This window comes from Petromyzon marinus, chromosome 51 (genome assembly GCF_048934315.1).
Source record: "Petromyzon marinus isolate PM22_M1 ecotype Great Lakes invasive population chromosome 51, UKy_Petmar_22M1.pri1.0, whole genome shotgun sequence".
In the NCBI taxonomy this organism is placed as follows: Eukaryota; Metazoa; Chordata; class Hyperoartia; order Petromyzontiformes; family Petromyzontidae; genus Petromyzon; species Petromyzon marinus.
This window is the reverse complement of record NC_133717.1, coordinates 5,542,247-5,614,335: the sequence shown is the minus strand read 5'-3', so window position 1 is coordinate 5,614,335 and position 72,089 is coordinate 5,542,247. Positions and strand designations below refer to the sequence as shown.

Sequence of the window (72,089 nt, the reverse complement as noted above, 5' to 3'; positions counted from 1 at the left end):
CCGGCGTGTTCACGTTTTGGCGACCGTCGCTAATGATGCCGCTTGTCTCCCTCTCCACTCTGTTCCCGCCTCTCCTCATTCCCTCATCGCAATCGCTGCTCCGGTTTTGGCTGCGGCTCCTGCACGGTCGCCAATCGTCGTTCCCGTCATCAGGAAGCAGGGAAGATTCCGGGGGAGGCGTTTCGGTGATCAGGCGTCATCCAGAACCAGCGCCCCACCAAATGGATCCTGACCACAACATTTATTTTTGTATCAAAACCGTGATTTTCTGTATTGTAAATACATATTCATTATATTATATATTTTGGCTGTAGTTGTGACTTTTTTTAAAGCATTCTTGTTTGGTGACTGAATTAAATTGTGGATCTCATCAGATAGCGGTATACTCAGTACAGACCGCTCGCTTAGCGCTCACTTAAAGAATCAGTTTCCAACACCCTTATTTCTTAAGTATGAGGGCTTCATTGGGGTATTGGTAAAAGTGATAATACAGATGGTAACCATTTTATAAGAATTTATAACATCAGTACAATGTCCTGTACCTCATTTTAAGGCTGAGTCTGCCTCGTGAAGGCCCAAGACCCGTTAAAATATGCACCACTGTTATTTGTATTAAGTGGGCATTGAACTCCGTTTACCAGGTTCACAGAAGAGTGCGCTAACCACTGTGCCACCGGCAGGGGTGGAGCCAGGATTTTGACTTTGGAGGGGCTGACTTCAATATTCTGAGATATCTAGTGCATGTTTTCCAATGGGCGCCACAAATGTATAAAACAAATATTATTGGATTTGAACGCGGAGTTTATTAATAGGTTGGAGCCGCTGATGTAGCTAATAAGTTCGATATGTTCGAAAGGCTGCCGCTCAAGCAGCCTGCAGGGCAGCACAAGGTGGCAGCCAGCATTTTGCAGCAGCCGGATATCCGGTTATCCCGATTACCGACTTTCTCAAAATTTCAGGGGGGGCTCAGCCCCCCCCCAGCCCCCCTGTGGCTCCGCCCCCCCCCCCCCCAGCCCCCCCTGTGGCTCCACCCCTGCCCACCGGTCCCCATTAAGTTATTCCTCAACAACAGCAGCCGCTGCTCACCACTAAGTGGTGGTGATGTCACCACAGCGCCTGCACTATGAAAGGCGTACTTTGAGGCCACGTATAGTGATAATTGGTTGTTTACCCTTTTATCTGGAAACAAAACTGACACCTTTTTTTTTACAAGGAGTCATGTTTACATTGACCACAATACCTGCGGTCGGAACGCAAACAAAAAACAACTCTGATAATGTATGCACCGTCCTTGAAATTGATTGGTCCACACCCGAGACAGCTTTCTTTAGAGCCTCGTCTCACATGGTGTTGGACCAGAAGATGCCAAAAGGCGCACAACTCAAAGACAATGCACCATCAGAGTATGAGAGCTCGGGGTAAGCATTTACACCATTGGAAACCTCATTTGCCAGTAACAAAATATGATAATTGTTTTTTTACCCTTTTATCTGGCAACAAAACTGACACCTTTTTTTTACAAGGAGTCATGTTTACATTGACCACACTACCTGCGGTCGGAACGCAAACAAAAAACAACAACTCTGATAATGTGTGCACTGTCGTTGAAATTGATTGGTCCACACCTGAGACAGCTTTCTTTCGAGCCTCGTCTCACATGGTGTTGGACCAGAAGACGCAATCACGACTTGTAGCAACTACTACGACTTCTACGAGGCCTACAACTAAAACAACTGACATGACTACTATCGCAACAACATCAAGCACAACCATGACTACTACCACAGCTACAAACATGACAAGGACCATTTATTAAAAACGACAGCAACAACCACAACCTCTATTGCAACTAACATGACATCAACCCTCACGGCATTAACCACAACTAGCTCACCAACCATCGCGCCAACTTCCGACATCCACGCAGCGGTGGCTTTTGGCAAACCATCGAACAAAGACGGTCACTGCATCGCGCGCTTTCAGATGAGCATCTACGGCCGTCTGGAACGCTCTTCCTTTCCGGTATTAGGAAACCACTGGAGCTGTGCACTTTGACATCATCTACAATGAAAACGCATTTGCGTAGAACTGCTTTTTGTGCATAGCTTGTTGTCTTCCCCCGCACCTCCGATAAGTACGGTCGGCTACGTACGGTGCGAAAGAAGTTCAACATACTATACATACATAAATCAATTACAACAAATTCCACAACCACAACAACGACAGTAATAACTCGATATACGAAGTAAATGCGTTCCTGGTGATTCGTTCGTATATTGAAACTTCATATATTGAATAACGTATCACAGTAGGATGAGGATGCGCTCCCAGCCTTCGTACCTTACTATTTAAAACTACGCGAATAGACATTTTAGAACTAACCATTCGTATTGAAAACAATATGAAAAAAACATTTAATATTGTACGGTATAAAAATTAAAAACCGACATTGATTAAAAAAATAAACTTAGCTAAGAAACGTAATTTTTTTAATATTCATATTGCACCAGAGACCGATGAATTCAATATTTATTGATGGAAGTTTTTATTTATTATTTACCGTTTTTTTCCCATTAAAATAACGGTAATGAATGCAAAGTTCGTTACACTGAAACTTCGCATTTCGAATGTTCGCATATCGAGGCATTCCTGCACAACCATTACAGCCACAACAAACAACAACAACCACCACCACCACGCACTGCGCGACTACAACTACCGAAAGCAACACAAAGCACAGCTCAACAACACAACTCAACACAAACTGAATGTTTTCCACCGCCTTACTTCACCCGGCGTGGTTGTAGTTTTAACTGCGCAAGTGTTACCCTGTTGCAGGTGTTTTTACAAAGTCGTTGTTTGATCGCGAATATTTCTTTTCTTTTCTCTCCTCACCTTGGTGTGTGGGAGAGGAGAAAGACGCCGTCCCACCACTAGATCTGCTCGGACAGAAATCCCGGCACGTGTCATCATCATAGCTCCCGGGTCCTGGGCAATGCCGCTGCGTAAGCGCACAAAACAACATCCACGATGAACCGAAGCGCAGCTGTCACGAACATGGCCTGGCCGTCACGCACACAACCTTGGGGCCCGTGTAGTGAGCGACTTACGCAAAGCTGGTAGCCAGCGACCTGTGCAACAAAACACAAATGGTGACAACACCCCCCACCATCATCGTGCTGCTGTCAAACCCCCAATGGCTTCAAATGTGTGGCGGCACTCACACTGATGATGTCTTATCGGCGAAAGTGCCCCCCTCTGAAAAACATTTGTGAAGAGCCACTGATGGGTCACGTCTGGCGGGCACACGCAGTAATCGCGCAGTGTAAGGTGATGGGTGAGCTGACAGTTTTGGTAACTTTTTAAGAACAAAAATAATGCTAATCGCAGATGCGGGGGACGGCAGATTGATAACATTGAGGTAATTTATATTTTAGTTTTTTATTGGTTTACTATATAGTATTCATTATATATTGTAGTGTATACCCAGTTACTGTGAAAAGCTCAGATGTGTAGGCCTTGACTTCAACATAGCCATTTCTGTGACCAGTCACAAGCTAATCACTCAGTTTTTTCAATGCTAAATTCGCCTAGTTATTTCAATGCTAAGTTCTCCTGTTTGATTTGTACTAGGTGCCTTGGTGAATGTGTATGCTCTGACTTTAACATAGCTATTTCTGTGACCAGTTACCATCTAATCACTCAGCTATTTCAATGCTAAATTCTATGCTAATTCCTTTGTCAAGGGGTGCCTCTGCGGATGTGTATGCTTTAACTTAGCTATTTCAATGCTAAATTCTATGGTAATTCCTTTGTCAAGGGGTGCCTCTGCGGATGTGTAGGCTTTAACTTTAACATAGCCATTTCTGTGACCAGTCACAAGCTAATCACTCAGCCATTTCAATGCTAAATTCTATGCTATTTCCTTTGTCAAGGCGCTTTGTTTTCTTCTCACACAGCTTAAAGGTCGCGATCTGAGGGTGGCTTTTTCACTCCAGCGCTGTCCTCCAGACAGTCTCGTCCCTTCACCTGATGAAGGCCGCTTGTGTTGTGGCCGAAACGTCGTGAGAATATTATTGTGTTATTTTATTTTATAAATGTATTATTTTATTCTCATTCTATGTGACTTTACCGAAAGAACCAAAGAAGCTGCCTGATCTCATTTTGCACTGTTGTATATGTCGGGTATGAAAATTTTGATGAAAATAATAAAAATTAAATGAAATTTGAAGTTTGCGTAATTATCTGAATTCATGTTGATTGATGTAATTACGTGCATAAATTATGCTAATTCGAGATATAATTGTATTAATTTATGTGAGTGGTGCGATTATGCTAATGCGAGCCGTTATGATAATCAGGCCCCGCCTCGCTGACGAGAGTCGGATTATCAATCGGGATCATACAATTAGTCGTATGAGGTTATGCCAGTGTGATGCAAGCATGCCAGAGTAACTCGCTCGTTGTCTATAGTGAGGGAAAAAAGTATTTGATCCCCTGCTGATTTTGTGTTTGCCCACTGACAAAGAAATGATCTGTCTATAATTTTAATGGTAGGTTTATTTGAACAGTGAGAGACAGAATAACAACAAGAAAATCCAGAAAAACGCATGTCAAAAATGTTATAAATTGATTTGCATTTTAATGACGGAAATAAGTATTTGACCCCCTCTCAATCAGAAAGATTTCTGGCTGCCAGGTGTCTTTTATACAGGTAACAAGCTGAGATTAGGAGCACTCCCTTTAAGAGTGTGCTCCTAGTCTCAGCTCGTTACCTGTATAAAAGCACCTGTCAACAGAAGCAATCAATCAATAAGATTCCAAACTCTCCTCCATGGCCAAGACATAAAAGTGCTCTCCAAGGATGTCATGGACAAGATTGTACACAAGGCTGGAATGGGCTACAAGACCATTGCCAAGCAGCTTAGTGAGAAGGTGACAACAGTTGGTGCGATTATTCGCAAATGGAAGAAACACAAAAGATCTGTCAATCTCCTTCGGCCTGGGGCTCCATGCAAGATCTTACCTCGTGGAGTTGCAATGATCATGAGAACGGTGAGGAATCAGCCCAGAACTACACGTGAGGATCTTGTCAATGATCTCAAGGCAGCTGGGACCATAGTCACCAAGAAAACAATTGGTAACACACTACGCCGTGAAGGACTGAAATCCTGCAGCGCCGGCAAGGTCCCCCTGCTCAAGGGACAACTGGGTGAAAGTGTTGAGGTCAGATGAGACCAAAATGGAGCTCTTTGGCATCAACTTAACTCGTCGTGTTTGGGGGAGGAGGAATGCTGCCTATGACCCCAAGAACACCATCCCCACGTTCAAACATGGAGGTGGAAACATTATGCTTTGGGGGTGTTTTTCTGCTAAAGGGACAGGACAACTTCACCGCATCAAAGGGACGATAGACGGGGCCATGTACCGTCAAATCTTGGGTGAGAACCTCCTTCCCTCAGCCAGGGCATTGAAAATGGGTCGTGGATGGGTATTCCAGCATGACAACGACCCAAAACACACGGCCAAGGCAACAAAGGAGTGACTCAAGAAGAAGCACATTAAGGTCCTGGAGTGGCCTAGCCAGTCTCCAGACCTTAATCCCATAGAAAATCTGTGGAGGGAGCTGAAGGTTCGAGTTGCCAAACTTCAGCCTCGAAACCTTAATGACTTGGAGAAGATCTGCAAGGAGGAGTGGGACAAAATCCCTCCTGGTGGCCAACTACAAGAAACGTCTGACCTCTGTGATTGCCAACAAGAGTTTTGCCACCAAGTACTATGTCATGTTTTGCAGAGGGGTCAAATACTAATTTCCCTCATTAAAATGCAAATCAATTTATAACATTTTTGAAATGTGTTTTTTCTGGATTTTGTTGTTGTTATTCTGTCTCTCACTGTTCAAATAAACCTACCATTAATATTATAGACTGATCATTTCTTTGTCAGTGGGCAAACGTACAAAATCAGCAGGGGATCAAATACTTTTTTCCCTCACTGTAGGTTCGTATTAACGCTCGGTAATACAATTATTCTCGCAGTAACATTTACGGAGCATGTATTAGCGTGTTTATGTCACGTCTCCAAATTCAGATCGCAACACAGAATAGAGTTCTTATAAATAAGATTATTACGCATGAAATCAGGAAAGAAACACGCAACCACTTCTGTGTTAATCAATTTTATTCTAAACGAAACCTTAACTTAACATGGAACTCTCAAGCTTGGAATTTTCAACACAGCATCAACACAGTAAACATCAACGATTGCGTTGTTTCACTTTGGCAACTGCCAGTGAGTGAGTGGAGTGAGTGATTGGGGTGAGTGGAGTGGAGTGAGTGGGGTGGAGTGAGTGGAGTGAGTGAGTGGAGTGAGTGAGTGAGTGGAGTGAGTGAGTGGAGTGGAATGAGTGGAGTGAGTGGAGTGAGTGGAGTGAGTGAGTGAGTAGAGTGAGTGAGTAGAGTGAGTGAGTGAGTGGAATGAGTGATTGGACTGAGTGGTTGGGGTGAGTGGAGTGGAGTGAGTGGGGTGGAGTGAGTGGAGTGAGTGAGTGGAGTGAGTGAGTGGAGTGAGTGAGTGAGTGGAGTTAGTGAGTGAGTACAGTGAGTGAGTGGAGTGAGTGAGTGGCGTGAGTGCAGTGAGTGAGTGGAGTGAGTGAGTGGAGAGAAATAAGAAGTTGTGATTGTTTGGGATACCACTACTTGAAAAAATATCTTGTACCATTGAAAATTAGTTTAATGTTTGGTTTGATTTAGAACATGTTTCAATGATTGTCTGTGTTTATAAATCTGATTTACAAAAACAGACACAATTTCAACCGAGAGGATGGTTTCAAATCTGATTTACAAACACAGACACAATTTTAACCGAGAGGATGGTTTCAAATCTGATTTACAAACACAGACACAATTTCAACCGAGAGGATGGTTTCAAATCTGATTTACAAACACAGACACAATTTCAACCGAGAGGATGGTTTCAAATGAAGCAATCATTGAAACATGTTCTAAATCAAACCAAACATTAAACTAATTTTCAACGGTACAGGACATTTTTTCAAGTAGTGGTATCCCAAACTTTCACAACTGCTTATTTCTCTCCACTCACTCACTGCACTCACTCACTCCACTCACTCCACTCACTCCACTAACTCCACTCACTCACTCCACTCACTCACTCCACTCACTCCACTCACTCACTCCACTCACTCACTCCACTCACTCCACTCACTCACTCCACTCACTCACTCCACTCACTCACTCACTCTACTCCCCCCCACCCCCCCGCTCCTGGTCCGTCATGGTCCATGTACCTCCTACGTACATCATGCTCATTGTTATGCTAATTCCTTTGTCAAAGCCTTTTTACTTCCTCCCACACAGCTTAAAGGACGCGACCTGGGCTTGGCTGTTTTCACTTCAATGCTGCCCTCATGACAGCACGGTTCCTTCACCTGATGAAGGCCACTTGTGTTGTGGCCAAAACGTCGTGATTTTTGTTATTTTATTTTTTACCTACGTGACTTTACCGAATAGAACAAAAAAAACCAGCCCACAATCTACATCAGTGAATCATTACCCATTTATTAATTCGATACTAAATGACCGAAGCCTCAAGAATAGTTCTGGCAATCAGAATTATTTCTAAGTCAAAACGAATTCTCTAACCTCAGGACATCAGGAATAAAATAAATTAAATAACTCATACATAATAGCCCGGACCCTCGAATACAGGCGAGGAGCAAAAGTTAATACAATGTTAAATCACATATCTTGGGGACAGAAACAGATAATAACGATGCAATTGTTGTATATGCCCCCCTTTCCATCTTAATATTAACAAGTAATTTTTGAATACATATAGATACATATTTCTATTGTTTCTTTTAATTTTAATAATGAATAAAAACACCAAACCAGGCCCCAGCATGGCATGTGGAGGTCATATTTACCTTGACCCACTAACACGATTTTGACGTTCAGAGCCCTCCCAGGGTCAGAGGGAGCAGATAGAGAGCAGAGCGCAGCGGATTGCAAAGGGGCTGACGTAAACACAAAGCCAGGGTCACTGGGAGGTTGCGTTAGCCTAGATCTAGTTAAGTCAAAAAAGCTAATTGGTTCTGCATTACTATTAAAGTAACTTAAAGTCGGAATTTAACGACAGGGTAGGCTAAAGTTATTGATCTTCACACCCACTTCAATTGAACCCTGCCACAAGCTACGTCAATGTAACCATCACCCGTCTGTTAATTTAATATGAAATTATTTACATATTTTAATAATTTCTATACGACTTGACCCGAAGCCTATAACAATCAGGTTTTCCTAAGTCAACATAAATGCTCTAGCCTCCACCCATACGCAAATAATAAGCAGGGTTAAAGTAAGAGTAGAGAGGAAAAGAAATGCAAGAGCACAGCAAAACTGCAACGTAAGCAAAGGGCGATGTTAAACCCAGGGTCGGAGAGAAAGGGAAATCCCGGCCGTCTTTGTATTCCTGCAGCGCGGGGTAGGAGTGTGTATACGCTCGGGGAAACACGAGTCAAACACCACAACGGGAAGCTGACCCAGACCTTGGATTAATACAGAATCATAACTGTGGAACTCTGATGAAATGAAATGTTAACTTAAAACTGTTTAACCATTTCTTTGTGCGTCGGTGAAAGTCGGAGGGAATATCGCCCCTCCCTCCAGGTTGTGCACCCAGACAGAGAGGCGCCTTCGAGACAATTTATAACATTTGATTGTTTTACTTGTGGGTTTTATGGTAGGAGTATGACAACGGAATATACCGTGGGTGATGCACAAGGACACACACTGACACACGTACGGACACACACACGGACACAGATACATACGGGCAAATCCTGACACAGCAAAAATTGAAAGAAACCCTGCCTTGTGGTCAGGATCCGAGTGAAGGGATTTTTGGGCATAAAAAGAGGATCCTGAGCATTGAAACCTCAGTTCGACAGGAGTGGGTCGGCTCACCAGAGTTCGACCGGGGGGTCGACTCTCGGGAGACAGTTCGACTCGGAGGAGCAACTCGGAAGAGTTCGACCGGGGGGGTCGGAACTCGGGGAATTCGACTCGGAGGAGGTCGGAACGCGGGGAGTTCGACCAGTGGGTCGGCTCAGGAGCAGTTCCAATCGGGAACGAGAGCAACAGGTCGCCAGCCGGCGAGCTGCAGAGCAGGGGGCGGCGAGCAGAAGCCAAAGTGGCCCCGGCGCTACCCACTGACGTTGGCAAGACTCGCAGGGTAGTGAGGCGTCACCTAGTGTGATTTCCAAGAGCTGAAAGACAGAGTATTGCTAATTCTACATTGAGTCCAGCTGCAGAGCGACCGACGCACCAAGCAAGAGCTTCTGCAAACCAGAGCAAGAGCACGTGCGACTTGAGTCATCCAGCAGTGGAGAAAAACCTGCTTTCAGCAAACCAGCAACGAGCACGTTCGAGTTCTCCATCCAGAGAGAGGGAGCGTGCCGATGCAGCTCATCCAACAGCGGAGAGAAACTGCTGTCAGCGAACCAGCACGAGCGTGATCGCGCAGCTCATCCAGCAGTGGAGAGAGGTGTCCACTGAGCAGCACTGAGAGCGATCAAGCAACTCTTCCCCGTGGACAGAGGCTGGCTGCTGCGTGGAGGAGGGCGGCGATTCGTATGATGCACTCCCACACACCTCACCGCTCTAAAGGGAGCGAGGCTACTTCTCCTACAAGCGATGCCAACTTCAGCGTATGGCAACGCAAAGAATTAATTCCAAACACTGACTATTCAAAACAATTCATATCACTCAAACATACACAGGTCCTTAACCAGAAGCGAACACTCAAGTCCGTGAACCATCTGGCTGTGGAAGCATCGTTCGTGTGATAACAGTCCGTCATTTATAAGTATATTCATAATTTCCCTCTTTAATATTTTGTTTTGGACTGTACTTCTAATCGCATAAGTTACCAACCGATCCATCAATACGAATTAACCCTTGGCACCTTCGCCACGGAGCTACGCTCCCGGGGAGGAATCGTGGTAAACCGATTTTCTGATCATACAATCTTATTCACTAATTAATTAATTAATCTCCCGTGAGATAACACGTTCCGCCGCATACCCTCACACTAAGCCATTTCGGTAATCTTATAGTCTGTCCGGTGGATCTGTTGTTACATTTATGCCTTTGGAAATAATAACTGTTTGATTATCTTTTTATATGAATACCGTTGCATGTTAATCAATCGCCTGTGATAATGTGCTGACCATTTCAAGCATAATGATCGTTCATATTATAATGTATAAGCTTTTGTGTAGCATAGCATTTGCATGTCCTGACTCTCTCTCTCACTAACAGCAATCGCTTTATGCGGGGTCCATGTGTTATCAAAGTGAAATCGTACAGTCGTTGATGATACTGTCTTGATACCGTGTGGATACCGTGTTGAAGTTCCGAGATTGAGAGTTCACATACATATTATAGTTAAGGTTTAATTAGAAAATAAATTGATTAATACAGAAGTGGTCGTGTGATTCTTTCCTGAAATTTTTGCATAAGATCTGTATCCTGCGACGAGATATGAACTCGGGAACCTAAACTATAAACACACCAATCCACACTCATTAAACTTTAAAGCGAATGATATGAACTTGGGACCTAAAATATGAACACTCGGGGAGTGTTAAAGCGAGAATCATTGTATTATGCTGATCAATAATACGAAGTTAGACAACGAGGCCGAATTGACACTAGCGTAACTGCACACGATTGATTGCGTTATCCTGATTGATAACCCCACCTCGTCAACGAGGCGGGGCTTGATTATCACAAAGGCTATCATTAACACAACCACACCCACTCGTATATATTAATACGATTACCTCTCTAATTAGCATAGTTACATGCATAATTACACGAATTAGCATAATTTCGGATTAATTATGCAAATTTCGAATTTCATTTAATTTTAATTATTTTTCATCAATTTTCACAAACCCACATATACAACACAATGTTACATCAAGGGTTATCGAGATGGAATCAGGCGGAATGGGACGGGCTTACATTAGGAAGGAGCCTCCCGGCCACCTTTGTCTTCCCGCAGCGCGGGAGAGCAGGAATTTAACACCAGAGCAAGGGAAATTTATTATCGCGGGGGCCATCTGTACACACTGCGCTGGACTTAGTGATACACACACGGACTACACCCCCCACCCCCACAACGCAGAGTGGGCATCTGTTTTTTTTTCTCTCTCGCAAGAGACGCGGAGAGAGGAGAGAGAATTTCACATTCAAGCTCGGCAAGGGACAGCGAGACGGCAGATCGGAAGAGGACATCAAGCCAGCTCCGAGGCATGGCCTCGAGACATTAGCAGTGGGTGCTGTGTCCCACAGAGAAGAGGGGCGAGGTGATGTTAGGTGCTGAGTTCGGCATGGACCAATAGAGTATCGCTGAAAGTTATTCCACATTCATCCTGATGTTTTGAGTCGCCTGCAGAATCGAGGATTGCGATAAGCTGTATCGTACTAAGCTATCAGAGTTGTGTAAGAGGTGTGCAAATACAATTTTCAAGTTTTGAGAGTGAGCGACAATAGCTCTCGACAGTTCAACAAGGCACAGCTCGGCGAGCGCCAGAAGAGGGCGGCGAGCGGCCGGCTCCAAGGGGCCCCGCGATCAACTGAGGATGGCGAGGCTCGCCGAGTAGCGATGTATCAACGAGCGTGAGTTCAGAGCTGAAAGACGAAGTATCACTCAAAGACTTATTTCTACATCGAATGCCAGCTCCCAGCTGCAGCGCAACCAGCCGCCCGTGAGCAAGAGTGCCAGCGAACCAGCGGCGAGCGTGATCGTGCGCATCTCCACGGAGAGAGCGCGTGCGGCGCAGCTCATCATCCAGCAGCGGAAAGAGCCCGACCAGCCGCCCGTGAGCAAAAGAGTCAGCGACCAGCGGATCAGCTCAGCATCGGCCAGCGGAAGAAGACGGCGACCAACCTGAAGACCAGCCAACCAACGACGCAGAAGAAGACTCTACAACTCGCCCAGAATAGCGAGACTCGCTGTTTAGCGACATGCTACGCCGTGCGAATGCAGCACCATCAGAAGAAGTATCGCTCGAAAAGCATTCCGCTCTGAACCTTGACACTCAAAGGTCACTGCAGTGATAGCTAAGCTGACGAGAATCCCAGCATCAGCCACCAGAGGGCGGTCATCGCCAGAGAGAGCGCCACCAAGCGACGCCAACGGCGAGCACCTTCGCCAACAGCCACAGACGAGCTGCGGGCGCCGTCTGCCGACGGATCATCGCGCCTACAGCGCACCGTGTCAACTCGTCCACCTGCTGCGGGGACGAACTCTGGCCGACCGCGTGAAAGAAGAAAACCCCGCTGTTCGTATGATATGCACTCTGCCCCACACTGCCACCACACCACCTGGCGTCTTCTTGACGCAAAGAATTGATTCCGAACACTGGTCCACTCAACCCAATTCATATCACTCAACACACACACGAACCATTAAGAAGCCTAATCGTCAAGTACGTGAACCATCAGTGGCCGCGAAAGCGTCGCGGCTCACCGAGTGATGAGAATACGTCGTTTTAAGTACATTACATTTTTTTGTAATTTGTACTTCCAATCGCATAAATTACCAATAGATTCATCAATATAAATTAAGCCTTTGAAACCTTCGCCACGAAACTCTACGCTCACGGGGAAATGAGTGTGTAAACCGGTTTCCTTATCAGACAATCTTGTCCACAAATTAATTAAAGTTCGGCCCAAGTTAAGGATCTCGTGGGAGAACACGCACACCATCGCACGCCCTTACTCTAAGCCATTTCTTTCATTATATAATCTTGCCGATGAATCTATTTACGTATATTTGTCACTGTGAACAGTGAGAGACAGAATAACAACAAGAAAATCCAGAAAAACGCATGTCAAAAATGTTATAAATTGCTTTGCATTTTAATGACGGAAATAAGTATTTGACCCCCTCTCAATCAGAAAGATTTCTGGCTCCCAGGTGTCTCTTAAACAGGTAACAAGCTGAGATTAGGAGCACACTCTTAAAGGGAGTGCTCCTAAGTGCTCCTCTTAAAGGGAGTGCTCCTAATCTCAGCTTGTTACCTGTATAAAAGACACCTGTCCACAGAAGCAATCCATCAATCAGATTCTAAACTCTCCACCATGGCCAAGACAAAAAAGAGCTCTCCAAGGATGTCAGGGACAAGATTGTAGACCTACACAAGGCTGGAATGGGCTACAAGACCATTGCTAAGCAGCTTGGTGAGAAGGTGACAACAGTTGGTGCGATTATTCGCAAATGGAAGAAACACAAAAGATCTGTCAATCTCCCTCGGCCTGGGGCTCCATGCAAGCTCTTACCTCGTGGAGTTGCAATGATCATGAGAACGGTGAGGAATCAGCCCAGAACTACACGTGAGGATCTTGTCAATGATCTCAAGACAGCTGGGACCATAGTCAGCAAGAAAACAATTGGTAACACACTACGCCGTGAAGGACTGAAATCCTGCAGCGCCCGCAAGGTCCCCCTGCTCAAGCAATTGGGTGAAAGTGTTGTGGTCAGATGAGACCAAAATGGGGCTCTTTGGCATCAACTTAACTCGTCGTGTTTGGGGGAGGAGGAATGCTGCCTATGACCACGTTCAAACATGGACGTGGAAACATCATGCTTTGGGGGTGTTTTTCTGCTAAAGGGACAGGACAACTTCACCGCATCAAAGGGACGATAGACGGGGCCATGTACCGTCAAATCTTGGGTGAGAACCTCCTTCCCTCAGCCAGGGCATTGAAAATGGGTTGTGGATGGGTATTCCAGCATGACAATGACCCAAAACACACGGCCAAGGCAACAAAGGAGTGACTCAAGAAGAAGCACATTAAGGTCCTGGAGTGGCCTAGCCAGTCTCCAGACCTTAATCCAATAGAAAATCTGTGGAGGGAGCTGAAGGTTCGAGTTGCCAAACGTCAGCCTCGAAACCGTAATGACTTGGAGAAGATCTGCAAGGAGGAGTGGGACAAAATCTCTCCTGGTGGGCAACTACAAGAAACGTCTGACCTCTGTGATTGCCAACAAGGGTTTTGCCACAAAGTACTATGTCATGTTTTGCAGAGGGGTCAAATACTAATTTCCCTCATTAAAATTCAAATCAATTTATAACATTTTTGACATGCGTTTTTCTGGATTTTGTTGTTGTTATTCTGTCTCTCACTGTTCAAATAAACCTACTATTAAAATGATAGACTGATCATTTCTTTGTCAGTGTGTAAACATACAAAATCAGCAGGGGATCCAATACTTGTTTCCCTCACTGTAGGTTCGTATTAACGCTCGGTAATACAATTATTCTCGCTTTAACATTTACGGAGCATGTATTAGTGTGTTTACGTCAGGTCTCCAAATTCAGATCGCAGCACAGAATACAGTTCTTATAAATAAGATTGTTACGCATGAAATCAGGAAAGAAACACGCAACCACTTCTGCGTTGATCAATTTTATTCTAAACGAAACCTTAACTTTACATGCGAACTCTCACGCTTGGAATTTTCAACACAGCATCAACACAGTAAACATCAACGATTGCGTTGTATCACTTTGGCAACTGCACACATGATTAATTCCACAGCGTAACGTGAGCTTAATTGGTGATAGAGAGAGTCGTTAAAACATGCATGTGCTCTATTCTCAAAAAAACCTTAACACTCTAATATGCAAATTCTTGTACTTGAAATTGTCAGCACAGTACTACAGGCGATGTTCATTCATTGATCCATCTTTTCAACCCTCAATAATCACGTTGTTAATTGGGTAACAGAACAATTGATTATTTCCTCTGAGTACCACGAGCATACGGAAAATACGAATAAAAAGTCCTTAAAAGTTCATCCGACGATATTCATGCGAAAAGGCAGTCAAAACAATTATTATTCTCTAAGGCACTAATATACGTAAATAGATTCATTGGCAAGATTATATGATTAAAGAAATGGCTTAGAGTAAGGGCGTGCGATGGTGTGCGTGTTCTCCCACGAGATCCTTAACTTGGGCCGAACTTTAATTAATTTGTGGACAAGATTGTCTGATAAGGAAACGGGTTTACACGCTCATTTCCCCGTGAGCGTAGAGTTTCGTGGCGAAGGTTTCAAAGGCTTAATTTATATTGATGAATCTATTGGTAATTTATGCGATTGGAAGTACAAATTACCAAAAAAATTAATGTACTTAAAACGACGTATTCTCATCACTCGGTGAGCCATGACGCTTTCGCGGCCACTGATGGTTCACGTACTTGACGATTAGGCTTCTTAATGGTTCGTGTGTGTGTTGAGTGATATGAATTGGGTTGAGTGGACCAGTGTTCGGAATCAATTCTTTGCGTCAAGAAGACGCCAGGTGGTGTGGTGGCAGTGTGGGGCAGAGTGCATATCATACGAACAGCGGGGTTTTCTTCTTTCACGCGGTCGGCCGGAGTTCGGCCCCGCAGCAGGTGGACGAGTTGACACGGTGCGCTGTAGGCGCGATGATCCGTCGGCAGACGGCGCCCGCAGCTCGTCTGTTGCTGTTGGCGAAGGTGCTCGCCGTTGGCGTCGCTTGGTGGCGCTCTCTCTGGCGATGAGCACCCTCTGGTGGCTGATGCTGGGATTCTCGTCAGCTTAGCTATCACTGCAGTGACCTTTGAGTGTCAAGGTTCAGAGCGGAATGCTTTTAGAGAGATACTTCTTCTGATGGTGCTGCATTCGCACGGCGTAGCATGTCGCTAAACAGCGAGTCTCGCTATTCTGGGCGAGTTGTAGAGTCTTCTTCTGCGTCGTTGGTTGGCTGGTCTTCAGGTTGGTCGCCGTCTTCTTCCGCTGGCCGATGCTGAGCTGATCCGCTGGTCACTGACTCTTTTGCTCACGGGCGGCTGGTCGGGCTCTTTCCGCTGCTGGATGATGAGCTGCGCCGCACGCGCTCTCTCCGTGGAGATGCGCACGATCACGCTCGCCGCTGGTTCGCTGGCACTCTTGCTCACGGGCGGCTGGTTGCGCTGCAGCTGGGAGCTGGCATTCGATGTAGAAATAAAAGTCTTTGAGTGATACTTCGTCTTTCAGCTCTGAACTCACGCTCGTTGATACATCGCTACTCGGCGAGCCTCGCCATCCTCAGTTGATCGCGGGGCCCCTTGGAGCCGGCCGCTCGCCGCCCTCTTCTGGCGCTCGCCGAGCTGTGCCTTGTTGAACTGTCGAGAGCTATTGTCGCTCACTCTCAAAACTTGCAAATTGTATTTGCACACCTCTTACACAACTCTGATTGCTTAGTACGATACAGCTTATCACAATCCTCGATTCTGCAGGCGACTCAAAACATCAGGATGAATGTAGAATAACTTTCAGCGATACTCTATCGGTCCATGCCGAACTCAGCACCTAACATCACCTCGCCCCTCTTCTTTGCGGGACGCAGCACCCACTGCTAATGTCTCGAGGCCATGCCTCAGAGCTGGCTTGATGTCCTCTTCCGATCTGCCGTCTCGCTGTCCCTTGCCGAGCTTAAACGTGAAATTCTCTCTCCGCGTCTCTTGCGAGAGAGAAAAAAAACAGATGCCCACTCTGCGTTGTGGGGGGGGGGGGGGGGTGTAGTCCGTGTGTGTATCATTAAGTCCAGCGCAGTGTGTACGGATGGCCCCAGCGATAATACATTTCCCTCGCTCTGGTGTTAAATTCCCACTCTCCCGCGCTGCGGGAAGACAAATGCGGCCGGGAGGCTCCTTCCTAATGAAACACAGTCTATCTTGGCTGTGTAAGCCCGTCCCATTGCGCCTGATTCCATCTCGATAACCCTTGATGTAACATTGCATCGTTATTATCTGTTTCTGTTCCCAAGATTTGTGATTTAACATTGTATTAACTTTTGCTCCTCGCCTGTATCCGAGGGTCTGGGCTATTATGTATGAGTTATTTATTTTATTTTATTCCTGATGTCCTGAGGTTAGAGAAGTTGTTTTGACTTAGAAATAACTCTGACTGCCAGAACTATTCTTGAGGCTTCGGTCATTTAGTATCGAATTAATAAATGGGTAATGATTCACTGATGTAGATTGTGGCCTGGTTTTTTTTTGTTCTATTCGGTAAAGTCACGTAGGTAAAACATAAAATAACAAAAATCACGACGTTTCGTCCACAACACAAGTGGCCTTCATCAGGTGAAGGGACCGTGCTGTCATGATGGCAGCATTGGAGTGAAAACAGCCAAGCCCAGGTCGCATCCTTTAAGCTATGTGGGAGGAAGCAAAAACGCTTTGACAAAGGAATTAGCATTAAAACGAGCATGATGTACGTAGGAGGTACATGGACCATGATGGACCAGGAGCGGGTGGGGACCATGACGGACCAGCAGCGGGGGGGTGGGGGGGAGTAGAGTGAGTGAGTGGAGTAAGTGAGTGGAGTGAGTGAGTGAGTGGAGTGAGCGAGTGAGTGGAGTGAGTGGAGTGAGTGAGTGGAGTGAGTGAGTGATTGGGGTGAGGGGAGTGAGTGAGTGGAGTGAGTGAGTGAGAGAGTAGAGTGAGTGAGTGGAGTGGAGTGAGTGAGTGGAGTGAGTGGAGTGGAGTGAGTGGAGTGGAGTGAGTGGAGTGGAGTGAGTGGAGTGAGTGGAGTGAGTGAGTGAGTGGAGTGAGTGGAGTGAGTTAGTGGAGTGAGTGAGTGAAGTGAGTGGAGTGGAGTGAGTGGAGTGCATGGAGTGAGTGGAGTGAGTGAGTGAGTGGAGTGAGTGGAATGAGTGAGTGGAGTGAGTGAGTGGAGTGAGTGAGTGGAGTTAGTGGACTGAGTGGAGTGAGTGAGTGGAGTGAGTGAGTGAGTGGAGTGAGTGAGTGGAGTGAGTGAGTGGAGTGAGTGGAGTGAGTGGAATGAGTGAATGAGTGGAGTGAGTGAGAGGAGTGAGTGAGTGAGTGGAGTGAGTGGAGTGAGTGAGTGGAGTGAGTGAGTGAGTGGAGTGAGTGAGTGAGTGGAGTGAGTGAGCGGAGTAAGTGGGGTGAGTGGAGTGAGTGAGTGAGTAGAGTGAGTGAGTTGGAGTGGAGTGAGTGAGTGAGTATAGTGAGTGGAGTGGAGTGAGTGGAGTGAGTGGAGTGAGTGGAGTGAGTGAGTGAGTGGAGTGAGTGGGTGAGTGAGTGGAGAGTGAGTGAGTGAGTGAAGTGAGTGGAGTGGAGTGAGTGGAGTGAATGGGTGAGTGGAGTGAGTGAGTGTAGTGAGTGAGTGAAGTGGAGTGAGTGGAATGAGTGAGTGGAGTGAGTGGAGTGAGTGGAATGAGTGAGTGGGTGAGTGAGTGGAGTGAGTGTGAGTGGAGTGATGAGTGTGGAGTGAGTGTGGGTGAGTGAGTGAGTATGTGAGTGAGTGGAGTGGTGAGTGGAGTGAGTGGAGTGAGTGGAGAGTGAGTGAGTGGGTGGGTGAGTGGAGTGAGTGGGGTGTGGAGTGGGTGAGTGGTAGTGGAGTGAGTGGAGTGGAGTGAGTGGATGAGTGAGGTGGAGTGAGTGAGTGGAGTGGTGGTGAGGTGGGTGAGTGGTGGGTGAGTGAGTGGAGTGAGTGGGTGGGTGGAGTGAGTGAGTGGGTGTGAGTGGGTGGGGGTGGGTGGGAGTGAGTGGGGTGGGAGTGAGTGGGGTGAGTGGGAGTTGAGTGGAGTGAGTGAGTGTGGTGAGTGAGTGAGTGAAGTGAGTGGGAGTAAGTGGGGTGAGTGGAGTGAGTGAGGGAGTAAGTGGAGTCAGTGGAGTGAGTGAGTGAGTGGAGTGAGTGAGTGAGTGGAGAGTGAGTGAGTGGAGTGAGTGAGTGGAGTGAGTGAGTGAGTGGAGAGAAATAATCAGTTGTGAAAGTTTGGGATACCACTACTTGAAAAAATGTCTTGTACCGTTGAAAATTAGTTTAATGTTTGGTTTGATTTAGAACATGTTTCAATGATTGCTTAATTTGAAACCATCCTCTCGGTTGAAATTGTGTCTGTGTTTGTAAATCAGATTTGAAACCATCCTCTCGGTTGAAATTGTGTCTGTGTTTGTAAATCAGATTTGAAACCATCCTCTCGGTTGAAATTGTGTGTGTTTGTAAATCATATTTGAAACCATCCTCTCGGTTGAAATTGTGTCTGTGTTTGTAAATCAGATTTACAAACACAGACAATCATTGAAAACATGTTCTAAATCAAATCAAACATTAAACTAATTTTCAATGGTACAAGATATTTTTTCAAGTAGTGGTATCCCAAACAATCACAACTGCTTATTTCTCTCCACTCACTCACTCCACTCACTCACTCACTGCACTCACTCCACTCACTCCACTCACTCACTCACTCCACTCACTCACTCCACTCACTCACTCCACTCACTCACTCCACTCACTCACTCACTCCACTCACTCACTCACTCCACTCACTCACTCACTCCACTCACTCACTCCACTCACTCACTCACTCACTCACTCACTCCACTCCACTCACTCACTCCACTCACTCACTCACTCCACTTCACTCACTCACTCACTCCACTCACTCCACTCACTCACTCACTCCACTCACTCCCTCACTCCACTCACTCAATCACTCACTCCACTCACTCACTCACTCCACTCACTCACTCCACTCACTCACTCACTCCACTTCACTCACTCACTCCACTCACTCACTCCACTCACTCACTCCACTCCACTCACTCACTCCACTCACTCACTCACTCCACTCACTCACTCCACTCACTCACTCACTCCACCTCCACTCACTCACTCCACTCACTCACTCACTTCCACTCACTCACTCCACTCACTCACTCACTCCACTTACTCCACTCACTCACTCCACTCACTCACTCACTCCACTCACTCATTCCACTCACTCACTCACTCCACTCACTCACTCCACTCACTCACTCCACTCACTCACTCACTCCACTCCACTCACTCACTCCACTCACTCACTCCACTCACTCACTCCACTCACCCCAATCACTCACTCCACTCACTCACTCCACTCACTCACTCCACTCACTCACTCACTCCACTCACTCACTCCACTCACTCCACTCACTCACTCTACTCCCCCCCCCCCCCGCTGCTGGTCCGTCATGGTCCCCACCCGCTCCTGGTCCATCATGGTCCATGTACCTCCTACGTACATCATGCTCATTTTTTATGCTAATTCCTTTGTCAAAGCGTTTTTGCTTCCTCCCACACAGCTTAAAGGACGCGACCTGGGCTTGGCTGTTTTCACTCCAACGCTGCCCTCATGACAGCACAGTCCCTCCACCTGATGAAGGCCACTTGTGTTGTGGCCGAAACGTCGTGATTTTTGTTATTTTATTTTTTACCTACGTGACTTTACCGAAAAGAACCAAAGAGTATGGATCCTTGCAGTCACGAAAGCTTCAAATCTAGAATTGTGGCCTGGTTTTTAATTGGAGTGAGTGTGAGGATTGATAATGTTAGCTTATCCTTGTAGTTGAGTTTAGAACTTTAACCGTTGTTTTAATAGCAAAGAAGAGGACAATTGTTTAAACTCGCTTGTGCGCGTGGCGTCACAACTTAGCGGGCTGGCGGAGGGGGGGGGGTCCCTGAAGCCTGGAATTCCCCCTTCCCTTTTGGTGACCCCGGGCGGCTGTGTTACATCAAATAGGTGAATTGTCCTTTGGCAATCTGGAGATTTTTCAAATAGTCGCAACGGAGGGCTTTATTTCTTTATTTTAAATGGCCTTTTTACGATCTCCAGCTGCTGTTTGCTGGTCCTTGTCGTAGCGGGTGTTATTTATTTATTTAAAAAATTCCGGCAAGTATTATTAATATCAATTTTGGAAAAGGCCTATAGATACAACAACTGTCAGCTGCCCTAATGTGTCAAATACCTGGCAAATGTTATGTTGGGCAAACACACATGTGGCAAATGTTATGTTGGGCAAACAGGACGAATGATCAGCACGAGACGAAAAGAACATCAGAGAAATATTAAATACTCCCAAATACAACTGTCAGCAGTAACAGAATACGCGTGCCAACAAGGACACTCAATTGATTTTGAAAATATTCTTCGCTCTTTCGGTAAAGTCACGTTGAAGGGAAACAATAAAATAATAATATATATAAAAAAATAAAATTCTCACGACGTTTCGACCATAACACAAACGGTCATCATCAGTCACGTTGAAGGGAAACAATAAAATAACCTGATCATGACCGTTTGTGTTATGGTCGAAACGTCGTGAGAATTTTATTGTTATATATTTTATTATTTTATTGTTTCCCTTCAACGTGACTTTACCGAAAGAGCTAAGAATATGAATTACTGCAGTCACGAACGCTTTAAATCAAAATTTGATTTAGAAAATGTTGAACTTCTGTGCAAAACCAGCTACTACTGGCCAAGGCTAATTAGAGAAGCTTTCGAAATTGAAAGAATTATGAATAATTGTAACCGTTCAGATAGCTACCTCTTTAGTGCTGCGTGGAAGAGAATCATCAAATAATACATTATTTAAATGCATGCCTATAAAGGGCACCATATTTCAATAGGGATTACCGTTGGTACAGCTATTTTAATACACACAATGGACAGGAAGGACAAGATGAAAGGGCTGTCATAATGCACATGATGTACGTTGACTCATAATTCTCCCCCCCCCCCCCCCCCCCCACTTTGCGCAAGAGCGCAGAAGTGTGATCACCACATCTACGCCTCTATATAAGGAACGAAACATTTAGACTTCTCCACAAATCTGGCTGTCGCCTGATGAAGCTAGTTGTAATTACTGGTGAAACGTCATACTCAGATTGTAAATATTGTGGCTTAGCTCTCCAACACACCGGTGTGCTGTACTCGTGACGAATTGGCATGTTGTGTTTACGTGACAACCCTTACTAGTTGGCTGTGTTGGGTGGTGGCGGGTTTTAACGACACATTTATATATTTACGCGATCTAACCCAAAAAACCTCTTCTGGATATTGGTCGCAAAAGCCTCCAATATCGTCCCTTCACCTAATGAAGGCCGCTTGTGTTGTGGCCGAAACGTCGTGAGAATATTATTGTGTTATTTTATTTTATCAATTTATTATTTTATGGAGCTCTTGTTTAACATGTCCAGTAAAATATGTACACGATAAACTTTATTACACACCACACACACGGCTAACTCATCACTCGTGTAAAATAAACACGGGCCGTCCATAAATGACGTCTAGCACCTAGTGGGGGGGGGGGGGGGGGGTCAGACATTTGTGACGATGTGTGACGGGGGGGTGGGGTGGGTTTGAGAAATGTGACGTCACATCAAAATGCGCCACTTTAAATAAATATATAATTGTGACATTTCGATTTAAAGCTTTCGTGACTGCAAGGATTCATCTTCTTTGGTTTTTTCGGTAAAGTCACGTAGAATGAGAATAAAATAATAAATTGATCAAATAAAATAACACAATAATATTCTCACGACGTTTCGGCCACAACACAAGCGGCCTTCATCAGGTGAAGGGACGAGACTGTCTGGTAGGACAGCGCTGGAGTGACAGACAGTCTCGTCCCTTCACCTGATGAAGGCCGCTTGTGTTGTGTGCCGAAACGTCGTGAGAATATTATTGTGTTATTTTATTTTATCAATTTATTATTTTATTCTCATTCTATAGAATTGTTATAACACGAATTTTTATTTATTAATTTTCATTATTAACTATTTGATTATTTAAATTTACTAAGGTCACCTTTTATTTATTCCATGAAGGAGCATTTTGCTTTTCCATGGGAGAATGGAGAAGCTTACATTTTGAATTTGTTTTAATGATTGTTATGAAACATTTTGATTCTAATGATTCTACCAGGGTTTTTCATTCTGTGGAATGAATATATGATTGTTATAATTGTACATTTTGCTTTGTTATACCACAAAGTTTAAAGTATTTTTTTAATAGTTATAATTACTTTTTATATTTTATGATTATAAGATAATTTCAATATATTCTGCACATATGCAGTTTTAGTTAGACGTTGAATATTTTCAAGTGAATTTTATGCTAAATTTAAGCTTTCCAAAGCCTCAGTTTTGTATACGTCTTTTCTCCTATAACATCTGAATGCAGCGCCACATTAAATACGCACTACAATGACAATAGTTTAAAGCGATTAAAGCATGTTTTATTTTCAAAATGGAAATATAATTTGGGGGGGGGGGCAGAGTTTTGTTACATCATATTTGAGGGGAGGTCTGACTTTTTGTGACGAGGGGGGGGGGGGTCTAAAATCGTCCAAAATCGCTTGACGTCATTTATGGACGGCCCCATAGCACAAGCGAGAGAACGGGGGGGGGGGGGGGTAGCTGTGTGGGGGGCACAGTGATGGGTAGAGGAAGACTTGGTGGTACCACTCAGTGATTGGTAGAGGGAGACGCGGTGGTGGCTCCTCTCAGTGATGGGGAGAGGAAGACGTGGTGGTACCTCTCACTGATGGGTAGAGGAAGAGGCGGTGGTGGAACCTCTAAGTGATGGATAGAGAGGGAGACGCGATGGTACCTCTAAGTGATAGGTAGAGTGAGACGCAGTGGTGGTACATCTCTGGGTGCTGCTGCGCAGGGGGTCGGCGCCGCAAGCGAGGAGGTCGTGACCCGGAGGAGGAGGAGAGCGCTGCCAAGCGACAGCGGTCGATGGAGATGGACCACAAGCACAATCTGTGCATGCGGACGGTGGTTTTTGGAGGTGAGTGGAGTAGAGAGGTGAAACAGGAAAGTTCAGAGAGTGTGTGGAGGAGATAGATGAGATGGGAGAGTTTGGAGAGTGTGTGGAGTAGAGACGGGAGAGTTAGGAGAGTGGAATGGAATAGAAATTTGGTGAGGTAGGAGAGTGTGGAATAGAGTGAGATGAGACGGGAAAGTTCGGAGAGTATGTGGAGTAGAGATATGAGGCGAGGCGGTCTGTGCCCGTACCTGAGGTCGCATCTGCACCACCCCCTTGATATATTATCTTTCTCAAACCTTCCAAACGGTTCCTCCTTTCCTGCGAAATCTCTCCCCTCCAGTCCTCAGCCAATTCCCTGCCTCCTCCTGCCCAGCTGCAATCCTGCCGCCTTCCATCTTCACGAGCCCTTCTCTCACTCTCCCCCCCCCCCCCCACACACAGTTAATTGCGTCTCTGCGCCACCATGAATTCCTTCGTGTAAATTCTAAACTGAAGCCCACTGAGCAATAAAGCTCTTTTTCGACCTGGCCACAAATGATAGCTCAAAGAATTGGCTTATCGGCGTGTGGTAATGTATAACAGCCAAATAATCGAAACGCAAATTGATTCTACATGTGGAGGGAAAAATCGGAGGACCCGGAGAACAATTCACGTGGCCACGGGGAGAACGTGCAAACTTCAAATATGCAGGCATCAGGGTTGGGATCAAACCCACGATATCCTCTATCACAGGCGAGGTAGTTAACATCGAGCCACTGGGGTGCCCCTGATCCACGCATTCTTACCTCCAAACTGAGACTCTTGTGCCCCGCACCCCCACACCCCCCTCTTGTATGTGCAGACCCTGACAAGCGGACAGCGACCAAGCCTGCGGCCCCACGACACAGGTCCCGGAGCCCCCTGAGAGTGCGATGCTCCGTTGATGGGGAGTCGATTGGGTCCCGCATGTGCACTGTCAGCATTGGTGGTGGGGAGCAAGGAAGAGGTGGACCACGCCGACAACGTTCCCCACGTTCCCCACTCTGCCGCTCCCATCCGGTGGAAGAGAACCATGATGGGCCGAGTTCCAAGCGGCCATCGTGAGTAGAGCTGCGAGTGCACACGAGCGTGTGTGTGCATGTGTACATGCCGAGCAGGGTGCAGGGTGGTAGAGCAGTGGGACCCATTGCTCTACAACAACACCAGGTTGACCCGAGTTTATTACCAGCCATGGCTAACATCAGTGACCAGCAATAATTGAACCGGTCCCGAGTCTCTCCTAGGTCGACTCAGCTTAAAAAAGATATCACCTGGTAATGTAAGCATTAGCAGCCAAAGATAGCCAGATGTAGTGCTTGTCATTGTGCAATGTTTATATTTTAATATCTCGCTGACAATACTTTGTCCCAACAGCCTTCTTTGTAGGGCCATTGCCCAAAACGTCGCCTATTATACATTTCTTATTTTAAGGCCACAGTGTTATTGACTGACGAGTTTCTTCTCTATGCCACACGTTGGTGGGATGTAGTCTACCAGCGACTTGTAAGAAAGAAGTTAAAGCCCTGGATGTAGCCTTGACACAGCCTAACTTAAAGCGTAGGTTGGCATAGCCAGGACAATGAATCCGCGTTTGTTTTTGGTGTTCGGCCACGTGGTGCCAATGCTTGACGTTAACCCTCTACCACCCAACGAAGTCGTCAAATTTACAAGATATGTTTACACTCGCCGATGTATGGATTACATTCTGTTCAATGAATCTCCTCCCCGGTGGCTTAGGACTCTTCACTACCAACATTAACATGAATCAAACTTGACACGGTCTCCGTTTAAGTGAACCGCATGATTCGCTCGCGTGGCTGCCTTCGGCTCCTCGTTCACCACCGCGCCCTCTCGTTGTGTTCCAATCAGAGTGTGGAGCAGGCTGGGTCCAAGTGGTGCGCCGTCGCACACCACCTCCGGTCCCGAGGGCCATCGGTGGCAGCGGCTGAGCGTTGTCCCACCTGTGACGACACGGGCCGAGTCGGCGGAGTACCGTGCTCCGGCGCGCAACGTCAGCCAGGAACCATCCACTTGGTACCAGATCACGGTAAATGCAGTGGCCGCACACACGTGGACACAGTCGGCGGTTATCTCCGTGGTGTTATTGGTAAACATACTACGTGCTATCTGCTTTACAGTGGACCTTAATTATCCAGTGATGTCATATGCTGGCGTGATGGTCGGAATAAAAAAAATGAATTCAAATTACACAATTGGGATGACACATAGCAATGTTGCCCTCTCCCCCACTGCAAAAAACATGGAAGGACCCTCCACAAAAAGAGTATTGAGACTCAGTGAAGCTCTCCTGAATAAAAAGCATTGTAATAATACAGGGGCAGATCCAAAGGGGGGTAACAAGGACAATCCTTCGGAAAGCCTTTCGCAAACTGTTGGAGCAGGTGCTGTTCGTGGGCAACTTTTAAGGCCAGCATAGCACCTCAGGGTATAGTGTGGTTGTTACCTCAGTGCTCATGTTTACACACGACACCAGGTACTCATTTAAAGCTGAGTCGACCTAAGTGAGGCCAACAACCACTTTATTTGGCCATGAGCGGGATTTGAACTTGGGTGGCCAGGGTTTGTAGGGCAGTGTGCAAACCACTGAGCCAGCACTCCCCGCAGACACACGTACACGTGCAGGTTTACAAATTGCTTGGGGTCTTGCTGGCTTGGTTGGAAATTTGGGATTGTGGGTCTGGGATATGACCTCATGAACTAATTCCTTTGTTGGGATCACTTTTTTGTTGTTTGTGCCTTTGTTTTGGTGCCATTTCTTAACTTGTTTGTTGATTCTTGATTTTGCTTGCTCGTAGGGTTTTCATTTGCTTTGGCAGTGGCTGTATGTGGGATTTGGTCCGAAAAATTATTAATGTCCGTTGTGGGATGCTTTTAGCATGAATGATGCTATATAAAAGGAAATATATCTTATTGTTCACTCCTGGCCACTGCTTCTTGTGTCCCCAGATTCCTTTTGGGAGGAAGTACGGCAAGGAGGGGCTTCTGCAGTTCCTGCAGCAGGGCTGCTGCACGCCCTTCACTCCGTTGCAGGTATGCGCGCGAGAGATTAAGCGATGTGTTCAAGCTGGACTGCTTACAATCCATCCTGGGTTTAACTATCCTGTGTTTAAACTATTGGTCAAATGTCCAAACTGTGATTTTCTATTCATCACTGTATGCCCAGATTAATGAAAAGGCTTTGATCTTGTATTTGAATAACAAAGTGATGGTGTCGATTTGTCAGATGTGGAGTGGGAGGGTATTCCAAACGGTAGGGGCTGTGCATGAGAAATCTCATCCATCAATGGGACCATGCCCACCACGCTACACCATTGATGACAACACTGTGCCTCTCTCCAATATTGTGTCTGTATGTGTGTTCTTCTCAGTTCCACTTTGAGGGAGACATGGCAACATTCTATGTGGTGAACTACATGGTGGCCTTGAACCTCAAGGCGCTGTCACGGAAAATTGTCTTTCCCGACAACTATAGGGTGAGTGCGCCGGGGAGGCAGGAGGTGATAGGCCGACCGCTATGAGATGTAAATGTTACATCAGCTGTTTATAGCTGGAGATCACAGCATATCAATAGATTGTTTAATACATCTGTCCAGAGCTTTGAGCGTACTTGACTTGAATGCGTACGTGTTTTTCCCCTGGACAGTGCAGCTTCTGCCTCCAACCTCAATGCTCATTCAGGGAATTTGCCGAACAATCCTAATACAGGATCCTCGTGAACAAGTCTTGAGTCTGAACAAGACTCTCCTGGATAATGAGAGGGCATCATTATTATCCTCATGTAGCCTTTCATAGTGGCCCCAAGAGGTTACTTGGTTGTTCCATTGAAATCCCCTGGGATGGCTGGAAAAGACAGCTGAAGTGGACTGGAGGGCTAGGCCAATAGGTGTGCAATTATGCATGGGTTAAATGCATTTCAGCACACATAATGCATGCGTTTAGTCACACGTGTAGTGTAAGAATCATTTGATTTTGGGTTGAATAGCTCATATACTATGTGTGACCACCCACAGCTATAAAGATTACAGCAATCGAAATCATAACAAATAGTCATAAATCATCAAACTCATTGAATTGTTGGTGGAAGCCGGGATTCATTTAAAGAATCAATTTACTTTTTCATGTCATTTTAATCATTTCGTTTTTACTGCTTCCCATTATTCCCATCTCATTTTTACCATTTTCTTTGATCCATTTGCCAAATTGCTGCCATCTTGCTGCCATCTTTCACCCTATGTACAAAAATGAAACAGCAAAGAACTGAATGCAAATCGAATACTTTACACGTGATTGGTGACCAGGGCTCACTGTAGAAAATTAAGCATATCCTGGTTTCTTGAGTTCTCTCACACCTGGTTGCACAACATGCATTAGAATTGTGACACATACACACAGACATGCCCACGCATAAATTGATGCAACTTTCGCGAGCGAATGGGAGCATCGTCGCATCCCTGTCGGGCTAACGAGGTAAGGGAGGGGTGCCAACGTGCCCGCGGCCAGCTGATCGGTGTCGCCGCTTTGTCCGTGTTGCAGGCCATCGTCTTGATGCGCCCAGTCCTAGGCCCACCGTCTCCGCTCGCTGGGGACCTAACGAAGGACGACCAGCGGCTGATCGAGGTGAGGAGGCCATGCGTACAGCCGGCACGCGGCTGCTCTGCTCTCACCGTCGTTCTGTGTGTACGTGTTGGTACATCAGATTGTATGTTGGTATATCAGATTGTTTACGTGTTGGTACATTAGAATGTGTCTGTGTTGATACATCAGAATGTGTTGGTACACCAGATTGTACGTGTTAGCACATCAGAAGTTATCATCACATCTATCATTACTCTCAACACCATCATACTCACCATTGACATCAACTTCATCACCACCACTCACATCATCGTAATTACCTTCATTACCATCATTGTTTGTTACCAACAGGAAGAAGCTGAGCTGCCACAGCCACCCGCATCTATGTCCATGATGGTGCCCAAAGTCATGGCACCCTCTGCTCAGCCTCCGACTGTGCTTCCCGCAGCTGAGCGACCCACAGCTCTCCCAGCCACGGCTCGACCTCGCAAGGCTCAGCCTCGCGAAGATCGGGCTCCCATGGCTCTGCCACGCACAGCTCTGCCACCCACACCTCTGCCAACCACACCTCAGCCACCCACACCTCTGCCACCCACACCTCTGCCACCCACACCTCTGCCACCCACACCTCTGCCACCCACACCTCTGCCACCCACACCTCTGCCACCCACCGCTCTGCCACCCACACCTCTGCCACCCACCACTCTGCCACCCACACCTCTGCCACCCACACCTCTGCCACCCACACCTCTGCCACCCACACCTCTGCCACCCACACCTCTGCCAACCACACCTCAGCCTCCCACCGCTCTGCCACCCACACCTCTGCCACCCACACCTCTGCCACCCACATCTCTGCCACCCACACCTCTGCCACCCACAGCTCAGCCTCCCATCGCTCTGCCGCCCACCTCAGCCGACATTCAAGGCCTCATCGCGAACTTCCTCAAGGAGTAAGGAGCCTTCCAATTCCCTGCACTCACTCAGACACGAGGGTATCCCAGCCTATGCTTTTATGTAATATTTCATCATCATCAGGAATGATCAATGCACTGCTACGTAAATGCTTCCCCAAGCCATCACTATACAACTGCCCTGCAATGGAATAACCTACCTACAATCGATAGACAAGCTCATTTATATGCTCCAACTCCTGGATCACCCAGTACTTAGTCTAGACTAATGGCCATTATTCCTTCTGCCAGTGTGTTCTGCTCAAACCCACTTACTTTTCTTATCAGTTAGAATGGTTTCTTTACGCTGCATATTTTGTTTAAGCCACGTGTCTCTCGTTATTACCGTTTTCCGGATGTACTGCCTTCTTTCTACAGATAAGTCCCATTATCTTAATTCTATCATGAATTTATCATTGTATATCAAAGTGCAGCCCTGTAATTCCTTGCGCATTCTACTCCACTAAAGGGAGAGCTGTAGAGAACACTCTATCGTGTATTTGGCCTAGTCTTCCACAATGGCCGGACATCTTGGAAGGGTAGGGAGTACCCACACTTGACCCCAACACTGCCAATTGAACTAACTATGGTGGACAGCTGGCTGGACAGAGGTGGGGGGATTCAATCACTTTGCACCTTTGCTTCAACGTTCGCTTACAGAACATTACACTGGCAACCTCTGATTTGCAAGTCCAGCGCAATAACTGTTACACCACTGCATCATCCAATTATTTATGCAACAATTCATTGCGACTCTTTTATCATCACAAGCACGACTGTATACTTGCATCGTGAACAAAATAATTGAGTTGACATTATGAATCGATGGTTGGCTACGCACTCGGTGATTAAAGTGCGTTGCGTGTGCATTGGCAGGTACTACGGTCTTTATGATACCGCAGACCGCGAGGGTCTGCTCAAGAAGTATCAAAAGGATGCCCTCATCACCATCTACACCCCCTCAGAGTGAGCTGACAAACACACACACACTCACAAACTGGCCAGCAAGGCTGTCACATGAAAGGATTAATTGGTATTTGCCACAGACTGCTCTCGAGAGACCATGTTACAGTGAATTTTGATTTAAAGCTTTCGTGACTGCAGGGATTCATATTCTTGGTTCTTTCGGTAAAATCACGTAGAAGGGAAACAATAAAATAATAAAAATATAAAACAATAAAATTATCACGACGTTTCGGCTGCAACACAAGCAATCATCATGAGGTGTGAAACATTTTCTTGCTCTGGTTTTCACACCTGATGATGATTGCTTGTGTTGCAGTCGAAACGTCGCGATAATTTTATTGGTTAATATTTTATTATTTTATTATTTCCCTTCTACATGACTTTACCGAAAGAACCAAGAATACGTGTTACATTGCTTATCATTGGTACAGGCAGTTATAAGCATTAATGACAACTTCTATAGCGTCATCAAAGAGCAGGCCATTTAAAGTGCGCCGAAACGTGTGGAGTTTTTCACATAGCCGCAAGCAGCCAATCAGAAGCTTGCTTTAAATGCTTCGAAATGAAATATGGCTTCTAAAATGGAATTAAATAATCAGTATCCGCAACGATACGAGAAGAGAGAAATGCTTTGCGAAAACACGGAAATTAAAGCACACTTGTGGATGTGAGTGTAGCCACTCCGTTTCCTAACAATCCGGATCTCGTTTCTACCTCCAGGAGCAGCCTGGGAGAGGAGGGTACAGACAAGCCGACCCCAGAAGATTCACGTGAGTGTTGGTCACGAGCGATGTTTGCAGATCCGCGCGTCACTGCGTCACCGCTCATGTCATTCTGTCACTGTGCGCCATGCAGTTTTTTTCTCCTTGCTCCGCACCTCCAATGCAACAGTTGACTACGTACAGTGCAAAATAAGTTTAACATGCGCATATCTGTCGCCACTCGTATCACCACAGTTTTGTTGCCCTCCTGCCCCCTCATCCCACAGCACAGCTCAAGTGCGAGCGGCTGACGGCGGAGGACTTCATCAAAGAGCTGACGCACAAGAATCACGATATGTCCTCCTTCACCACCACTGTCAGCCGTGGCACGGTGAGCCGTGGCCTTGCACCAAAACGCCCTCATTGACATAGCCGCTGGCTCTGCTTAAACACAAATTGCTGAGCTTATGCGGCCTGAGTTCCAAACCTTTCCTGTGCACAAGCCCTCAATTTATGCTTAGAATTTTTACTATAATTATTTTGACTTATTCTTTGATACCCTTATATCTATGTAAATATATCCACCTTTCCAAGATTAAACGTGAATTATTACGTGAAACGTAACTCGTAAGAGAGATTAAAGCCATCTTCTTGGCCTTAAATATACATTATCCCTAGACTTGACACTCGATCCCATTATAATCCCTAGCAACATCTCTCTCTCTCTCAAACCTTGACACTAACACAAGCCAAGACTCACACTTACTCTAGCCACAGCACTAACCCTGGCCGAGACTCCAACCCTGCAGTCTCCACCTCTTGGGTTGCTTAAAAATGATGGGCGATCGTGTTTACTTGTGACTCTCACTTTACAGGATACTCAGGTCAACTTCACGGTGCACGGCTTCTTCAAAGAGAGTGAGTATTTGCATAGTCACATTCACCATCAGCTTCGTCATCAGCAGTAGCATCATTAACAGCATCACTGACATTGCATTTAACTAGACCAGGTGCATTCTGCACTGCATGCCATAAGCACCACCTCACCATTCTAATTGATCCTGACATGCGGTTTATGTTAATGGCGTGGCTCTCTCTTGACGCCCGTGCACCTTTGTCGTGTGTGTCGATCCTCAGCCAAGAATTGCCAAGAGTCTGTGAAGATGTTTTGGCGGGTGGTGCAATTGGTGCCAACCATGGACGGCAGGTGAGTCACTTGCACCATGACCCAACACATCATAACAACCACCGTTCGCCATTAAGTGGCAGTGATGTCACCACGGCGCTTGTGCCAGCCTATGTGCATGTTGAGGCCACGCGAATGTCGAATGCCCACTGGCAGGAGGTCACGGGGCAGACCCACGTGCTACGGGTCGACTGAGATGGCTGGCCAATGCACCACCTGTGCCCCTTACTATGCCAACTTGCTGTGCTTTGGCCACCCAGCGCTCCGCTCGTTGTTTTGAGCGTCACTCCTCCCCCATTGTTGTTGGAGGGCGACTGCCTCCAACTACCCAGTAGCATTCTTAACGAGCCTCCTCCACAGAGGCCGATTTTAACATGGCTGGTACCAGTCATCGGCAAGTCCACTCAGATCCACATCCTCTTATACCAAATCACTCCATCTCTTCTCTAGCCCATCCCGCGCCCATTTAGCCCCCTCTATCCAGCTGAACAAAAGCTGTTTAGGCATGCGGTGGCTGGGCATACGGGCTACATGACACATCATATACACATAGCCACAAACACACACCATGTTTTCGCACACAGACAATATGCGCTTTCCTGCTTCCCTTTCCTCTGCTCCCTCTCCCATTCCTTTGCTTCTTCCTTAACGAGGTTGCATACTCTTGACTTTCCAGAAGGCAGTACAGCAAGTGTGGACTAATCTCCATCTTGTCTTCTGTATGGGATAGAGTGTTGACCCCTTGCCCATGTGTGTTTCCTTCAGGTGCTCCATTAGCTTGCTGTTTAACTAAGTAATGTGTTATTATTTTTATTGACCTGCTTGTGTTGACACCCGGCAGGCCATCTGTCGCGAGTGAGCGGATGTTCATCCGCGAAGCTCTTGCAAGTGAGATGCCCCCTGCATTCGCCTCAACAACATCAGCGACGTCCAGCAGCTGCCCGCTTACTGCACTCACCTCGTCCCAGCAGGAGACAGTCAATTCATTCGCTGAAACATCCCACATGACACCGGAGTGGTCGCAAAGGTGGGCGAGAGCACGTGGGAACTGTCTTACAGCCACACACACGTGCACACACGCATGATGTCATGCTTCATTGCAAGAGTAATCAGACACAGCCCAGCAGGAGCCATTTATTCTGCCAAACCCTTATAGGGGCACCAGGGTCTTTGGACTCGGACTGTTAAGTCCTTCTTGCCCCTTCACTCCCCCCTACCCCTTTTGTCCACAGACAGAGGAAAGCGTCAGTCATTTTGTAAAGATTATTAAGGGGACAATGTATGCTTGAGGTGGCTTACTCCAGTCCCGAGTTTAAACGATAATTTTTTGTACGTTTCGACAAATTTTGTACAAACACATTGGGCGACTTGACGGTGCGTCTCTGCTGCGTTGACCCCGTGATCTCGCGACGGCGCTATTCCAAGCGTGCGGCTCCCATCGGGAAGCGAGCCAAACGGCACTGTGTAATGGGGCTGCACAATCGATTCTCACCGGGAGCTGGCATGAACCCGTTTCAGTTGGCCATAGGAATCTGGTCCACAGCCCAGGCACTAGATTTGCAAGCTGGACTGTGGAAAAAAGGCACTGACGTTCTCTTTGCCTCCTGTCCGCGCTCGCCTCCACAGATGCCTGGAGCGGAACAATTGGAATTTCTCCAAAGCGGCCGACGATTTTATCCACCTCTACGTGAGTACCGTGCCGCCCACAATCCTTACCGACACACGTAATCGCAACTGCTCCGGCGTGTTCACGTTTTGACGACCGTCGCTAATGATGCCGCTTGTCTCCCTCTCCACTCTGTTCCCTCCGCTTCTCATTCCCTCATCGCAATTGCTGCTCTGGTTTTGGCTGCGGCTCCTGCACGGTCGCCAATCGTCGTTCCCGTCGTCAGGAAGCAGGGAAGATTCCGGGGGAGGCGTTTCAGTGATCAGGCGTCTTCCAGAACCAGCGCCCCACCAAATGGACCCTGAGCACAACATTTATTTTTGTATCAAAACCGTGATTTTCTGGATTGTTAATACATATTCATTATATTATACATTTTGGCTGTAGTTGTGACATTTTTTTTTAAAGCGTTCTTGTTTGGTGACTGAATTAAATTGTGTATCTCTCCGGATAGCGGTGTACTCAGTACAGACCGCTCGCTTAGCGCTCACTTAAAGAATCAGTTTCCAACACCCTTTTTTCTTAAGTATGAGGGCTTCATTGGGGTATTGGTAAAAGTGATAATACAGATTGTAACCATTTTATAAGAATTTATGATAACATCAGTACAATGTCCTGTGCCTCATTTTAAGGCTGAGTCTGCCTCGTGAAGGCCCAAGACCCGTTAAAATATGCACCACTGTTATTTGTATTAAGTGGACATTGAACTCCGTTTACCAGGTTCACAGGAGAGTGCGCTAACCACTGTGCCACCGGCAGGGGTGGAGCCAGGATTTTGACTTTGGAGGGGCTGACTTCAATATTCTGAGATATCCAGTGTATGTTTTCCAATGGGCGCCACAAATGTATAAAACAAATATTATTGGATTTGAACGCGGAGTTTATTAATAGGTCGGAGCCGCTGATGTGGCTAATAAGTTTGATAAGTTCGAAAGGCTGCCGCTCAAGCAGCCTGCAGGGCAGCACAAGGTGGCAGCCAGCATTTTGCAGCAGCCGGATTTCCGGTTATCCCGATTACCGACTTTCTCAAAATTTCAGGGGGGGCTCAGCCCCCCCCCAGCCCCCCTGTGGCTCCGCCCCCCCGCCCCACCTGTGGCTCCACCCCTGCCCACCGGTCCCCATTAAGTTATTCCTCAACAACAGCAGCCGCTGCTCACCACTAAGTGGTGGTGATGTCACCACAGCGCCTGCACTATGAAAGGCGTACTTTGAGGCCACGTATAGTGATAATTGTTTTTTTATCCTTTTATCTGGCAACAAAACTGACACCTTTTTTTACAAGGAGTCATGTTTACATTGACCACAATACTTGCGGTCGGAACGCAAACAAAAAACAACAACTCTGATAATGTATGCACTGTCCTTGAAATTGATTGGTCCACACCCGAGACAGCTTTCTTTAGAGCCTCCTCTCACATGGTGTTGGACCAGAAGACGCAATCACGACTTGTAGCAACTACTACGACTTCTACGAGTCCTACAACTAAAACAACTGACATGACTACTATCGCAACAACATCAAGCACAACCATGACTACTACCACAGCTACAAACATGACAAGGACCATTTATTAAAACGACAGCAACAACCACAACCTCCATTGCAACTAACATGACATCAACCCTCACGGCATTAACCACAACTACCTCAACAACCATCGCGCGAACTTCCGACATCCACGCAGTGGTGGCTTTTGGCAAACCATCGAACAAAGACGGTCACTGCATCTCGCGCTTTCAGATGAGCATCTACGGCCGTCTGGAACGCTCTTCCTTTCCGATATTAGGAAACCACTGGAGCTGTGCACTTTGACATCATCTACAATGAAAACGCATTTGCGTAGAACTGCTTTTTGTGCATAGCTTGTTGTCTTCCCCCGCACCTCCGATAAGTACGGTCGGCTACGTACGGTGCGAAAGAAGTTCAACATACTGTACATACATAAATCAATTACAACAAAATCCACAACCACAACAACGACAGTAATAACTCGACATAGGAAGTAAATGCGTTCCTGAAGCTTCGTGTATTGAAACTTCATATATTGAATAACGTATCACAGTAGGATGGGGATGCGCTTCCAGCCTTCGTACCTTACTATTTAAAACTACGCGAACTAACCATTCGTATTGAAAACAAAGGACAATGTATATTGAAAAAAACATTTAATATTGTACGGTATAAAAATTAAAAACCGACATTGATAAAAAAATAAACTTAGTTAAGAAACGTAATTTTATTCATATTTATATTGCACCAGAGACCGATGAATTCAATATTTATTGATGAAAGTTTGTATTTATTATTTACCTTTTTCCATTAAAATAACGGTAATGAATGCAAAGTTCGTTACACTGAAACTTCGCATTTCGAATGTTCGCATATCGAGGCATTCCTGCACAACCATTACAGCCACAACCACAACAAACAACAACAACAACCACCACGCACTGCGCGACTACAACTACCGAAAGCAACACAAAGCACAGCTCAACAACACAACTCAACACAAACTGAACGTTTTCCACCGCCTTACTTCACCCGGCGTGGTTGTAGTTTTAACTGCGCAAGTGTTACCCCGTTGCAGGTGTTTTTACAAAGTCGTTGTTTGATCGCGAATATTTATTTTCTTTTCTCTCCTCACCTTGGTGTGTGGGAGAGGAGAAAGACGCCGTCCCACCACTAGATCTGCTCCGACAGAAATCCCGGCACGTGTCATCATCATCATAGCTCCCGGGTCCTGGGCAATGCCGCTGCGTAAGCGCACAAAACAACATCCACGATGAACCGAAGCGCAGCTGTCACGAACATGGCCTGGCCGTCACGCACACAACCTTGGGGCCCGTGTAGTGAGCGACTTACGCAAAGCTGGTAGCCAGCGACCTGTGCAACAAAACACAAATGGTGACAACACCCCCCACCATCATCGTGCTGCTGTCAAACCCCCAATGGCTTCAAATGTGTGGCGGCACTCACACTGATGATGTCTTATCGGCGAAAGTGCCCCCCTCTTAAAAACATTTGTGAAGAGCCACTGATGGGTCACGTCTGGCGGGCACACGCAGTAATAGCGCAGCGTTAGGTGATGGGTGAGCTGACAGTTTTGGTAACTTTTTAAGAACAAAACTAACGCTAATCGCAGATGCGGGGGACGGCAGATTGATAACATTGAGGTAATTTATATTTTAGTTTTTTATTGGTTCACTATATAGTATTCATTATATATTGTAGTGTATACCCAGTTACTGTGAATAGCTTAGATGTGTAGGCCTTGACTTCAACATAGCCATTTCTGTGACCAGTCACAAGCTAATCACTCAGTTTTTTCAATGCTAAATTCGCCTAGTTATTTCAATGCTAAGTTCTCCTGTTTGATTTGTACTAGGTGCCTTGGTGAATGTGTATGCTCTGACTTTAACATAGCTATTTCTGTGACCAGTTACAAGCTAATCACTCAGCTATTTCAATGCTAAATTCTATGCTAATTCCTTTGTCAAGGGGTGCCTCTGCAGATGTGTATGCTTTAACTTAGCTATTTCAATGCTAAATTCTATGCTAATTCCTTTGTCAAGGGGTGCCTCTGCGGATGTGTATGCTTTAACTTAGCTATTTCAATGCTAAATTCTATGCTAATTCCTTTGTCAAGGGGTGCCTCTGCGGATGTGTAGGCTTTAACATAGCCATTTCTGTGACCAGTCACAAGCTAATCTCTCAGCCATTTCAATGCTAAATTCTATGCTAATTCCTTTGTCAAGGCGCTTTGTTTTCTTCTCACACCGCTTAAAGGTCGCGATCTGAGCGTGGCTTTTTCACTCCAGCGCTGTCCTCCAGACAGTCTCGTCCCTTCACCTGATGAAGGCCGCTTGTGTTGTGGCCGAAACGTCGTGAGAATATTATTGTGTTATTTTATTTTATCAATTTATTATTTTATTCTCATTCTATGTGACTTTACCGAAAGAACCAAAGAAGCTGCCTGATCTCATTTTGCACTGTGTTGTATATGTCGGGTATGAAAATTTTGATGAAAATAATAAAAATTAAATGAAATTTGAAGTTTGCGTAATTATCTGAATGTATGTTGATTGATGTAATTATGTGCATAAATAATGCTAATTCGAGATATAATTGTATTAATTCATGCGAGTGGTGCGATTATGCTAATGCGAGCCGTTATGATAATCAGGCCCCGCCTCGCTGACGATGGTCAGATTATCAATCGGGATCATACAATTAGTCGTATGAGGTTATGCCAGTGTGATGCAAGCATGCCAGAGTAACTCGCTCGTTGTCTATAGTGAGGGAAAAAAGTATTTGATCCCCTGCTGATTTTGTATGTTTGCCCACTGACAAAGAAATGATCTGTCTATAATTTTAATGGTAGGTTTATTTGAACAGTGAGAGACAGAATAACAAGAAAATCCAGAAAAACGCATGTCAAAAATGTTATAAATTGATTTGCATTTTAATGACGGAAATAAGTATTTGACCCCCTCTCAATCAGAAAGATTTCTGGCTCCCAGGTGTATTTTATACAGGTAACGAGCTGAGATTAGGAGCACACTCTTAAAGGGAGTGTTCCTAATCTCAGCTTGTTACCTGTATAAAAGACACCTGTCCACAGAAGCAATCAATCAATCAGATTCCAAACTCTCCTCCATGGCCAAGACAAAAAAGAGCTCTCCAAGGATGTCAGGGACAAGATTGTACACAAGCCTGGAATGGGCTACAAGACCATTGCCAAGCAGCTTGGTGAGAAGGTGACAACAGTTGGTGCGATTATTCGCAAATGGAAGAAACACAAAAGATCTGTCAATCTCCCTCGGCCTGGGGCTCCATGCAAGATCTTACCTCGTGGAGTTGCAATGATCATGAGAACGGTGAGGAATCAGCCCAGAACTACACGTGAGGATCTTGTCAATGATCTCAAGGCAGCTGGGACCATAGTCACCAAGAAAAAAATTGGTAACACACTACGCCGTGAAGGACTGAAATCCTGCAGTGCCCGCAAGATCCCCCTGCTCAAGGGACAATTGGGTGAAAGTGTTGTGGTCAGATGAGACCAAAATAGCGCTCTTTGGCATCAACTTAACTCGTCGTGTTTGGGGGAGGAGGAATGCTGCCTATGACCCCAAGAACACCATCCCCACGTTCAAACATGGAAGTGGAAACATTATGCTTTAGGGGTGTTTTTCTGCTAAGGGGACAGGACAACTTCACCGCATCAAAGGGACGATAGACGGGGCCATGTACCGTCAAATCTTGGGTGAGAACCTCCTTCCCTCAGCCAGGGCATTGAAAATGGGTCGTGGATGGGTATTCCAGCATGACAATGATCCAAAACACACGGCCAAGCAAGGCAACAAAGGAGTGACTCAAGAAGAAGCACATTAAGGTCCTGGAGTGGCCGAGCCAGTCTCCAGACCTTAATCCCATAGAAAATCTGTGGAGGGAGCTGAAGGTTCGAGTTGCCAAACGTCAGCCTCGAAACCTTAATTACTTGGAGAAGATCTGCAAGGAAGAGTGGGACAAAATCCCTCCTGGTGGCCAACTACAAGAAACGTCTGACCTCTGTGATTGCCAACAAGGGTTTTGCCACCAAGTACTATGTCATGTTTTGCAGAGGGGTCAAACACTAATTTCCCTCATTAAAATGCAAATCAATTTATAAAATTTTTGACATACGTTTTTCTGGATTTTGTTGTTGTTATTCTGTCTCTCACTGTTCAAATAAACCTACCATTAAGATGATAAACTGATCATTTCTTTGTCAGTGGGCAAGCGTACAAAATCAGCAGGGGATCAAATACTTTTTCCCTCACTGTAGGTTCGTATTAACGCTCGGTAATACAATTATTCTCGCTTTAACATATACGGAGTATGTATTAGTGTGTTTATGTCAGGTCTCCAAATTCAGATCGCAACGCAGGATACAGTTCTTATAACTAACATTATTACGCATGAAATCAGGAAAGAAACATGCAACCACTTCTGCGTTAGTCAATTTTATTCTAAACGAAACCTTAACTTTACATGCGAACTCTCGAACTGGGAATTTTCAACACAGCATCAACACAGTAAACATCAACGATTGCGTTGTTTCACTTTGGCAACTGCACATATGATTAATTCCACCGCGTAACGCGAGCTTAATTGGTGATAGAGAGAGTCGTTAAAACATGCATGTGCTCTATTCTAAACAAAAACCTTAACACTCTAATATGCAAATTCTTGTACTTGAAATTGTCAGCACAGTACTACAGGCGATGTTCATTCATTTATCCATCTTTTCAACCCTCAATAATCACGTTGTTAATTGGGTAACAGAACAATTGATTATTTCCTCTGAGTACCACGAGCATACGGAAAATACGAATAAAAAGGCCTTAAAAGTTCATCCGACGATATTCATGCGAAAAGGCAGTCAAAACAATTATTATTCTCTAAGGCACTAATATACGTAAATAGATTCATTGGCAAGATTATATAATTAAAGAAATGGCTTAGAGTAAGGGCGTGCGATGGTGTGCGTGTTCTCCCACGAGATCCTTAACTTGGGCCGAACTTTAATTAATTTGTGGACAAGATTGTCTGATAAGGAAACCGGTTTACACACTCATTTCCCCGTGAGCGTAGAGTTTCGTGGCGAAGGTTTCAAAGGCTTTATTTATATTGATGAATCTATTGGTAATTTATGCGATTGGAAGTACAAATAACAAAAAAAATTAATGTACTTAAAACGACGTATTCTCATCACTCGGTGAGCCGCGACGCTTTCGCGGCCACTGATGGTTCACTTAATGGTTCGTGTGTGTGTGTTGAGTGATATGAATTGGGTTGAGTGGACCAGTGTTCGGAATCAATTCTTTGCGTCAAGAAGACGCCAGGTGGTGTGGTGGCAGTGTGGGGCAGAGTGCATATCATACGAACAGCGGGGTTTTCTTCTTTCACGCGGTCGGCCAGAGTTCGGCCCCGCAGCAGGTGGACGAGTTGACACGGTGCGCTGTAGGCGCGATGATCCGTCGGCAGACGGCGCCCGCAGCTCGTCTGTTGCTGTTGGCGAAGGTGCTCGCCGTTGGCGTCGCTTGGTGGCGCTCTCTCTGGCGATGAGCACCCTCTGGTGGCTGATGCTGGGATTCTCGTCAGCTTAGCTATCACTGCAGTGACCTTTGAGTGTCAAGGTTCAGAGCGGAATGCTTTTCGAGCGATACTTCTTCTGATGGTGCTGCATTCGCACGGCGTAGCATGTCGCTAAACAGCGAGTCTCGCCATTCTGGGCGAGTTGTAGAGTCTTCTTCTGCGTCGTTGGTTGGCTGGTCTTCAGGTTGGTCGCCGTCTTCTTCCGCTGGCCGATGCTGAGCTGATCCGCTGGTCGCTGACTCTTTTGCTCACGGGCGGCTGGTCGGGCTCTTTCCGCCGCTGGATGATGAGCTGCGCCGCACGCGCTCTCTCCGTGGAGATGCGCACGATCACGCTCGCCGCTGGTTCGCTGGCACTCTTGCTCACGGGCGGCTGGTTGCGCTGCAGCTGGGAGCTGGCATTCGATGTAGAAATAAAAGTCTTTGAGCGATACTTCGTCTTTCAGCTCTGAACTCACGCTCGTTGATACATCGCTACTCGACGAGCCTCGCCATCCTCAGTTGATCGCGGGGCCCCTTGGAGCCGGCCGCTCGCCGCCCTCTTCTGGCGCTCGCCGAGCTGTGCCTTGTTGAACTGTCGAGAGCTATTGTCGCTCACTCTCAAAACTTGAAAATTGTATTTGCACACCTCTTACACAAGTCTGATAGCTTAGTACGATACAGCTTATCGCAATCCTCGATTCTGCAGGCGACTCAAAACATCAGGATGAATGTAGAATAACTTTCAGCGATACTCTATCGGTCCATGCCGAACTCAGCACCTAAAATCACCTCGCCCCTCTACTCTGCGGGGGACAGCACCCACTGCTAATGTCTCGAAGCCATGCCTCGGAGCTGGCTTGATGTCCTCTTCTGATCTGCCGTTGTCCCTTGCCGAGTTTAAATCTGAAATTCTCTCTCCTCTCTCCGCGTCTCTTGCGAGAGAGAAAAAAAACAGATGCCCACTCTGCGTTGTGGGGGGGGGGGGGGTGTAGTCCGTGTGTGTATCATTAAGTCCAGCACAGTTTGTACAGATGGCCCCCGCTATAATACATTTCCCTCGCTCTGGTGTTAAATTCCTGCTCTCCCGTGCTGTGGGAAGACAAAGGCGGCCGGGAGGCTCCTTCCTATGGAACACAGTCTATCTTGGCTGTGTAATCCCGTCCCATTCCGCCTGATTCCATCTCGATAACCCTTGATGTAACATTGCATCGTTATTATCTGTTTCTGTTCCCAAGATTTGTGATTTAACATTGTATTAACTTTTGCTCCTCGCCTGTATCCGAGGGTCCGGGCTATTATGTATGAGTTATTTATTTTATTTTATTCCTGATGTCCTGAGGTTAGAGAATTTGTTTTGACTTAGAAATAACTCTGACTGCCAGAACTATTCTTGAGGCTTCGGTCATTTAGTATCGAATTAATAAATGGGTAATGATTCACTGATGTAGATTGTGGCCTGGTTTTTTTTTTGTTCTATTCGGTAAAGTCACGTAGGTTAAAAATCAAATAACAAAAATCACGACTTTTCGGCCACAACACAAGTGGCCTTCACCAGGTGAAGGGACCGTGCTGTCATGAGGACAGCGTTGGAGTGAAAACAGCCAAGCCCAGGTCGCGTCCTTTAAGCTGTGTGGGATTAAGCAAAAACGCTTTGACAAAGGAATTAGAATAAAAATGAGCAGGATGTAGGTAGGAGGTGTATGGACCATGATGGACCAGGCGCGGGTGGGGACCATGACGGACCAGCAGCGGGGGGTGGGGGGGGGTAGAGTGAGTGAGTGGAGTGAGTGAGTGAGTGGAGTGAGTGGATTGAGTGGAGTGAGTGAGTGAGTGGAGTGAGTGAGTGAGTGGAGTGAGTGAGTGGAGTGAGTGAGTGGAGTGAGTGAGTAGAGTGAGTGAGTGGAGTGAGTGAGTGGAGTGAGTGGAATGAGTGAGTGGAGTGAGTGAGTGGAGTGAGTGAGTGAGTGGAGTGAGTGAGTGAGTGGAGTGAGTGAGTGAGTGGAGTGAGTGGAGTAAGTGAGTGGAGTGAGTGGAATGAGTGGAGTGAGTGAGTGAGTGGAGTGAGTGAGTGGAGTGAGTGAGTGAGTGGAGTGAGTGAGTGAGTGGAGTGAGTGGAGTAAGTGAGTGGAGTGAGTGGAATGAGTGGAGTGAGTGGAATGAGTGGAGTGAGTGAGTGAGTGGAGTGAGTGAGTGAGTGAGTGGAGTGAGTGAGTGGAGTGAGTGAGTGAGTGGAGTGAGTGAGTGAGTGGAGTGAGTGAGTGGAGTGAGTGAGTGGAGTGAGTGAGTGAGTGGAGTGAGTGAGTGGAGTGAGTGAGTAGAGTGAGTGAGTGGAGTGAGTGGAGTGAGTGGAGTGAGTGCAGTGAGTGAGTGGAGTGAGTGAGTGGAGTGAGTGAGTGGAGTGAGTGAGTGGAATGAGTGAGTGGAGTGAGTGAGTGGATTGAGTGAGTGAGTGGATTGAGTGAGTGAGTGAGTGGAGTGAGTGGAGTGAGTGAGTGGAGTGAGTGAGTGGAATGAATGAGTGGAGTGAGTGAGTGGATTGAGTGAGTGAGTGGAGTGAGTGAGTGAGTGCAGTGAGTGAGTGGAGTGAGTGAGTGGAGAGAAATAAGCAGTTGTGATTGTTTGGGATACCACTACTTGAAAAAATATCTTGTACCATTGGAAATTAGTTTAATGTTTGGTTTGATTTAGAACATGTTTCAATGATTGCTTAATTTGAAACCATCCTCTCGGTTGAAATTGTGTCTGTGTTTGTAAATCAGATTTGAAACCATCCTCTCGGTTGAAATTGTATCTGTGTTTGTAAATCAGATTTGAAACCATCCTCTCGGTTGAAATTGTGTTTGTGTTTGTAAATCAGATTTACAAACACACAGACAATCATTGAAACATGTTCTAAATCAAACCAAACATTAAACTAATTTTCAATGGTACAAGATATTTTTTTCAAGTAGTGGTATCCCAAACAATCACAACTGCTTATTTCTCTCCACTCACTCCACTCACTCACTGCACTCACTCCACTCACTCACTCACTCCACTCACTCCACTCACTCACTCTACTCACTCACTCACTCCACTCACTCACTCACTCCACTCACTCACTCCAATCACTCACTCCACTCACTCACTCTACTCCCCCCCCACCCCCCCGCTGCTGGTCCGTCATGGTCCCCACCCGCCCCTGGCCCATCATGGTCCATGTACCTCCTACGTACATCATGCTCATGTTTATGCTAATTCCTGTGTCAAAGCGTTTTTGCTTCCTCCCACACAGCTTAAAGGACGCGACCTGGGCTTGGCTGTTTTCACTCCAACGCTGCCCTCATGACAGCACGGTCCCTTCACCTGATGAAGGCCACTTGTGTTATGGTCGAAACGTCGTAAGAATTTTTATTGTTTTATATATATTTTATTATTTTATTGTTTCCCTTCAACGTGACTTTACCGAAAGAGCTAAGAATATGTCGTGATTTTTGTTATTTTATTTTTTACCTACGTGACTTTACCGAATAGAACCAAAGAGTATGGATCCTTGCAGTCACGAAAGCTTCAAATCTATAATTGTGGCCTGGTTTTAAATTGGAGTGAGTGTGAGGATTGATAATGTTAGCTTATCCTTGTAGTTGAGTTCAGAACTTTAACCGTTGTTTTAATAGCAAAGAAGAGCACAATTGTTTAAACTCGCTTGTGCGCTCGGCGTCACAACTTAGCGGGCTGACGGAGGGGGGGGGGGTCCCTGAAGCCTGGAATTCCCCTTCCCTTTTTGTGACCCCGGGCGGCTGTGTTACATCAAATAGGTGAATTGTACTTTGGCAATCTGGAGATTTTTCAAATAGTCGCTAACCTCCCTTTGCAACGGAGGGCTTTATTTATTTATTTTTATGGCCTTTTTACGATCTCTCAGGTGATCATCACCTGATCATGACCGTTTGTGTTATGGTCGAAACGTCGTGAGAATTTTATTGTTTTATATATATTTTATTGTTTCCCTTCAACGTGACTTTACCGAAAGAGCTAAGAATATGAATTACTGCAGTCACGAAAGCTTTAAATAAAAATTTGATTTTGAAAATGTTGAACTTCTGGTCAAAACCAGCTACTACTGGCCAAGACTAATTGGAGAATCTTTCGAAATTGAAAGAATTATAAATAATTGTAACCGTTCAGATAGCTACCTCCTTAGTGCTGCGTGGAAGAGAATAATCAAATAATACATTATTTAAATGCATGCCAATAAAGGGCACCATATTTCAATAGGGATTACCGTTGGTACAGCTATTTTAATACACAGAATGGACAGGAAGGACAAGATGAAAGGGCTCTCATAATGCACATGCATGATGTACGTTGACTCATAATTCTCCCCCCCCCCTCCCCCACTTTGCGCAAGAGCGCAGAAGTGTGATCACCACATCTACGCCTCTATATAAGGAACGAAACATTTAGACTTCTCCACAAATCTGGCTGTCGCCTGATGAAGCTAGTTGTAATTACTGGCGAAACGTCATACTCAGATTGTAAATGTTGTGGCTTGTCTCTCCAACACACCGGTGTGCTGTACTCGTGACGAATTGGCATGTTCTGTTTACGTGACAACCCTTACTAGTTGGCTGTGTTGGGTGGTGGAGGGTTTTAACGACACATTTATATATTTACGCGATCTAACCCAAAAAACCTCTTATGGATATTGGTCTCAAAAGCCTCCGTGTTAAACTCGGTTATAACTGTTTTTGTACTGTACGCGATGTTGTTGCTGCTTGCTAAGACATCTGACTCGGTTATAACTGTGTTAGGTTTTGTACTGTACACGATATTCACGTAAAATGTTTTCTCATTTCCTGTTTCAGAATATGGCTTCAGTTTGGAGTACTACAAAGTTGACCCAATACCAGCCAGCAGAGGTATTTATTAATTCTTAATTTACCGGTTTATGAACTGACCATCCTTTGGTTCATGCGCTTCTTGTACAAATTCCGTGAGTAATACAAAAATGGGTAAATTATTATTTTATGACAGTAATTGTAAGTTCAAAACGTGATTTCACGAACTACTATTGTTTTGCCAAATATAGTGCCTAGCGTAAATCCTTGTGTATTAGAGACATCTTCATCTAGCAAGTAATAGACCATGGTTGATAAATATTACAATGATAGATGAATCTATGAAGATGGAAAACAATGATTGACGTTCTCTGGTCTGACACTGGTGAAACTAGACCCTAAAGAAGGCTGTCTTTGGTACGGCTATTTTAGTACAAGCAATGGACAGGAAGTACCAGATCAATGGGCTCGCATAATGTGCACGCATAATGTACGTTGATTCATTAATCCTCCCCCCCCACCTTGGACAAGAAGAGTGCACAAGTGTTGTCATCACATCTACGCCTCTATATAAGGAACGAAACAGGTGGACTTCTCCACAAATCTGGCTGACGCCTGATGAAGCTAGTTGTGATTACTAGCAAAACATATTCTTTGGGTCTTTCGGTAAAGTCACGTAGATGGTTCAAAGAAAATAACCATCTACGTGACTTTACCTAAAGACCCAAATAATTTGAATTCCTGCAGTCACGAAAACTTTAAGTCAAGATTTACTAGCAAAACGTCGTACTCAGATTGTAAATGTTGTGGCTTGTCTCTCCAACACACCGGTGTGCTGTACTAGTGATGAATCGGCATGTTCTGTTTACGTGACAACTCGTACTAATGATGGCGGGTTTGACTAGACTTTTCTATATTTATGCGATCTAACCCAAAAAAAACTGTATTATAGAAGTAATTGTGTTTTGTCGTTTTTCAGAATGTGGCTGGATCCCCGTAGCAGAACGCAGAGTGAACAGCCGGATCGTGGGAGGCTACGAAGCAAGGCTCTGAGAATGGCCCTGGCAAGAGAGCCTGCACAACTTCAACAGACTGACCTGTGGGGGCTCCCTCTTCAGTGACCGCTGGGTTGTGAGTGCTGCTCATTGCTTCCAGAGGTGAGCGTTTCTGTTGCTTCACATGTATTGTGAACACTTTACTCTGAGCTATAAATGCTCTGATACGTGCATTGTCCTTGTACTGTTCGCCTTTTGACGTTCTCTGGTCTGTCACTGGTGAAACTAGGTGCTAAAGAAGGCTGTCACTGGTGTAGGCCAAAGACTGCATATATTATTATCAGAGCAAGTTTATTTGCATGTTCACCACAAGTACGTGTGGTTAATACAAACTTGATTCCTTGCTAAACGTGTTTGAACATCTTAACACCTTAAATTTTAATTTAAAGCTTTCGTGACTGCAGGGATTCATATTCTTGGTTCTTTCGGTAAAGTCACGTAGAAAGCACCAAGAATATCTTAACACCTGTTTTATTGCCAGAAAGGGTAAATCCTATTTTTATTTGTCATACTTTAAAAGGATGCATTGTGTTAAATGTTACACACACAGCAGACAAATTTGATAATCACAACTTGCAGCCCTTTAACAGACCGCTTTTGGGATGAAGGCCTTCGCACACCGTGTTGGTCATGGGGTGTTGTTCGGCCATACCTCACCACACTGGTCACGAATAACTGTATCTGTGGTTGGGAATCAAGCTTGGGGAATTAAAACGTGGGTCAACAGGTTCGTAAGTGCAGTGTGCTAACCAATGAACCACCGCTGCTCCCACTCACACAATGAATCACAACACCATTAGAAGATATTTTTGTAGAATTTTATTGCAGAAAGAGTTATGAATATAAGTGGAATAGGGATGAAGCATCTCAGATTTTTTTCACATTCAGGTATGATTTTTCGAAGTGCACTTGCAATCGTGATGCGTGCCGGCGCCACAGTCCAAATTTGCTTACATGTAAAACTGACCCACACCAATTACTCAGTTGAGATTATACAGAGCAGCAGTCATCACCCCTACCGAAAGAACTTGGCAAGACCCTCCTGAAAAAGTCCTGAGACTCAATGAGGCTTACCTTGGTAAAAAAAAAAAAACATAATGCCCTATATTATTTTATGCTGACTGTGGTGGCTGTGTATTTACCCCCCTAGTAACAACCCAAACACCTGGACGGTATACCTGGGCCTGCACTCTCAGAACAATCTCAGCGCTTCAACTGTCGTGGCCAGAAGCGTCAACAGAATCCTCATCCACGAGCGCTACAACGGAAGCAGCCATGACTATGACATTGCTCTTATGGAGCTGTCAGAACTTATTTCCTTCATCGATTACATACAGCCAGTTTGCCTCCCACCTCGCTTTCAGAAGTTTCCCTACCCAGGGAAATCATGCTTCATTTCTGGTTGGGGAAAAATTTTGAAGGTGGTAAGTCCATAGGTGAAATATTCCAAACCTGGGAAAACACGTGATTTCAGAAGATACTTTGACCACTAAATAGAGCATAGTTTGAGATATTATTTAGTATCCATAGCTCAGTGTCTATGGGGTAAGAACAAAGCAACCACAGTATTGTCATGTTTTGAGCCTCCACACGACCCGATTAACATTCTAATAAAATCGATCTTCTCATAGAAAGCAGTTCCCTTCTGTTTAAACTCAGGATTACAACCCTTGAGTTGTTTACATTGGGTTAAATGTAGCACCTCTAATGTACAACATATACAAATATCAAAAAATCCATTGCTATGCCCACGATTCAAGGCATGTATCGTGATTTTAATGTATGAATCGGTGCAATGTTATTTTCCGACGGCACAAGTTAAACATAATCGATAGTTGAACATTTATTTTATTTCGGGGGAATGTTTGTATAATGAAAAACAAATATAATATACACATCTCTTCTACTGAACAATTCCTTTGATTTAATGGAGGCTCAAATTTTTGTTCGGAAACATTTTTTTGTAAAAATCCTTTGGAATAATGATGGCAGTCGGGTAGCAGAGCTCTCTGGTGCTCGAGGAATATCTGTAATAGGCATTAAGCTGATATACAGGTGATATGTTGTTAACATTTAAATGTACCACAATCTAAGTCTTGATGAAATATAGTACTTCACTTTAAGATGTTTTCTTGTTCGTGTTTTTGTTTTTTTGTTTGTTGTGGTTGCACCCGATTCAAGAGCCGAATGGCTCACAGGGCTATACCAAAGTAAATAAATAACTGGAACTGAAACACGGTTTCCAACACGAATTCTTGTCCTGAACAGGCTGCACACCCGACCAGCTTCAGGAGGCTTCAGTAGAGATCTTCAAGACGTGCGTCACCCCAGGGCCGCAGGCCTATAGCCCATCTCTAATCACCAACAGGATGCTGTGTGCAGGGTACCTCGAAGGAGGGGTGGACACCTGCCAAGTGAGCTGCCATAACAACCAACAAGATGCAATTTTGATTTAAAGCTTTCGTGACTGCAGTGATTCATATTCTTGGTTCTTTCGGTGAAGTCACGTTGAAGGGAAACTAAAATATATGCGAGAATTGTATTGTTTTATATATTTTATTATTTGTTTCCCTTCAACGTGACTTTACCGAAAGAACCAAGAATATGCAACTCTCTTGCCTAAAAACCATCTGGAGCACATGACGACTATGGGCTCAATTATGTTCCACCAGGGGGAACTCGGAAAGCAAACTTCTCCAATCAATTCATGAACACATTTTGGTACCAATTTACTGGAAGGAGCGTGGGTGGGCCAACATCAACTCGACCTTCAACAACAATGTCCTCCTTCAGGATCCCAGTCCCATTGAACATTTCAAGCTGGCCTCAGTTGTACTGCTCTTTGCATTGAACATTTAAACCTAATTATCGGGCCTTTTGACATCCCCTCTTTGGTATCATGACATGCCATTGCTTATACTGGATCACTGTAATCATCGCTCCATCAGGCCTCCTTGTTCGTCAGTCAACTTCTAACATTGGTGTCGTGTGTGTCTGTTGCAGGGAGACTCTGGGGGTCTCTTGGTTTGCCAGGACTCAAACGGCCGCTGGTTTTGGTACCTCTCTGGAATCACCAGCTGGGGCTATGGCTGTGCACGGGCTTACCAGCCAGGTGTTTACAGCAGGGTCACCAAATTCTTGGACTGGATTCACCAGAACATGCAGTAGTCTATTATACCATCCTGCACCGATATAATACTATAGATCATGGATATTAATGATGGGAACTGTAAATCAAAATAATTGATGCAGGCAATCAATATGTAAAAAATAAACGCATTGTAAATTGTTGTTAAAATGTTCATTTATATCGCTGAATACTATATTTTAACTGCACCAGAATGTAACAAGGTTTGCAAGTCAATAGATGAACAAAGGTTTTGGGTCAAATCAGACAACTCTGATAGTTGTTTACATGGTATTTTGGTTTTGCAACACCTGTAATGGGGCCTGGCAGAGCAAAAATGCATATGATGTTAAAACCACTGGACCAAGGTGGAAGGGTGATTGTTGGCATTGGCAGGAGATGAATACAGAACTTTATATTTTTCAATGTTGCTTAATTCTGTCAACATTGACACAATGGACAATTGATGGACTGTCTAAAATATTTGACCCAACCTGATTATACATGACAGCAAAATTAATTGCTGTCTAAACTATATACGATGCATTTATTTGTTATATTTTGACCTGTGCCATCAACTCGCGTCTCTCATACATTAATTGCAATGGCTGTTGAGCAGTAGGGGTACTCAGGCGATCTATAGATCTTCTAGGGGACCACTGCAATGATCGGCGCATCCAGACGAGATGATGCGTTCCACAGGGAGAACGTCCTTCATGGAGGTTGTCTAAGAGTGTGTCCATGGCAAGGTTATCGGTGATTTACCTTCACCTTCCCTGGTCAACACAGCCCATGAGTTTGTGAGTTTTGGTTTAATAACTACATAAAAAAGAGTGGTTTTGCACAAGGAGGCTGCAAAAAAAACAAGTTTGTGATGCAATTCGCTTGTCACATTAAAGTTACTTAAGATGCCTCTGTGTAAATGGCCTGATATCAAAACCATTGTCATAGTGTGCATAAGAAAACTATGGGAAAATGTAATGAAGAAAATACTTTATGGAAATATAAAAAAAACATTTTAACTGTTTTTGTGGTATTCCAAAAATCATGGCATATTTTATTGGGTAAGATGGTTTACTAGTTGGGGTTTGAAAATGGCAATGATCCTTCATAATGTGAAAGACTGAAAGCTGCTCTTATGAAATTTAAACTTTCTTTTTAAAAACTGATTCACACAAAGCGACATGCTATTTGCCACAGCAATCCGTAATTTATCTAATGCATTTGGAAATCGATGTATGCTTAATAGTAATCTGGTGAATAAAGATTTAAAATGTGTAAAGTATAACATGTGTGTGCCTGGGTGACTTTTGGTCAAATCTTGAGATTAGGGATCTTATAAAAAGTTATACGACTTTCTATCAAAACCTCCGCCGCAGGGGCCGATCTTGACACTGCTGGCACAAGTCATCAACGAGTCCAATCAGTTCCAAATCGTCTTGTGCCACATCAGTCCATCTCTTTTCGAGCCTGTGCCACACCTGTTTAGACCCAACTAGTCAAACAGAAGCTGATTCGGCATGCCGTAGATGTGCATGCAGGATATATGACCCAGACAACTCAGCCCTCGCTTGACAGAGGGGCTCACTGATGATGGGAATGCATCCAGATCTTTGAAGGATCTGTGAGCTCACACAATCGTCTGGTTAAACCCAGGATAGATTGTAGGCAGGCTAGCCTGAATGTTTAATACCGGCACAGATATTCCATTCGAGGGCTCCACATTTAGCAAGCTTAGAGAAGTGACAACTGTGGTGGAGAAAACCCAGAGCTTTGAAGTGATAGACCAAGTTCCTTCCACACAGCGTTATGCAGATAATGAAAATATACTGCCGCTCGAGTGATTCGTATTGAGGCATGGGCTCCCAAAACAGGAGCTAGTCATAATCACACTACCCAGGTATGGAGCATTTTATGAAATAAAATACCCAGGCAGGTGCTTTGTGTTTGTGGGGCTGATGGTAAGGCATCATCTATTCGTAGCGTGCACCTATGAAGGCCGGAAGAGTTCACAAGGTGTTGGATGGCCAGCACCATGGCAAACCGCCTTTGTCTCCGCAGTTGCGATGCTTACCACACCAGGTACTCATTTGAGGCTGAGTCGACCTTGGGGAGGCCCAAGATCGGTTCAGATAATCGTCACTGGTGTTAGCGGAAATCGAACTCGTGTTGCTGGGTTTATAGCGCTGCGGACTAACCATTGCACCCCATCGCTCCCCACTATTCATGTTTCTCTCAACAACATAGATCCCCCGTATAGCCTTAACAGATTAATGGGAGAAGTGCTGTTAGTGAGAACCCATGAAGGCCGACACGCCACACGAGGGAGTGGGTGGCCAGCACTACGCCCGGCCGCCTTTGTCTCCCTAGTGGCGATGTTTACAGCCCACCAGGTACTCGTTTTAGGCTGAGTCGCCCTAGGGCAAGTCCTGGACCGGTTCAGATTATCGTCACTGGTGTTGTCCGTGAGCGGGAATCGGGACTTGGGTCGCCAGGTAGCGCAGCGCGTTAACCGCTACACTACCGCTCCCCATATTTGTTTCTCTCACAAACTCTCACACACGCTTTTTCTCTGTGTCTGTGTCACTCCCTCTCACGCATACACACACTCTGTCCCTCTCTCATTCTCTCTCAATGATTCACTCCGTCTCACGCTCTGTCTCAACAACAGACACTCTCCATCACATTGCACACTCTCTGTCCCTCTCTTTTTCCCACACACGCATTCTGTCAATCGCACTCTCTGCTACATCACTTACTGTCTCTCTCTAAAACTAACTCTCTCTGCATCTCTCCCTGTCCATCTCTCGCACTTTCACACACTCTGTCTCTCCCCGTCCCTCTCTCACACACTCTGTATCTCTCCCTGTCCTTCTACACTACCGATCCCCACACACACAAAGCCTTTACATTTGGGGCAAGTGCTGTTTGCGATCACCTATTAAAAGGCTGCACGTACAAAGGGGCCAGCACCACGCCCGACCGCCTTTGTCTCCCCAATGGCGATGTTTAGACACCGCACTAGGCACCCATTTGAAGCTGAGTTCACCAGAAATATCGCTACATATTACCTGGTGATGGCACATAAATAATAAATAACTCATCAAATAAGGAGCTACTGCAAGATAACTTCGCCTCTTATATGTGTAATGTATTTTCCATTTAAGTCCGCAGAGTGATTGACGAACGCGTTCGTGTTTAGAGACCACCAGCCTGGATATCCCGGCCAGGCAGCTCGTGGTCATGTGACAGACGCGCGCCTCCCACGTGACCGGTAGTGACGTCACGCGAAGACGTTGGACGTGACGTCAATCTCAGCAGTCCACCGTCCCCACAGAAGCCGCTGGTTCCGAAGAGGAGCTCAATCTGCTTCTACATCGCGTCTTGTAGGGATTTATTTCTTTATAAAGATGTACATCTTCATGAAGGACATCAACAGCGCTACGATGAAGACCAACTCACAAGGTTTGTGTGTGTGTGGTCAACCTGCCGTAGCGCTCACCAATAAATCAGAATCAGTTTTTTTAGCCTGGAAAAATCCGATGAGCTATGAAGCTCTTAAATTTCGATTTAAAGCTTTCGTGACTGCAAGCATTCATTTTCTTTGGTTCTTTCGGTAAAGTCACGTAGAATGAGAATAAAATAATAAATTGATTAAATAAAATAACACAATAATATTCTCACGACGTTTCGGCCACAACACAAGCGGCCTTCATCAGGTGAAGGGACGAGACTGGAGGACAGCGCTCCAGACAGTCTCGTCCCTTCACCTGATGAAGGCCGCTTGTGTTGTGGCCGAAACGTCGTGAGAATATTATTGTTATTTTATTTTATCAATTTATTATTTTATGAAGCTCTTGTTCAACATGTCCAGTAAAATATGTACACGATAAACTTTATTACACACCACACACACGGCTAACTCATCACTCGTGTAAAATAAACACGGGCCGTCCATAAATGACGTCTAGCACCTAGTGGGGGGGGGGGGTCAGACATTTGTGACGATCCATGTCTTGCTCCCAGCGCGTGTAGACAGCCTCAGGCCTTAGCTTGGCCCGACGCTGGGCCCACCAATTGCTGAACTATCTGGAGAATTGTGGAGGGAGGTACACATGTGCAGACACAGAGACACCCTTACACACGTGCATATTAATTCGTTCATCAACTCTAGGTTGGCTATTTCATAGCTTTACACTGCGTTTTCAGGTTTTACCATGTGAACATCCCAAGCACGTGGAGCGAAACGTCAAGACATGCCAAACAATATGCAGTATAACACAAAACATGTCAGAGAGCTGTACAGAACAACTGCTAAAACCTAAGTAGTAGCTGTTTTTCATTTAGCTCGTTGTCAATCCACTACACTCTTGTCAGTCATGGGAGTTGCTTGTCTAATATTATGAAACTATGTAGCAAGTGTCTGATCGGAATAACGCATGATACTCACGAGGTGAACTTTGTCCAGTTGACTGGTGTTCACTGCTTAGCCGGTGCACACTGCTAACAAGCTGTCGACCTGAGTTTTATTCCCAGCCGTGGCTAACCTCAGTGGGGAGTGGTATCTGAATCAGTTCTGCGCACTAGCTTCACCAACCCGAAATGAAGACAGTGGTGATGTATGGTCAGATAAGCCCCAGGACCCAACTGGCATGAGGCACCCCTCATTGAGCAGTGGATTGACAGCACTGTACATGTGCATGTGGGTCTGGAATGCTATTGCCAATAAACTTCAACTTGAATCACTACCTATGAGATCTTCACTCAAAACTGCTCTAGAGGAGTTGTACACCCCTAGCTGCCACTGCTATTCAGTGGCCTTAAAATATGGCTCTAGATTTTGGTGTTATAATTTGTTTATGTAGTTTATTGTTAAAAATTCGGTCACAGTCCCTATGATCACTGTTACATTGCATTTATGGCTTTTATTTTGGTGATTTCGAAAACGTTTTTTTGTTTTTGGCCATGTTTTTGTTTATTGTAGTACGGAGTTAGACTGATGGCCTTAATCTTAGTTGTCTTGTGGTTGTTGTTGTTATTTGACTTGCATCCCACTGGGATTTTTGCACACAGCGTTGGTGTACGGTGCTATTTCAGGAATATTTTTATTGTTTTTTTTCCTGGATTTTCTGTTTGCACAGTCACATAATCACTTTAAGATGTTTTCTTGTTCATGTTTTTTGTTTGTTGAGGTTGCACCCGATTCAAGAGCCGAATGGCTCACAGGGCTATAACAAATAAATAAACTATGAAACTATGATGATGTGTGACGGGGGGGGTGGGGTGGGTTTGAGAAATGTGACGTCACATCAAAATGCGCCACTTTAAATAAATATGGAATTGTTATAACACAAATTTTTATTTATTAATTTTCATTATTAACTATTTGATTATTTAAATTTACTAATGTCTCCTTTTATTTATTCCATGAAGGAGCATTTTGCTTTTCCATGGGAGAATGGAGAAGCTTACATTTTGAATTTGTTTTAATGATTGTTATGAAACATTTTGATTCTAATGATTCTACCAGGGTTTTTCATTCTGTGGAATGAATATATGATTGTTATAATTGTACTCTACATTTTGCTTTGTTATACCACAAAGTTTAAAGTATTTTTTTAATAGTTATAATAACTTTTTATATTTTATGATTATAAGATAATTTCAATATATTCTGAACATCTGCAGTTTTAGTTAGACGTTGAATATTTTCAAGTGAATTTTATGCTAAATTTAAGCTTTCCAAAGCCTCAGTTTTGTATACGTGTTTTCTCCTATAACATCTGAGTGCAGCGCCACATTAAATACGCACTACAATGACAATAGTTTAAAGCGATTAAAGCATGTTTTATTTTCAAAATGGAAATATAATTTGGGGGGGGGGGCAGAGTTTTGTTACATCATATTTGAGGGGAGGTCTGACTTTTTGTGACGAGGGGGGGGGGGTCTAAAATCGTCCAAAATCGCTTGACGTCATTTATGGACGGCCCCATAGCACAAGCGAGAGAACGGGGGGGGGGGGGGGGGGGGTAGCTGTGTGGGGGGCACAGTGATGGGTAGAGGAAGACTTGGTGGTACCACTCAGTGATTGGTAGAGGGAGACGCGGTGGTGGCTCCTCTCAGTGATGGGGAGAGGAAGACGTGGTGGTACCTCTCACTGATGGGTATAGGAAGAGGCGGTGGTGGAACCTCTGAGTGATGGATAGAGAGGGAGACGCGATGGTACCTCTAAGTGATAGGTAGAGTGAGACGCAGTGGTGGTACATCTCTGGGTGCTGCTGCGCAGGGGGTCGGCGCCGCAAGCGAGGAGGTCGTGACCCGGAGGAGGAGGAGAGCGCTGCCAAGCGACAGCGGTCGATGGAGATGGACCACAAGCACAATCTGTGCATGCGGACGGTGGTTTTTGGAGGTGAGTGGAGTAGAGAGGTGAAACAGGAAAGTTCAGAGAGTGTGTGGAGGAGATAAATGAGATGGGAGAGTTTGGAGAGTGTGTGGAGTAGAGACGGGAGAGTTAGGAGAGTGGAATGGAATAGAAATTTGGTGAGGTAGGAGAGTGTGGAGTAGAGTGAGATGAGACGGGAAAGTTCGGAGAGTATGTGGAGTAGAGATATGAGGCGAGGCCGTCTGTACCCGTACCTGAGGTCGCATCTGCACCACCCCCCTTGATATATTATCTTTCTCAAACCTTCCAAACGGTTCCTCCTTTCCTGCCAAATCTCTCCCCTCCAGTCCTCAGCCAATTCCCTGCCTCCTCCTGCCCAGCTGCAATCCTGCCGCCTTCCATCTTCACGAGCCCTCCTCTCACTCTCCCCCCCCCCCCACACACAGTTAATTGCGTCTCTGCGCCACCATGAATTCCTTCGTGTAAATTCTAAACTGAAGCCCACTGAGCAATAAAGCTCTTTTTCGACCTGGCCACAAATGATAGCTCAAAGAATTGGCTTATCGGCGTGTGGTAATGTATAACAGCCAAATAATCGAAACGCAATTTGATTCTACATGTGGAGGGAAAAATCGGAGGACCCGGAGAACAATTCACGTGGCCACGGGGAGAACGTGCAAACTTCAAATATGCAGGCATCAGGGTTGGGATCAAACCCACGATATCCTCTATCACTGGCGAGGTAGTTAACATCGAGCCACCGGGGTGCCCCTGATTCATGCATTCTTACCTCCAAACTGAGACTCTTGTGCCCCGCACCCCCACACCCCCTCTTGTGTGTGCAGACCCTGACAAGCGGACAGCGACCAAGCCTGCGGCCCCACGACACAGGTCCCGGAGCCCCCTGAGAGTGCGATGCTCCGTTGATGGGGAGTCGATTGGGTCCCGCATGTGCACTGTCAGCATTGGTGGTGGGGAGCAAGGAAGAGGTGGACCACGCCGACAACGTTCCCCACGTTCCCCACTCTGCCGCTCCCATCCGGTGGATGAGAACCACGATGGGCCGAGTTCCAAGCGGCCATCGTGAGTAGAGCTGCGAGTGCACACGAGCGTGTGTGTGCATGTGTACATGCCGAGCAGGGTGCAGGGTGGTGGAGCAGTGGGACCCATTGCTCTACAACAACACCAGGTTGACCCGAGTTTATTACCAGCCATGGCTAACATCAGTGACCAGCAATAATTGAACCGGTCCCGAGTCTCTCCTAGGTCGACTCAGCTTAAAAAAGATATCACCTGGTAATGTATGTAAGCATTAGCAGCCAAAGACAGCCAGATGTAGTGCTTGTCATTGTGCAATGTTTATATTTTAATATCTCGCTGACAATACTTTGCCACAACAGCCTTCTTCGTAGGGCCATTGCCCAAAACGTCGCCTATTATACATTTCTTATTTTAAGGCCACAGTGTTATTGGCTGACGAGTTTCTTCTCTATCCCACACGTCGGTGGGATGTAGTCTACCAGCGACTTGTAAGAAAGAAGTTAAAGCCCTGGGTGTAGCCTTGACACAGCCTAACTTAAAGCGTAGCTTGGCATAGCCAGGACAATGAATCCGCGTTTGTTTTTGGTGTTCGGCCACGTGGTGCCAATGCTTGACGTTAACCCTCTACCACCCAACGAGGTCGTCAAATTTACAAGATATTGTTTGCACTCGCCGATGTATGGGTTACATTCTGTTCAATGAATCTCCTCGCCTGTGGCTTAGGACTCTTCACTACCAACATTAACATGAATCAAACTTGACACGGTCTCCGTTTAAGTGAACCGCATGCTTAGCTCGCATGGCTGCCTTCGGCTCCTCGTTCACCGCCGCGCCCTCTCGTTGTGTTCCAATCAGAGTGTGGAGCAGGCTGGGTCCAATTGGTGCGCCGTCGCACACCACCTCCGGTCCCGAGGGCCATCGGTGGCAGCGGTTGAGCGTTGTCCCACCTGTGACGACGCGGGCCGAGCCGGCGGAGTACCGTGCTCCGGCGCGCAACGTCAGCCAGGAACCATCCACTTGGTACCAGATCACGGTAAATGCAGTGGCCGCACACACGTGGACACAGTCGGTGGTTATCTCCGTGGTATTATTGGTAAACATACTATGTGCTATCTGCTTTACAGTGGACCTTAATTATCCAGTGATGTCATATGCTGGCGTGATGGTCGGAATAAAAAAAAAATGAATTCAAATTACACAATTGGGATGACACAGCAATGTTGCCCTCTCCCCCACTGCAAAAAACATGGAAGGACCCTCCACAAAAAGAGTATTGAGACTCAGTGAAGCTCTCCTGAATAAAAACGCATTGTAATAATACAGGGGCAGATCCAAAGGGGGGTAACAAGGACAATCCTTCGGAAAGCCTTTCGCAAACTGTTGGAGCAGGTGCTGTTCGTGGGCACCTTTTAAGGCCAGCATAGCACCTCAGGGTATAGTGTGGTTGTTACCTCAGTGCTCATGTTTACACACGACACCAGGTACTCATTTAAAGCTGAGTCGACCTAAGTGAGGCCAACAACCACTTTATTTGGCCATGAGCGGGATTTGAACTTGGGTGGCCAGGGTTTGTAGGGCAGTGTGCAAACCACTGAGCCAGCACTCCCCGCAGACACACGTACACGTGCAGGCTTACAAATTGCTTGGGGTCTTGCTGGCTTGGTTGGAAATTTGGGATTGTGGGTCTGGGATATGACCTCATGGACTAATTCCTTTGTTGGGATAACGTTTTTCTTGTTTGTGCCTTTTGTTTTGGTGCCATTTCTTAAATTGTTTGTTGATTCTTGATTTTGCTTGCTCGTAGGGTTTTCATTTGCTTTGGCAGTGGCTGTATGTGTGATTTGGTCCGAAAAATTATTAATGTCCGTTGTGGGATGCTTTTAGCATGAATGATGCTATATAAAAGTAAATATATCTTATTGTTCACTCCTGGCCACTGCTTCTTGTGTCCCCAGATTCCTTTTGGGAGGAAGTACGGCAAGGAGGGGCTTCTGCAGTTCCTGCAGCAGGGCTGCTGCACGCCCTTCACTCCGTTGCAGGTATGCGCGCGAGAGATTAAGCGATGTGTTCAAGCTGGACTGCTTACAATCCATCCTGGGTTTAACTATCCTGTGTTTAAACTATTGGTCAAATGTCCAAACTGTGATTTTCTATTCATCACTGTATGCCCAGATTAATGAAAAGGCTTTGATCTTGTATTTGAATAACAAAGTGATGGTGTCGATTTGTCAGATGTGGAGTGGGAGGGTATTCCAAACGGTAGGGGCTGTGCATGAGAAATCTCGTCCATCAATGGGACCATGCCCACCACGCTACACCATTGATGACAACACTGTGCCTCTCTCCAATATTGTGTCTGTATGTGTGTTCTTCTCAGTTCCACTTTGAGGGAGACATGGCAACATTCTATGTGGTGAACTACATGGTGGCCTTGAACCTCAAGGCGCTGTCACGGAAAATTGTCTTTCCCGACAACTATAGGGTGAGTGCGCCAGGGAGGCAGGAGGTGATAGGCCGACCGCTATGAGATGTAAATGTTACATCAGCTGTTTATAGCTGGAGATCACAGCATATCAATAGATTGTTTAATACATCTGTCCAGAACTTTGAGCGTACTTGACTTGAATGCGTACGTGTTTTTCCCCTGGACAGTGCAGCTTCTGCCTCCAACCTCAATGCTCATTCAGGGAATTTGCCGAACAATCCTAATACAGGATCCTCGTGAACAAGTCTTGAGTCTGAGCCAGACTCTCCTGGATAATGAGAGGGCATCATTATTATCCTCATGTAGCCTTTCATAGTGGCCCCAAGAGGTTACTTGGTTGTTCCATTGAAATCCCCTGGGATGGCTGGAAAAGACAGCCGAAGTGGACTGGAGGGCTAGGCCAATAGGTGTGCAATTATGCATGGGTTAAATGCATTTCAGCACACATAATGCATGTGTTTAGTCACACGTGTAGTGTAAGAATCATTTGATTTTGGGTTGAATAGCTCATATACTATGTGTGACCACCCACAGCTATAAAGATTACAGCAATCGAAATCATAACAAATAGTCATAAATCATCAAACTCATTGAATTGTTGGTGGAAGCCGGGATTCATTTAAAGAATCAATTTACTTTTTCATGTCATTTTAATCATTTCGTTTTTACTGCTTCCCATTATTCCCATCTCATTTTTACCATTTTCTTTGATCCATTTGCCAAATTGCTGCCATCTTGCTGCCATCTTTCCCCCTATGTACAAAAATGAAACAGTAAAGAACTGAATGCAAATCGAATACTTTACACGTGATTGGTGACCAGGGCTCACTGTGGAAAATTAAGCATATCCTGGTTTCTTGAGTTCTCTCACACCTGGTTGCACAACATGCATTAGAATTGTGACACATACACACAGACATGCCCACGCATAAATTGATGCAACTTTCGCTAGCGAATGGGAGCATCGTCACATCCCTGTCGGGCTAACGAGGTAAGGGAGGGGTGCCAACGTGCCCGCGGCCAGCTGATCGGTGTCGCCGCTTTGTCCGTGTTGCAGGCCATCGTCTTGATGCGCCCAGTTCTAGGCCCACCGTCTCCGCTCGCTGGGGACCTAACGAAGGACGACCAGCGGCTGATCGAGGTGAGGAGGCCATGCGTACAGCCGGCACGCGGCTGCTCTGCTCTCACCGTCGTTCTGTGTGTACGTGTTGGTACATCAGATTGTATGTTGGTATATCAGATTGTTTACGTGTTGGTACATTAGAATGTGTCTGTGTTGATACATCAGAATGTGTTGGTACACCAGATTGTACGTGTTAGCACATCAGAAGTTATCATCACATCTATCATTACTCTCAACACCATCATACTCACCATTGACATCAACTTCATCACCACCACTCACATCATCGTAATTACCTTCATTACCATCATTGTTTGTTACCAACAGGAAGAAGCTGAGCTGCCACAGCCACCCGCATCTATGTCCATGATGGTGCCCAAAGTCATGGCACCCTCTGCTCAGCCTCCGACTGTGCTTCCCGCAGCTGAGCGACCCACAGCTCTCCCAGCCACGGCTCGACCTCGCAAGGCTCAGCCTCGCGAAGATCGGGCTCCCATGGCTCTGCCACGCACAGCTGTGCCACCCACACCTCTGCCAACCACACCTCAGCCACCCACACCTCTGCCACCCACACCTCTGCCACCCACACCTCTGCCACCCACACCTCTGCCACCTACACCTCTGCCACCCACACCTCAACCTCCCACCGCTCTGCCACCCACACCTCTGCCACCCACCGCTCTGCCACCCACACCTCTGCCACCCACACCTCTGCCACCCACACCTCTGCCACCCACACCTCTGCCACCCACACCTCTGCCATCCACACCTCTGCCACCCACACCTCTGCCAACCACACCTCAGCCTCCCACCGCTCTGCCACCCACACCTCTGCCACCCACACCTCTGCCACCCACATCTCTGCCACCCACACCTCTGCCACCTACAGCTCAGCCTCCCATCGCTCTGCCGCCCACCTCAGCCGACATTCAAGGCCTCATCGCGAACTTCCTCAAGGAGTAAGGAGCCTTCCAATTCCCTGCACTCACTCAGACACGAGGGTATCCCAGCCTATGCTTTTATGTAATATTTCATCATCATCAGGAATGATCAATGCACTGCTACGTAAATGCTTCCCCAAGCCATCACTATACAACTGCCCTGCAATGGACTAACCTACCTACAATCAATAGACAAGCTCATTTATACGCTCCAACTACTGGATCACCCAGTACTTAGTCTAGACTAATGGCCATTATTCCTTCTGCCAGTGTGTTCTGCTCAAACCCACTTACTTTTCTTATCAGTTAGAATGGTTTCTTTACGCTGCATATTTAGTTTAAGCCACGTGTCTCTCGTTATTACCGTTTTCCGGATGTACTGCCTTCCTTCTACAGATAAGTCCCATTATCTTAATTCTATCATGAATTTATCATTGTATATCAAAGTGCAGCCCTGTAATTCCTTGTGCATTCTACTCCACTAAAGGGAGAGCCGTAGAGAACACTCTATCGTGTATTTGGCCTAGTCTTCCACAATGGCCGGACATCTTGGAAGGGTAGGGAGTACCCACACTTGACCCCAACACTGCCAATTGAACTAACTGTGGTGGACAGCTGGCTGGACAGAGGTGGGGGGATTCAATCACTTTGCACCTTTGCTTCAACGTTCGCTTACAGAACATTACACTGGCAACCTCTGATTTGCAAGTCCTGCGCAATAACTGTTACACCACTGCATCATCCAATTATTTATCCAACAATTCATTGCGACTCTTTTATCATCACAAGCACGACTGTATACTTGCATCGTGAACAAAATAATTGAGTTGACATTATGAATCGATGGTTGGCTACGCACTCGGTGATTAAAGTGCGTTGCGTGTGCATTGGCAGGTACTACGGTCTTTATGATACCGCAGACCGCGAGGGTCTGCTCAAGAAGTATCAAAAGGATGCCCTCATCACCATCTACACCCCCTCAGAGTGAGCTGACAAACACACACACACTCACAAACTGGCCAGCAAGGCTGTCACATGAAAGGATTAATTGGTATTTGCCACAGACCGCTCTCGAGAGACCATGTTACAGTGAATTTTGATTTAAAGCTTTCGTGACTGCAGGGATTCATATTCTTGGTTCTTTCGGTAAAATCACGTAGAAGGGAAACAATAAAATAATAAAAATATAAAACAATAAAATTATCACGACGTTTCGACTGCAACACAAGCAATCATCATGAGGTGTGAAACATTTTCTTGCTCTGGTTTTCACACCTGATGATGATTGCTTGTGTTGCAGTCGAAACGTCGCGATAATTTTATTGGTTAATATTTTATTATTTTATTATTTCCCTTCTACATGACTTTACCGAAAGAACCAAGAATACGTGTTACATTGCTTATCATTGGTACAGGCAGTTATAAGCATTAATGACAACTTCTATAGCGTCATCAAAGAGCAGGCCATTTAAAGTGCGCCGAAACGTGTGGAGTTTTTCACATAGCCGCAAGCAGCCAATCAGAAGCTTGCTTTAAATGCTTCGAAATGAAATATGGCTTCTAAAATGGAATTAAATCATCAGTATCCGCAACGATACGAGAAGAGAGAAATGCTTTGCGAAAACACGGAAATTAAAGCACACTTGTGGATGTGAGTGTAGCCACTCCGTTTCCTAACAATCCGGATCTCGTTTCTACCTCCAGGAGCAGCCTGGGAGAGGAGGGTACAGACCAGCCGACCCCAGAAGATTCACGTGAGTGTTGGTCACGAGCGATGTTTGCAGATCCGCGCGTCACTGTGTCACCGTTCATGTCATTCTGTCACCGTGCGCCATGCAGTTTTTTTCTCCTTGCTCCGCACCTCCAATGCAACAGTTGACTACGTACAGTGCAAAATAAGTTTAACATGCGCATATCTGTCGCCACTCGTATCACCACAGTTTTGTTGCCCTCCTGCCCCCTCATCCCACAGCACAGCTCAAGTGCGAGCGGCTGACGGCGGAGGACTTCATCAAAGAGCTGACGCACAAGAATCACGATATGTCCTCCTTCACCACCACCGTCAGCCGTGGCACGGTGAGCCGTGGCCTTGCACCAAAACGCCCTCATTGACATAGCCGCTGGCTCTGCTTAAACACAAATTGCTGAGCTTATGCGGCCTGAGTTACAAACCTTTCATGTGCACAAGCTCTCAATTTATGCTTCGAATTTTTACTATAATTATTTTGACTTATTCTTTGATACCTATGTAAATATGTCCACCTTCCAAGATTAAACGTGAATTATTACGTGAAACGTAACTCGTAAGAGAGATTAAAGCCATCTTCCTGGCCTTAAATATACATTATCCCTAGACTTGACACTCGATCCCATTATAATTCCTAGCAACATCTCTCTCTCTCAAACCTTGACACTAACACAAGCCAAGACTCACACTTACTCTAGCCACAGCACTAACCCTGGCCGAGACTCCAACCCTGCAGTCTCCACCTCTTGGGTTGCTTAAAAATGATGGGCGATCGTGTTTACTTGTGACTCTCACTTTACAGGATACTCAGGTCAACTTCACGGTGCACGGCTTCTTCAAAGAGAGTGAGTATTTGCATAGTCACATTCACCATCAGCTTCGTCATCAGCAGTAGCATCATTAACAGCATCACTGACATTGCATTTAACTAGACCAGGTGCATTCTGCACTGCATGCCATAAGCACCACCTCACCATTCTAATTGATCCTGACATGCGGTTTATGTTAATGGCGTGGCTCTCTCTTGACGCCCGTGCACCTTTGTCGTGTGTGTCGATCCTCAGCCAAGAATTGCCAAGAGTCTGTGAAGATGTTTTGGCGGGTGGTGCAATTGGTGCCAACCATGGACGGCAGGTGAGTCACTTGCACCATGACCCAACACATCATAACAACCGCCGTTCGCCATTAAGTGGCAGTGATGTCACCACGGCGCTTGTGCCAGCCTATGTGCATGTTGAGGCCACGCGAAGTGTCGAACGCCCACTGGCAGGAGGTCACGGGGCAGACCCACGTGCTACGGGTCGACTGAGATGGCTGGCCAATGCACCACCTGTGCCCCCTACTATGCCAACTTGCTGTGCTTTGGCCACCCAGCGCTCCGCTCGTTGTTTTGAGCGTCACTCCTCCCCCATTGTTGTTGGAGGGCGACTGCCTCCAAGTACCCAGTAGCATTCTTAACGAGCCTCCTCTACAGAGGCCGATTTTTACACGGCTGGTACCAGTCATCGGCAAGTCCACTCAGATCCACATCCTCTTATACCAAATCACTCCATCTCTTCTCTAGCCCATTCCGTGCCCATTTAGCCCCCTCTATCCAGCCGAACAAAAGCTGTTTAGGCATGCAGTGGCTGGGCATACGGGCTACATGACACATCATATACACATAGCCACAAACACACACCATGTTTTCGCACACAGACAATACGCGCTTTCCTGCTTCCCTTTCCTCTGCTCCCTCTCCCATTCCTTTGCTTCTTCCTTAGCGAAGTTGCATACTCTTGACTTTCCAGAAGGCAGTACAGCAAGTGTGGACTAATCTCCATCTTGTCTTCTGTATGGGATAGAGTGTTGACCCCTTGCCCATGTGTGTTTCCTTCAGGTGCTCCATTAGCTTGCTGTTTAACTAAGTAATGTGTTATTATTTTTATTGACCTGCTTGTGTTGACACCCGGCAGGCCATCTGTCGCGAGTGAGCGGATGTTCATCCGCGAAGCTCTTTCAAGTGAGATGCCCCCTGCATTCGCCTCAACAACATCAGCGACGTCCAGCAGCTGCCCGCTTACTGCACTCACCTCGTCCCAGCAGGAGACAGTCAATTCATTCGCTGAAAAATCCCACATGACACCGGAGTGGTCGCAAAGGTGGGCGAGAGCACGTGGGAGCTGTCTTACAGCCACACACACGTGCACACACGCATGATGTCATGCTTCATTGCAAGAGTAATCAGACACAGCCCAGCAGGAGCCATTTATTCTGCCAAACCCTTATAGGGGCACCAGGGTCTTTGGACTCGGACTGTTAAGTCCTTCTTGCCCCTTCACTCCCCCCTACCCCTTTTGTCCACAGACAGAGGAAAGCGTCAGTCATTTTGTAAAGATTATTAAGGAGACAATGTATGCTTGAGGTGGCTTACTCCAGTTCCGAGTTTAAACGATAATTTTTTGTACGTTTCGACAAATTTTGTACAAACACATTGGGCGACTTGACGGTGCGTCTCTGCTGCGTTGACCCCGTGATCTCGCGACGGCGCTATTCCAAGCGTGCGGCTCCCATCGGGAAGCGAGCCAAATGGCACTGTGTAATGGGGCTGCACAATCGATTCTCACCGGGAGCTGGCATGAACCCGTTTCAGTTGGCCATAGGAATCTGGTCCACAGCCCAGGCACTAGATTTGCAAGCTGGACTGTGGAAAAAAGGCACTGACGTTCTCTTTGCCTCCTGTCCGCGCTCGCCTCCACAGATGCCTGGAGCGGAACAATTGGAATTTCTCCAAAGCGGCCGACGACTTCATCCACCTCTACGTGAGTACCGTGCCGCCCACAATCCTGACCGACACACGTAATCGCAACTGCTCCGGCGTGTTCACGTTTTGACGACCGTCGCTAATGATGCCGCTTGTCTCCCTCTCCACTCTGTCCCCTCCTCTTCTCTTTCCCTTATTGCAATCGCTGCTCTGGTTTTGGCTGCGGCTCCTGCACGGTCGCCAATCGTCGTTCCCGTCGTCAGGAAGCAGGGAAGATTCCGGGGGAGGCGTTTCAGTGATCAGGCGTCTTCCAGAACCAGCGCCCCACCAAATGGACCCTGAGCACAACATTTATTTTCGTATCAAAACCGTGATTTTCTGGATTGTAAATACATATTCATTATATTATACATTTTGGCTGTAGTTGTGACATTTTTTTAAAGCGTTCTTGTTTGGTGACTGAATTAAATTGTGTATCTCTCCGGATAGCGGTGTACTCAGTACAGACCGCTCGCTTAGCGCTCACTTAAAGAATCAGTTTCCAACACCCTTTTTTCTTAAGTATGAGGGCTTCATTGGGGTATTGGTAAAAGTGATAATACAGATTGTAACCATTTTATAAGAATTTATGATAACATCAGTACAATGTCCTGTACCTCATTTTAAGGCTGAGTCTGCCTCGTGAAGGCCCAAGACCCGTTAAAATATGCACCACTGTTATTTGTATTAAGTGGACATTGAACTCCGTTTACCAGGTTCACAGGAGAGTGCGCTAACCACTGTGCCACCGGCAGGGGTGGAGCCAGGATTTTGACTTTGGAGGGGCTGACTTCAATATTCTGAGATATCTAGTGCATGTTTTCCAATGGGTGCCACAAATGTATAAAACAAATATTATTGGATTTGAACGCGGAGTTTATTAATAGGTCGGAGCCGCTGATGTGGCTAATAAGTTTGATAAGTTCGAAAGGCTGCCGCTCAAGCAGCCTGCAGGGCAGCACAAGGTGGCAGCCAGCATTTTGCAGCAGCCGGATATCCGGTTATCCCGATTACCGACTTTCTCAAAATTTCAGGGGGGGCTCAGCCCCCCCCCCCAGCCACCCCCCCAGCCCCCCTGTGGCTCCGCCCCCCCGCCCCACCTGTGGCTCCACCCCTGCCCACCGGTCGCCATTAAGTTATTCCTCAACAACAGCAGCCGCTGCTCACCACTAAGTGGTGGTGATGTCACCACAGCGCCTGCACTATGAAAGGCGTACTTTGAGGCCACGTATAGTGATAATTGTTTTTTTATCCTTTTATCTGGCAACAAAACTGACACCTTTTTTTACAAGGAGTCATGTTTACATTGACCACAATACTTGCGGTCGGAACGCAAACAAAAAACAACTCTGATAATGTATGCACTGTCCTTGAAATTGATTGGTCCACACCCGAGACAGCTTTCTTTAGAGCCTCGTCTCACATGGTGTTGGACCAGAAGACGCAATCACGACTTGTAGCAACTACTACGACTTCTACGAGGCCTACAACTAAAACAACTGACATGACTACTATCGCAACAACATCAAGCACAACCACGACTACTACCACAGCTACAAACATGACAAGGACCATTTATTAAAACGACAGCAACAACCACAACCTCTATTGCAACTAACATGACATCAACCCTCACGGCATTAACCACAACTACCTCAACAACCATCGCGCGAACTTCCGACATCCACGCAGCGGTGGCTTTTGGCAAACCATCGAACAAAGACGGTCACTGCATCTCGCGCTTTCAGATGAGCATCTACGGCCGTCTGGAACGCTCTTCCTTTCCGATATTAGGAAACCACTGGAGCTGTGCACTTTGACATCATCTACAATGAAAACGCATTTGCGTAGAACTGCTTTTTGTGCACAGCTTGTTGTCTTCCCCCGCACCTCCGATAAGTACGGTCGTCTACGTACGGTGCGAAAGAAGTTCAACATACTGTACATACATAAATCAATTACAACAAATTCCACAACCACAACAACGACAGTAATAACTCGATATACGAAGTAAATGCGTTCCTGGAGATTCGTTCGTATATTGAAACTTCATATATTGAATAACGTATCACAGTAGGATGAGGATGCGCTCCCAGCCTTCATACCTTACTATTTAAAACTACGCGAATAAACATTTTAGAACGAACCATTCGTATTGAAAACAAAGGACAATGTATATTGAAAAAAACATTTAATATTGTACGGTATAAAAATTTAAAACCGACATTGATAAAAAAATAAACTTAGTTAAGAAACGTAATTTTATTCATATTTATATTGCACCAGAGACCGATGAATTCAATATTTATTGATGAAAGTTTGTATTTATTATTTACCTTTTTCCATTAAAATAACGGTAATGAATGCAAAGTTCGTTACACTGAAACTTCGCATTTCGAATGTTCGCATATCGAGGCATTCCTGCACAACCATTACAGCCACAACCACAACAAACAACAACAACAACCACCACGCACTGCGCGACTACAACTACCGAAAGCAACACAAAGCACAGCTCAACAACACAACTCAACACAAACTGAACGTTTTCCACCGCCTTACTTCACCCGGCGTGGTTGTAGTTTTAACTGCGCAAGTGTTACCCCGTTGCAGGTGTTTTTACAAAGTCGTTGTTTGATCGCGAATATTTATTTTCTTTTCTCTCCTCACCTTGGTGTGTGGGAGAGGAGAAAGACGCCGTCCCACCACTAGATCTGCTCCGACAGAAATCCCGGCACGTGTCATCATCATAGCTCCCGGGTCCTGGGCAATGCCGCTGCGTAAGCGCACAAAACAACATCCACGATGAACCGAAGCGCAGCTGTCACGAACATGGCCTGGCCGTCACGCACACAACCTTGGGGCCCGTGTAGTGAGCGACTTACGCAAAGCTGGTAGCCAGCGACCTGTGCAACAAAACACAAATGGTGACAACACCCCCAACCATCATCGTGCTGCTGTCAAACCCCCAGTGGCTTCAAATGTGTGGCGGCACTCACACTGATGATGTCTTATCGGCGAAAGTGCCCCCCTCTTAAAAACATTTGTGAAGAGCCACTGATGGGTCACGTCTGGCGGGCACACGCAGTAATAGCGCAGCGTTAGGTGATGGGTGAGCTGACAGTTTTGGTAACTTTTTAAGAACAAAAATAACGCTAATCGCAGATGCGGGGGACGGCAGATTGATAACATTGAGGTAATTTATATTTTAGTTTTTTATTGGTTTACTATATAGTATTCATTATATATTGTAGTGTATACCCAGTTACTGCGAAAAGCTCAGATGTGTAGGCCTTGACTTCAACATAGCCATTTCTGTGACCAGTCACAAGCTAATCACTCAGTTTTTTCAATGCTAAATTCGCCTAGTTATTTCAATGCTAAGTTCTCCTGTTTGATTTGTACTAGGTGCCTTGGTGAATGTGTATGCTCTGTCTTTAACATAGCTATTTCTGTGACCAGTTACAAGCTAATCACTCAGCTATTTCAATGCTAAATTCTATGCTAATTCCTTTGTCAAGGGGTGCCTCTGCAGATGTGTATGCTTTAACTTAGCTATTTCAATGCTAAATTCTATGCTAATTCCTTTGTCAAGGGGTGCCTCTGCGGATGTGTATGCTTTAACTTAGCTATTTCAATGCTAAATTCTATGGTAATTCCTTTGTCAAGGGGTGCCTCTGCGGATGTGTAGGCTTTAACTTTAACATAGCCATTTCTGTGACCAGTCACAAGCTAATCACTCAGCCATTTCAATGCTAAATTCTATGCTAATTCCTTTGTCAAGGCGCTTTGTTTTCTTCTAACACAGCTTAAAGGTCGCGATCTGAGGGTGGCTTTTTCACTCCAGCGCTGTCCTCCAGACAGTCTCGTCCCTTCACCTGATGAAGGCCGCTTGTGTTGTGGCCAAAACGTCGTGAGAATATTATTGTGTTATTTTATTTTATAAATGTATTATTTTATTCTCATTCTATGTGACTTTACCGAAAGAACCAAAGAAGCTGCCTGATCTCATTTTGCACTGTTGTATATGTCGGGTATGAAAATTTTGATGAAAATAATAAAAATTAAATGAAATTTGAAGTTTGCGTAATTATCTGAATTCATGTTGATTGATGTAAATACGTGCATAAATTATGCTAATTCGAGATATAATTGTATTAATGTATGCGAGTGGTGCGATTATGCTAATGCGAGCCGTTATGATAATCAGGCCCCGCCTCGCTGACGAGGGTCGGATTATCAATCGGGATCATACAATTAGTCGTATGAGGTTATGCCAGTGTGATGCAAGCATGCCAGAGTAACTCGCTCGTTGTCTATAGTGAGGGAAAAAGTATTTGATCCCCTGCTGATTTTGTGTTTGCCCACTGACAAAGAAATGATCTGTCTATAATTTTAATGGTAGGTTTATTTGAACAGTGAGAGACAGAATAACAACAACAAAATCCAGAAAAACGCATGTCAAAAATGTTATAAATTGATTTGCATTTTAATGACGGAAATAAGTATTTGACCCCCTCTCAATCAGAAATATTTCTGGCTGCCAGGTGTCTTTTATACAGGTAACAAGCTGAGATTAGGAGCACTCCCTTTAAGAGTGTGCTCCTAGTCTCAGCTCGTTACCTGTATAAAAGACACCTGTCAACAGAAGCAATCAATCAATAAGATTCCAAACTCTCCTCCATGGCCAAGATATAAAAGAGCTCTCCAAGGATGTCAGGGACAAGATTGTACACAAGGCTGGAATGGGCTACAAGACCATTGCCAAGCAGCTTAGTGAGAAGGTGACAACAGTTGGTGCGATTATTCGCAAATGGAAGAAACACAAAAGATCTGTCAATCTCCTTCGGCCTGGGGCTCCATGCAAGATCTTACCTCGTGGAGTTACAATAATCATGAGAACGGTGAGGAATCAGCCCAGAACTACACGTGAGGATCTTGTCAATGATCTCAAGGCAGCTGGGACCATAGTCACCAAGAAAACAATTGGTAACACACTACGCCGTGAAGGACTGAAATCCTGCAGCGCCGGCAAGGTCCCCCTGCTCAAGGGACAACTGGGTGAAAGTGTTGAGGTCAGATGAGACCAAAATGGAGCTCTTTGGCATCAACTTAACTCGTCGTGTTTGGGGGAGGAGGAATGCTGCCTATGACCCCAAGAACACCATCCCCACGTTCAAACATGGAGGTGGAAACATTATGCTTTGGGGGTGTTTTTCTGCTAAAGGGACAGGACAACTTCACCGCATCAAAGGGACGATAGACGGGGCCATGTACCGTCAAATCTTGGGTGAGAACCTCCTTCCCTCAGCCAGGGCATTGAAAATGGGTCGTGGATGGGTATTCCAGCATGACAACGACCCAAAACACACGGCCAAGGCAACAAAGGAGTGACTCAAGAAGAAGCACATTAAGGTCCTGGAGTGGCCTAGCCAGTCTCCAGACCTTAATCCCATAGAAAATCTGTGGAGGGAGCTGAAGGTTCGAGTTGCCAAACTTCAGCCTCGAAACCTTAATGACTTGGAGAAGATCTGCAAGGAGGAGTGGGACAAAATCCCTCCTGGTGGCCAACTACAAGAAACGTCTGACCTCTGTGATTGCCAACAAGGGTTTTGCCACCAAGTACTATGTCATGTTTTGCAGAGGGGTCAAATACTAATTTCCCTCATTAAAATGCAAATCAATTTATAACATTTTTGACATG

At 45.8% G+C, this 72,089-nt stretch overlaps 1 long non-coding RNA gene across 1 annotated transcript; it reads left to right on the top strand.

Annotated features, from left to right (window-relative positions):
• The first annotated feature begins 44,181 nt into the window (after positions 1–44,181).
• Positions 44,182–51,169, top strand: LOC142931247 (uncharacterized). The gene is made up of 3 exons (XR_012947255.1): positions 44,182–45,783; positions 46,682–46,859; positions 49,761–51,169. It is a non-coding gene; the product is annotated as an uncharacterized LOC142931247 (long non-coding RNA).
• Positions 51,170–72,089: the final 20,920 nt, after the last annotated feature.